Here is a 72,089-nt window from a genome sequence, read left to right as displayed (position 1 = left end):
AAACCTGCTAAAAATAGGAATTGCCGTAAAAGGTAGCTTCTAAAAGTGGCAAATCATAAAGGATAGAAACCTGTCAGAATTAGGTGTTGCATTCCAACATAAATCCTAAATGAGATAGAAAACCGCGAGAATCCTATTCCTAATAGGATTCGGAAATAAGAGTTACGTATTAATTAAAATCCTAACGAGCCTAGAGTTCGTAACGGGCCCAGACGCATTCCATCATAAAATTGATACGCGCTAAAAGACTCGAATTAATCTCAAACTCTACGGATTTTAGAAATCCGAATCTGACTAAACAAAACTGCCCAGACCCTATTTTCAACGCTTGGCTCTGGGCGCCGAAATCTTCGGCGCCCAGGCCTGGGCGCTGAAAATACCTGGGTACGTCTCTTTTCCTAATTCTTTGTGGATTAGAACTCTGCAATTCTATCTTTCCACGAACTCTTCCCTATAAATAGGCCCCTAGTTTCGACGTGAAAGAACAGACAACAACACACAATTATGTTCTGAGTATTGACTCCAACCCTTAGCCTAAGCCTCTCGCTGCGAAACTGTTCACGCGTTCTGTCGCAATCGATCCATAAATCGAACAGAACGTATCCTGTCCCATAATTGAGATTCGTTAAATAAAAAGGAGAAATAGCAAAGTCAAAGTGGTTAGTTTTCTGAGAACCGTGACGCACCTCTCAAGGGTGCGTCGTAATGTGTCCCTTTTCGATGATTTAACTGCTTTCCTCGCCCTTTTTATGAACTGTTGAACTAACCTAATCTGATTGTTCTATCACGCCTAACAAATATAATATTTTTGGGAAATCGGATTATCATGCTAGGTCCCTTAATGCTACTTAAATCAGATAATCACGATCAAATTAATTATATGTTGCATATTGCTAAAATCAACTCAGATTAGTTTAATAGTTAACGCATGTCCCTTCAATTATTTATGCTGAGCTAGTAAGGATATCCTGCCTCTGGAGTTATCGACGAGCGAATTACTCCTCTCGGTAGTTACAGTCCCCCGAACCCTCAATCTCTACCTTGCGGGTGTATATTGAGAGATCCCCACACCAGGGATCACAAGGGAACCTACGGCCGTCGTGGTCAAACATAATTGCACTCCCTTTATGTCACGATAACCGGGTTTTGTCAGTTTTTCTCATTGTCGTTAAAAACTGAATGGCGACTCCTATATTACTAGTCAATTGGGTGTATACTCATAGGAAATCCAATTACACTTGATTGAATAAAAAGAATCGTCACACCCACGAGGGACGAGGTCACGCATTAGCCTCGCGCTTTTTCGACCCCCTCACATAGAGAAGAATAAATAAAAGGAGAGAGATTGAGAAAGAGGAAAGAGAAAGTAGAAAAGAGAAGTCAAGTAAAGGAAGGATTTAGGGGTAAATTCAAGTTGAAAAATGGAGGGAACCTCTTGAGGTGGGGCCCACAAACGGAGAATTTTGACGTCTGTTGTTAACTGGTATTGTTAATCAAACAAATGAAACTTATAAGGTAGGAAAATATAAAAAGTTTTTACAAGGTAGTAATTCACAAAACGTCCAAACATTAAGGTAGTGTTTCACAAAATTTTCATTAAATAAACCACATTAAACTCAAATGTTTTTTGAACTAAAAAAATACTAATCGCCACGTCCACGTCCCTTCCTTCCACCAGCACGCCCTCTCCTTCCACGTCCGCCTCCCCTCCTTCCACGTCCGCTTCCTCTCTTTGGTTTTCCTTGTCAGAATTTTCTTCTTCTTCAGTTGCTTTTGTTTTCCTTGCAGAAGTTATTCTTTGCACGACTTCAATTCTGGATGCATCATCTTTGTATTTCTGAATCAATAATATGTAAACTAAGTTAATAATTTAACATTTAAATATGAAAAAATAACGTAGTAACTATGTAAAACATATAGTTTCTATTATGTATCATATAGTAACTCTTAGAATTATTGATGGTAAGATACTCGCAGAATTGCGGATATAGTTATTGTTATAGTCATATAGTTATTGTGATAATTATATAATCACTCTTATTACTAATAACATAGAGTACAAAAAAAGAACATAATGATAACATAGTTGTAACACCCCGACAATTCCCATTTTCTAAAATACCCCTTTTTAAATATAACTGTAGGGAATTATCAAAGTATTATCGCCCGTGTGAAAACGTAACGGCTTATTCAGAATTTTGCAGCGGAAGACATAAAACTAACTTTTAGGTTCATAAATAATCTTATTACATATTAGGTCCAAAACCAATTAACGGAATTAAGGAAATACGAATAGTACGACAAATTTCAAATTTAAGTTAACAAACCAAATCACTTAATAAAGCAAATATAACTACAAGCTCTCTAATCCCGATCCCAATGATGCATCATCTTCAAACCTGTAGATGGGCAACGCTTATTGATCCTTAGAGACTGCTCACCAAAGATGGGTCATCACAGGATCAATAAGGCATAGCCATGATCAACACACACAAACAAAGCACGTAATCAGCAAAGCTGAGTACTACATACTAAAACAATAATATTCCTAACATGATACTATTAAACGAACCCTAACATGATACTAATGAACGTAAAGTAAGGGTAGACAAAACATGAAAATTTGACGACCATACTTGACTAGACTAGGCTAGACTTATGACAATAATATTATTTTGGTTGAAATAGACAATGGACCGAGTTGTCCATCCAGAAGTCTTCACTAAGGAAGACGAGGTACGGGCGCGACTCCGTAACCTCAGTGACCTGCGATATCGAGGAATGTTTAAATAAAAATAGGACACGGTGATCAATCTGGTCCCAGAAAAGGCCATGGGCTACCACCATGAACCCCAACTCCTGATTGTCCGTCACTTTAGACGTGCACAGTCTAAAGCTATTGCTACTCAGTTTCACTTTACATGATTTACAAATTGAGATTCCGTTATGACTCAACAATCACATAAGACATACAATTCACATTTGTTCACAACTGTTTTTATCTTGGAATTAAGTATGTGATCATAAAAGCATCAATCAAGACTCATTCCACTTTATCCAACCTTTCCTTTAACCATGAGCAACCCTGTATATGGGCATAAAGTTTCAACTTACTAAACAAGGTCCACCGCCCTCATAAAGTAGTGAAAAGATAGAAAGGGAACAACAACCAATCGATCCAAACCAATCATATAGAATAATCTAGTGTTCCCAACCAACATGTTTGTATCAATCATCCATACTAACATGTTACAGTTCTCATAGTGCAAAATAAGTTCAATAAGTTTGTCCAACAGTATTAAACATGCACATTCCGTATAACCAAGTTCGTCCATAATATCAACATCACCAAGTTCAACAATAATATCAACATAACCAACTTCAACAACAAATTCAACATGGTTTCAACAATTAGCACACATTCCAAGCACGCAGGTATGTACGTACCTTGTGTAAACAAATTGATAGGCCACTTTAACACTTTCAAAAGTCGCCTAAAGAGAATTCTCCGCCTAAAACAACCAACAAATATTCCCAATCAATTCCTAATCATTGATAACCATAAGAGAGCATTCTAAATGCATCCTAAACATATTTAGAACTTTCCCCAATATCAAAACTTAAACATTTGATTTCCTAGAATCATAATTATTGAATTAGTGATTGAAATTCGTTGAAAACTTTTGCAAACATCGTACTTTAAATTTTCAGCAATATAAATTCATTTAAAAGCTTCACCATGGTCAATCTACGTTCCTAGTATCTCAAAACAACCAATTCAATAATCCACACTCAACTCATCATGATTAATAATCATAAAAACCTTGAATTTCATACTTTAAACAATCAAAACCAATATTTCAATGTAATTAGATAATCTGAAAATTAATAACTTTATTATAAAATTCATATAATCTTAAATTCATAATTTAAATCACAAAACCCATAGCTTTAATTCAAGAAAACATAATTCAAATTAATAAATCATGATTAAGCCCTAATCTTAATTTTAATTAATCAAAACTGAAAATTAATTCGTTTTTAATCTCAACATCAAATCTGAAAATCATATTTACCATAAAAATTATAAATTTAATTTAAGAACATAATCTAAATTAACAAACTTTAATTTAAAATAATTAGTTACTTAGAGTTTAAGAAAGTAACCAATTCAAGAAGGAGGAGAGAGAGTTGGCCGGCGAACGGAGGTGGCTTGCGGCAGGGGCTGTGCGATGGCGGCACACGGTGGTGCTACTTGCGGTGGCTGCGCGAATTGGTGAAGGTCAGCCATGAAAAGGGAGGAGGAACGAGTACGAAAATAACAGAAAGAAAAAAGAAAGAAAAGGAGGGAGGATGGAAGATCATTACCGGCAGCAATAGGGTGGCGGCTCAGCGACGCGGTTGGGCGGAGGAGTGAGAAGACGGTGTCAAGTGGTCGTGGTTGCTGGTGGCTGCGGCTAGCTTGCACAAGGAGTAAAGGTTTGCAAGAAACAAAATTAGCATTCAAAGGAGGAACGAAAGAGGGGGGATCGAAGGAGAAGGAGAAGGAGACTCACCGGCGTCGAGGAGTCCGACGGCAGGAGACCGACGAGAGGGAGGAGAGCAGCGGCGAGGAGAGGGAGGATGAGTTCTTGAGGGTTTGAAAACTTACGTGAATAGTGAAGGAGGGTTTTGTTTTTCTCTTTCTAGCTTTCACGTGAATTAGAAGAAAGAAGGGGAGGGTTTGAGTTTGGGTTTTAATGTTGGGCTTTTCAAGTGGGCTAGACTTAGGATTTAGCTTTTATGATTCGAGTCCAAAACTGAATAGGATCGTTTTCTAAATTCAATCAATTTTCGTAATTCAAATTCTTTTCAACTTAAAATTCTAAAATCATTTTCGATTTCGTAAATCGTTGAAAATATTAAAATGTAATAAATAAATATACGTTAACTATATATTTATTTCCAAAATTCATGAATTCTTATTTAAATATATTAAATATACGTTAAAATATATAAATGAAATGTATAAATTTACGGGGGATTACAATCTACCCCTCTTAAAAGAAGTTTCGTCCCGAAACTTGACACGAAAATTCACATATTTTTCCAAACTTTTCAACTTACTCTTATTGTAGAAGTACTTTGTGCCACTCTTGTGCAATATTTTGCCAACTAAGAGTTACTTGTAATACTCAAGAACACATTTTCTTATGCGGAGAATCTATTTACTTGCATCAACATGTAAAAAAATAAGCATGAAATGCATAAAAATACCATAAAAATAGGTAAAAAGCGCGAATTTCTATCGCATTCTACCCCTCTTAAAGAAAACGAGTTACGCCCTCGTAACTCACCTCAGAAAATAACTCTGGATACTTGATCTTCATTTCAGCTTCGGCTTCCCACCTTGCCTCTTCGTACTCGTGGTTCGACCAAAGTACTTTCACTATGCTGACGTCCTTATTGCGTGTACTACGCACTTTCCTATCAAGGATTTTCACCGGCCTTTCTTCGTATGTGAGGCTACTATCAATCTGGATTCTCTCAGGCTCTAAGATATGACGCTCATCAGGGATATAGCGCTTTAGTTGGGAAATGTGAAACACGTCGTGCATCTTTTCGAACTCCATTGGCAAGGCTAACTTGTATGCTACTTTCCTTATTCGTTGCAGAATCTCATATGGGCCTACATACTTGGCACTTAGCTTGCCCTTTTTCCCAAATCTCATCACACCCTTGGTTGGTGATACTTTCAAGAACACTTTATCACCTACTGCAAATTCATCATCTCTTCTTTTCAAATCAGCATAACTCTTTTGCCTATCCTGGGCAGCTTGAATTATAGCTTGAATCATTTTTACATTCCTGACAGTTTCCTCAATGAATTCCGTTCCCAAGACTATATTTTCACTGAAATCATTCCAGCAGGTGGGACTTCTACACTTTCTCCCATATAGTGCCTCAAAAGGTGCCATCTTAATGCTTGCATGGTAACTATTGTTGTATGAAAATTCGATCAAGTCTAGATGGTCTTCCCAACTACCCTTAAAGTCAATCGCACAAGCCCTCAACATATCTTCCATAGTCTGGTTAGTTCTCTCAGTCTGACCATCGGTTGTAGGGTGGAAGGCAGTGCTCATTTTCAAAGTTGTCCCAAGGTTCAACTGGACCTTTTGCCAAAATTTCGAGAGGAATATTGAATCACGGTCTGAGATAATATCGGTTGGGACCCCATGCAACCTCACTACATGCTTAATGTAAGTCTTTGCAAGCTGTTTCTTTTTCCATGTCTCCTTAATCGGAATAAACACGACTGATTTTGTTAGACGGTCCACGATCACCCAAATGGTATCATTTCCGTTCTTTGATCTAGGCAAGGCAGTAACAAAATCCATAGAAATGGAATCCCACTTCCATCCAGGCACTTCTAAAGGTTGAACCTTCCCCATGGGTCTTTTGTGGTCTATTTTGACTTTCTGACAGGTTAGGCATCTAGACACAAACTCAGCAACTTCCCGTTTCATATTAGGCCACCAATAGATTTGCTTCAGGTCTTTGTACAACTTGTCACCCCCAGGGTGCACAGAATATGGAGTATTATGCCCCTCATCCATAAGACGTCTCTTGAGTTCTTCACACTTCTGTAGTACACACCATCTCCCTTTGAACCTCAAACTACCATCTTCATGAATCTTGAAATCTACTTCTTTCCCTTGTCCCATCTTTTCTTTGATTTCCTCTAAGTACTCATCCCCAACCTGACTTTCTCTAATCTCCTCGAATATGGACAACCCCAATGATAATGCACTCAGTTTTGCTTTGGTTTCCCCAGGATTTACTATTTTCAGGCTAAGTCTCTGCATGTCTCGACACAACTCTTCAGGCACTACCAAGACATTCATACTATGGCTAGATTTCCTACTTAATGCATCGGCAACTACATTTGCTTTCCCTTCATGGTACTGAATGTTCAAATCATAGTCCTTGATCAACTCTAACCATCTTCTTTGTCTCATGTTGAGATCTTTCTGGGTGAAAATGTATTTTAGACTTTTGGGGTCTGTGAAGATCTTACATGTTGCTCCATAGAGGTAATGTCTCCAAATTTTCAAAGCGAAAACAATCGCAGCTAGCTCTAGATCGTGGGTAGGGTAATTAGCCTCATATGGTTTCAATTGACGCGACGCATACGCAATCACCTTCCCATTTTGCTGTAACACACACCCCAACCCATTCTTCGATGCATCACTATATACCTCAAACCCTTCATTCCCATCAGGCAAGGTCAAAACAGGTGCTGAGGTTAAACGCTCTTTGAGAATTTGGAAGGCTTCCTCACATTTTTCGCTCCACTCAAATTTTGATTCTTTCTTCATCAAGTTGGTCATGGGTCTTGCTATCTTTGAGAAATCTCTCACAAATCTCCTATAATACCCAGCTAGACCTAAGAAACTCCGAATATCAGACACATTCTTCGGAGTAGGCCACTCACTCACAGCTTGAATCTTGGCATGATCCACAGAGACTCCTTCCTTTGACACATAATGTCCCAAAAATGCTACCTTTTCCAGACGAAACTCACACTTAGAGAACTTTGCATACAACTGGTTCTTCCTAAGCATCTCCAAGATAACCCTCAAATGCTCATCATGTTCCTTTTTATTCCTCGAATAGATCAGAATATCATCAATGAATACCACCACAAACTTATCTAGGAATTCATGGAAAATCCTATTCATCAAATCCATAAATATGGCGGGTGCATTGGTTAACCCAAAAGGCATTACTGTAAACTCATAATGGCCATAACGAGTCCTAAATGCAGTCTTAGGAATGTCTTTCTCAGCTACCCTCAATTGGTGATATCCCGAACGCAAATCAATCTTTGAGAATACACTTGCCCCATTCAACTGGTCAAACAGGTCATCTATCCTAGGCAAAGGATATTTGTTTTTGATTGTTACGTTGTTCAAGTCCCTATAACCAATACATAGCCGCATACTCCCATCTTTCTTTTTGACAAACAATACTGGAGCTCCCCACGGTGATGCACTAGGCCTAATGTACCCCTTGTCGAACAAGTCCTGCAATTGTGTCTTTAACTCACTCATTTCTGGGGGTTCCATCCTATAAGGCGCTTTGGATATAGGTGCGGTTCCGGGATTTAACTCTATGGTAAACTCAAGGGCTCTAGCCGGTGGCATACCCGGAATCTCATCCGGAAATACATCTACGAATTCTCTTACGATTGGGACATCCTCTATCTTTACCCCAACTTCCTTACTCACATCTTGGACACTACAGAAAAATAGTTCACACCCTTTATTGACCAATTTCCTCACTTGCAATGCGGAGATCACCCCAAAGTTCCTAGACTTCCCAAAACGTCTATATGATATTGATTTCCCAGTAGGGTTCTTTAGGCTTACTTTCTGAATCTCGCAATCTATCCTGGCCTTGTATAAGCTTAGCCAATCCATCCCCAGAATCACATCTAGGTCCCCCAAACTAAATTCTATCAAATTAGATGGAAAAGTGCAATATTTTATCTTAAAGGGCAAGTTCTTAAACACCTTATGGTTGCACCAGTAGGCATACTAACAGGTAAATCAATTGCCTCAAAATCTACTAACTTCAAACTTTTAACAATAGAGGACGAAATAAAAGAATAAGTTACCCCTGAATCAAACAACGTTTTAACAGGTAAGGAGTGAACAGAGAAAGTACCCGAAACTACATCTGCAGAACGTTCAGCTTCATTTCTACTCATTACGAACAGCTTTCCAGGAGCCTTGTTGTTATTGTTGTTTCCATTGGCAGGTTTGTTTTGGATTCCCTGGTTATTTGGTGCCCCAGCAGGCTTCGAACCTTGGTTCCCCGAATGGTTAAACCCTGGTTTCCCTTGGTTACTACTCCCACTACCATTCTGCTCTCTCTTCTGCTTTGTGAAGCACTCAAACTCCCTATGTCCCTTCTTATGACAATAGTTGCAAATTACCAATTCCTCCTTACAATCCTTCCCAGGGTGGTTGTTGTTGCACCTCCTGCAGTGGTACACTCTGTCAGTTTGGTTTCTGTTGTTATAGTTATTCCCCTGGTTGTTTCTTCCTTGGAAATTACCATTACCATTCCCATTTCCATTTCTATTCCTTTTGAAGTTCCCCTGATTTCCCCCAGCATTAAACTCTTTCCTTTTATCCCCAACAATAACATTCTTCTTGTCTCTCCTGGTCTGCAGGCCATAAATATGAGCAGCTCTCCCATACACAATGTCCAAGGACGTAAAGGTTTCCCCTCCTAATCCCAGTTGGATCTCATCGGTTAACCCTTGCTCAAACCTCTGAGCCTTTAATTCCTCAGTAGCTACCACCTCAGGTGCAAACCTCGACAAAGCTATAAACTTACTGTAGTATTCAGCAATGGTCATATTCCCCATCCTAAGGTTGATAAACTCCTGTGCTTTCTGCTTCCTCATAAAAGGAGGATAAAACTTCCCCCTCAAGGCAACAATAAAAGAATCCCAATTGAATCCCTCAGCAGCACTTAGTCTAGTCCCATTTTCCCTCCACCAAAGGTCGGCCTCATCTTTTAGGTAGAGGACAGCTTGGCCTACTTTCATATGCTCAGGACAGTTTACCGCCCCAAATAGTTTCTCAAACTCCCTGATCCAGTTTTCAAGGAAGGTGGGGTCTGCCTGCCCCTTAAAGTATGGTGGCTTAACTTTCGCAAGCCTTTCAAACATGTCCCCTGCAGAATCGGGGCGCTCAGTTCTTTCCTGGGTTAGTTTTTCCGCCAAGAGGCGAATAGCAGCAGCCAGGTCACTATTATTGGCCATCCTAGAGCGCGACCTGAAATTAATATACTCTAATTCAGGTTCAAAACTTTACTTATATTATCCTCTAGTAATGCAATATCACATCAACATTCAAAATTCACACACAATGAACAATCATGCAGAACATTCAACCGAGAGACAAGGAATAACTTCAAACATCACGAATAATAAGGTAGAATAAAAGAATAAAACATTCCCCCTTGCGTGCCCGTAATAAACCTTGATCCTTTAGATAGTCAATAATCTAACTTTTATTCCTCAGAAGAATGTCGATAACCATCCTAAATATTAACACACTTGTTCTCAAAATGAAGTTAAAAGGTTCTACGATATGAACATAAACTATGGTTGGGCGAATTGTCCAACATTTTTCTCACACACAACTAAATATGTAAGCAAAGCTAAAGGGAAACATCATCAGACTTGTCCTTTGATTCGCTATAACCTTCTAGGGTGAATAACTCATATTTAAGTTCATCATCATCATCCATATCAAAATAATAAGCTTCCTTTCTTGGCCTTGAGGATCTTCGTAGACCTTGAAGTTGATGATTATCTTCTTCTGGCTCAGGCTCAGGCTCAGGTTCATGCTCAGGCTCGGGTTCAGGCTCAAACTCAAACTCAGGCTCAACCTCCAATTCATGCTCGAACTCAAACTCAAATTCATGCTCGAACTGAAACCCAAATTCATGCTCAAACTCAGGCTCCGAATCGCTTTCAGGTCTCAAAACAGCTTGATAAATATCGACCCTAGTTTGCCCTCTAGCACGATCAAATTCACGAAGGGCTTCATCATCACTATCAGGTTCTCCTGCTCTTAAAACTCGACGCAGAACAAGTTCATGGCTGGTGTAACTGTTAATGTCAGACTCGTAATCCATTTCATTTTCATCATTGCTTAGAACAATAGGGTTAGAATTGCTCCCTATTCTATTTCCTTCTATGCCAGACATGATTAGTGATCTATAACAATTGAACATAGTTTCTATGTTAGTAATTAGTACTCTCACTTACCGTATGATCCCACAATACACAATAAGTCAGAATATATATCAATCTCAAAGCATAGGAAAGACACAACAGTTAGCAGGTAGAGAAAGTACAATCATGTTGACATAATGCAGACACAATGCTTCTATTCTATATGCCCTTTCCTATGCTACCCATCTCTCAAAATAATCATAATTTATCAAACATTGAAGCATAAATGAATAAACAAGAATGATTTATAAGAATTAATTTGATTAAACGAATAATTATTTAAACGACAAATAATTAATAAATCAATACAATATTTTTTTTTTAAAATAATTACTAAAATATTAATTTAAATTTCAAAAAAAAAACGAAATACATTAAGTCACATAAACAAGAACGTATTTCAAAGCACGTAATTCAAGAGTTAATTTTAAAATAAATTCAAACATTTCTAACTAATAACTTTCAATTTATTCAAAAGTTGTAGTTTACTTCAACTAAATTCTTTTTACGTAACTAATTAGTTAGTTAGGCGCCTAAAATTTAAAAAGGTAGACACGAAATGTCAGTAAAACCTTTAGCTCAAAAATACCACTTTGTAACACCCCGACAATTCCCATTTTCTAAAATACCCCTTTTTAAATATAACTGTAGGGAATTATCAAAGTATTATCGCCCGTGTGAAAACGTAACGGCTTATTCAGAATTTTGCAGCGGAAGACATAAAACTAACTTTTAGGTTCATAAATAATCTTATTACATATTAGGTCCAAAACCAATTAACTGAATTAAGGAAATACGAATAGTACGACAAATTTCAAATTTAAGTTAACAAACCAAATCACTTAATAAAGCAAATATAACTACAAGCTCTCTAATCCCGATCCCAATGATGCATCATCTTCAAACCTGTAGATGGGCAACGCTTATTGATCCTTAGAGACTGCTCACCAAAGATGGGTCATCACAGGATCAATAAGGCATAGCCATGATCAACACACACAAACAAAGCACGTAATCAGCAAAGCTGAGTACTACATACTAAAACAATAATATTTCGGTCCTAGAAAAGGCCATGGGCTACCACCATGAACCCCAACTCCTGTTTGTCCGTCACTTTAGACGTGCACAGTCTAAAGCTATTGCTACTCAGTTTCACTTTACATGATTTACAAATTGAGATTCCGTTATGACTCAACAATCACATGAGACATACAATTCACATTTGTTCACAACTATTTTTATCTTGGAATTAAGTATGTGATCATAAAAGCATCAATCAAGAGTCATTCCAATTTATCCAACCTTTCCTTTAACCATGAGCAACCCTGTATATGGGCATAAAGTTTCAACTTACTAAACAAGGTCCACCGCCCTCATAAAGTAGTGAAAAGATAGAAAGGGAACAACAACCAATCGATCCAAACCAATCATATAGAATAATCTAGTGTTCCCAACCAACATGTTTGTATCAATCATCCATACTAACATGTTACAGTTCTCATAGTGCAAAATAAGTTCAATAAGTTTGTCCAACAGTATTAAACATGCACATTCCGTATAACCAAGTTCGTCCATAATATCAACATCACCAAGTTCAACAATAATATCAACATAACCAACTTCAACAACAAATTCAACATGGTTTCAACAATTAGCACACATTCCAAGCACGCAGGTATGTACGTACCTTGTGTAAACAAATTGATAGGCCACTTTAACACTTTCAAAAGTCGCCTAAAGAGAATTCTCCGCCTAAAACAACCAACAAATATTCCCAATCAATTCCTAATCATTGATAACCATAAGAGAGCATTCTAAATGCATCCTAAACATATTTAGAACTTTCCCCAATATCAAAACTTAAACATTTGATTTCCTAGAATCATAATTATTGAATTAGTGATTGAAATTCGTTGAAAACTTTTGCAAACATCGTACTTTAAATTTTCAGCAATATAAATTCATTTAAAAGCTTCACCATGGTCAATCTACGTTCCTAGTATCTCAAAACAACCAATTCAATAATCCACACTCAACTCATCATGATTAATAATCATAAAAACCTTGAATTTCATACTTTAAACAATCAAAACCAATATTTCAATGTAATTAGATAATCTGAAAATTAATAACTTTATTATAAAATTCATATAATCTTAAATTCATAATTTAAATCACAAAACCCATAGCTTTAATTCAAGAAAACATAATTCAAATTAATAAATCATGATTAAGCCCTAATCTTAATTTTAATTAATCAAAACTGAAAATTAATTCGTTTTTAATCTCAACATCAAATCTGAAAATCATATTTTCCATAAAAATTATAAATTTAATTTAAGAACATAATCTAAATTAACAAACTTTAATTTAAAATAATGAGTTACTTAGGGTTTAAGAAAGTAACCAATTCAAGAAGGAGGAGAGAGAGTTGGCCGGCGAACAGAGGTGGCTTGCGGCAGGGGCTGTGCGACGGCGGCACATGGTGGTGCTACTTGCGGTGGCTGCGCGAATTGGTGAAGGTCAGCCATGAAAAGGGAGGAGGAACGAGTACGAAAATAACAGAAAGAAAAAAGAAAGAAAAGGAGGGAGGATGGAAGATCATTACCGGCGGCAATAGGGTGGCGGCTCAGCGACGCGGTTGGCGGAGGAGTGAGAAGACGGTGTCAAGTGGTCGTGGTTGCTGGTGGCTGCGGCTAGCTTGCACAAGGAGTAAAGGTTTGCAAGAAACAAAATTAGCATTCAAAGGAGGAACGAAGGAAGAGGGATCGAAGGAGAAGGAGAAGGAGACTCACCGGCGTCGAGGAGTCCGACGGTAGGAGACCGACGAGAGGGAGGAGAGCAGCGGCGAGGAGAGGGAGGATGAGTTCTTGAGGGTTTGAAAACTTACGTGAATAGTGAAGGAGGGTTTTTTTTTTCTCTTTCTAGCTTTCACGTGAATTAGAAGAAAGAAGGGGAGGGTTTGAGTTTGGGTTTTAATGTTGGGCTTTTCAAGTGGGCTAGATTTAGGATTTAGATTTTATGATTCGAGTCCAAAACTGAATAGGATCGTTTTCTAAATTCAATCAATTTTCGTAATTCAAATTCTTTTCAACTTAAAATTCTAAAATCATTTTCGATTTCGTAAATCGTTGAAAATATTAAAATGTAATAAATAAATATACGTTAACTGTATATTTATTTCCAAAATTCATAAATTCTTATTTAAATATATTAAATATACGTTAAAATATATAAATGAAATGTATAAAATTACGGGGGATTACAATAGTAACTATTAAAAACATATAGTTACTATTATACATGATATAATATCTCTTAATATATATTAATGATAGACATATACTAGCAGAGTTGCAGATATAGTTATTGTTATGATCATATACGGTGATCATAACATAGTAACTCTTATTACTAATAACATAGAGGACAACAAAGAATATAAAAAGAACATAATAATATACATAATAACTATATCAAACATATAGTTACTATTATACAAGATATAGTACCTATAAATATTATTGACGGTCATTTAGTCACAAAGTTGCAGACATAGTTGGTGTAATAATAATATAGTAACTCTATCACTAAAAATATAGAATAACATCAAAAACATGCACAAAATATAATAAACTAACATAGTAACTATTTCAAATATATAGTAATTTAGCAATTGGGGAATTTGTAGGCTCAATCCTTTTTCCAAATTCTTGCATCGGTTTGTAGAAGAGCACAAACCTTTTGGATTGTAGACACATAATCATGAAATTTATAGTCAAATAGAGACAAATCTTTATAACATACAATAAGTAAATGTTATAGTTAAAATCGCATAAAAACTCTAAAAATCACATAGTACCTCTTTAAACTATAAAGTGACTGTATAACTCATATAGTTACTATTTAAAATCGTGAAGTCACTAATCGAATTCGCGAAGTGAAAATGATATTTCGGCAAAGCACAAACGTTAATTTCTCAAAAACAACAAATATTGTCAATTTTTAATAAAAATAGACTTAAAATACTTGATTAAACAACGAACCGTGATGTGATCTCTCAAATTTCTTGCGATGATTTGTAGACGAGCGCAAATTCTTCGATTCAGTTTCGATAACGACGACCCTCCTTCTTGATCTACTACTTCTTTAATGTTTCCTCATGTAATAGATCAAATTATGAGAATTGTAAGATAATTACGACGAAAATCAAATAAAATTGAACAAACCGTAGAAATTTAGGCAAAAATCTGAAAAGCATAGAGAGAAAATAATTAGAGAAGTGAACAAATGCAGATCTGAAATTTTGAAAAATAAAAATAAAATAAAAACGTATTTAAAGTGGGATCGAAACAAATCGCATAGAAACTCAAAAAAACTTATAGTAACTCTTTAAAACATATAGTTACTGTAATGCGCATATAATTACTATTTAAAATCACGAAATAACTATCACGTGACAGTTACACATGTTGCCCAACCAAATTACTCCATTATCCTGGTCCGCGCTAAGTTAGTGTGGACCAGGTTTATATTTGTGTAAATACAGAAAATAAGACATTCACTATTTAATGTACAATATTTGTATTGTTCCACACAAGAAATTTATTGCTTATTTCCAAAAAGGAAAATAGTTGCACAATTTTTTATATACTATTGGTAGGTTGTGTGCGTTGTGGTTAGAATTAGAATTCTTAAACTTGGGAAGTTTCTAATCGACGTCCACGTTCGATAAAAAGGGCCGCGTATTTATGGTGAAAGGACGTTTATGCCCCTCTCCACTACATCTCTCCCAATCTTCATATTTTCCTATGTCATTTTCCGGCCAAGCTCCGACCACCCCCCACGAGCCACCTGCAAAAAATAAACCTGTCGCATCCATTTATTAATGGCGACGTTGAAGAACCTTGAAAGAGTTGTTCTTATTGGAATAATCAATAATACTTTTGATGTTGTAATTAAAATAACCAAATTTCTGGTTTTTAATTCTTATCCATTCAGCTCATATGTCATTAAAATTTACTCCGTATGACTCCTACAAAGATGACTACCCTTGACTAAATTAATTAATTAAGGACCAACTTAAGATGCCATGGATTTAGATGATGATGAATTCAAGCAGAGCGGTGAAGGAATTATGTCTTCAGACATTTCCGACAATTGCTATATACTTCGTACAAAAATAGGAAATATTATGGAGTTAAATACTACAATCGGTCTTGCGTGCAACAGGTGCACGTTAATATTACTATCACACGTGCGGAATTCTAGTCGCCTTCCACGCCTGCGAAAATAAGACCAGGAGAGAGAAAATTTAAAAAAGCCCAAAACCAGCGGAGAGAGAGAACCTGATAAAATCTGCAAATTCAATCTCGATTTTCCGATCGAATTTGAAGAAGATTGAAGAAGATTTAAAGGCTGCCAAAAATCCATAAGACTGAAGAAGATTTGCGATCGGATTCAAAAGCGATAAAATTCTGCAAATTCGAGCTTGAATTTCCCTTATGCGATTGATCTTCACTCCAATTCACATAGGATCATCGTGTAGGTATCAGGCCTGGATTGGGATTCTTGTCACAATGAGGCAGGTGAACAATAAATATGCAACCTTTTTTGTAATCGATCAAATATCAAATTTGAGATTTTTCGTTTGAGTACTATAACTCTCACTTGACTAATAGGCACGGAATTATTGCCCAAAATACAAGTTTGACACTTAGTCAATTTGTAATTTTGGGCAATAATTCCGTGCCTATTAGCTAAGTGAGAGTTATAGTGCTCTCATGGTCTATATTTTTAAGATCTAGGTGATTTTGAACGAAATGTAGTAATCGCTTATAAATTAAGAGTATTAATTTATTAATTTCGAGGTATGAACTGACTTAATAATCCTTATAGATGGTGAATGCCATCTATAACAAACGTACTGATTATTTGGAATATGTTAGCACGCTATTTCGGACGACTCAGACTCAAATGTTGGACATGGGTTTGACTCAAAACACAACAGATTTTAACAAAACTGCTAGATTGTAGCAGCCATAACTTTCAATCCTCTAATTGTTTTGGGCTGAAACTGATTCTGGATGATGGACTAAGGTTAGACCTACGGATTGATATGTTATCAGCCTCACAGTTCTTAGTAAAACTCATTTTATGACCGTTTTAGTGTTTTTACTTTTGGCTATACGGGTTGGACTTTTAGTTACGGATGAGGATTAAAGGAACTATACTAGGTGTAAGTGGACTCTATAGAAGGTAATTCTAGGTGAATAATGACTCTAACGGTAGATTTTAATTTGGTTTAGATTCTTATGGAACATTTTTGTAATCCCCCGTAAAATTATAAATGGTATTAATATATTTTAACGTATAGTTAATTATATTTATATAGAATTTACGGATTTTAGAAATAAATATATAATTAACGTATATTTATTTTATTACATTCTAAATATTTTAACGGTTTATGAAATCAAAAACAATTTTAGAATTTTATGTTGAAAAGAATTTGAATTACGAAAACAAGGTTGAAATTGGAAAACAATCCTAATCGGTTTTGGATTCAAATACTAAAACTAAATCCTAATCCTAGCCCTATTTGTTGAAGCCCAAATAGATAAACCCATAAATCTCCTCTCCTCTCCTTCCACTTCAACTTCAACTTCAACTTCACGTAAAAAGAAAATTAAACCAAAACCCTCTCCCCTGCTGAAAGTCACGTGAACAACCCTCAACCTCCCCTTGCTTTTTTCTTGCTTTAGATGCCACCTCCGTCGAGCAACCACCACACGACCGCTGGCGTTTCTGCCGCCCTCCGTCGTCCGGTAACTCCTCCTCCTCGTTTTCCTTATTATCTCTTTCGTTTATTTTTCTCTCCTCCTTAACTCTTTGCTTGCTTGTCTCTGCCACCACCACCAGCGCACACCACCACCACTACACAACCAGCTACACCGCACCATCACTGCCACCATGCACTGCTGCTATACCGTCCAGCTCGCCGACCATCGTTTTCCATTATACTCTTTTCTTGTTTCTCCATTCTCACAACAGCCACCAAGCACGACCGAGAGCGACCACCGCAGTCACCTACTCCAGTCGCGTCGCCCGTTCCCGCGACCACCGCTTTGTGTCGCGCCGCCTGTGCTCCGCCGGCCAGCCTCCTCTCTTCTCCTTTTTGGTTAATCTCTTAAAAACCCTAAGCTAATTAAATGTTTTAATTATGTTTTACTTAATTAAATGTATAGTTTTTATTATTCAATTATGAATTTCAGATTTATATGTTTTACATAATTGAATTATTAAATTTCAGATTACATAATTTGATTGAAATAAGAGTTTTAATTATTTAAAGCATGAATTTTAAGGCTTTAATGGTTTTAAGTCTTGGTAGAATGATTATGAATTATTAAAACTATTATTCTTATGTTCTAATCATGATAATTTGGTTTTGGTAAATCTTTAAACGATTTCATATTGCTGGAAATTTAAAGAACGATGTTTTATAGATTTTTAATGAACTTCTAATCATTAATATAATAATTATTATGCTAGGAGATTAAATATCCAAGTTTTTATATTGGAGAAGGTTCTAAATATGTTTAGGATATATTTAGAATACTTTATTATTGCTGTGAATTATTGGAAGTTGATTGGGAATATTTATTGGTTGTTTTAGGCGGAGAATTCTCTGTAGGCAACTTTTGAAAGTGTTAAAGTGGCCTATCAATTTTTTTACACAAGGTACGTACATACTTGTGTGTGAGCATGTCGGTTGGGAACTTTATATCATATATATATATATATATATATATATATATATATATATATATATATATATATATATATATATATATATATATATATATATATATATAGGACCAGGTTCCGGTGAGAACCTCCCTTAAGATGAGAACCTCCTTACAATGAGAACCTCTTGTCACCGTCCGATTAAACTTTAATTAACGGATGAGATCGAATCTTAACAAACTCACTCCCGATCACCTTTGGTTCCAAAATTCAAACATACGTGTTTCTCTCTCCTCCTTCCAAAAATATCACGACTTTCTCTCTCTACTCCCTTGAGAAATCGACTGTGATTCGCGATTTTTTGTGTGATTTTTTGGAGCTGGATTTTATGCCTCTTTCTAAAGATGATTTCGATCAGTTATTTGAGAGTTTTCAAGTTATTTGGTGAATTTAATTTGTAATCCCCCGTAATTTTATACATTTTGTTTATATATTTTAACATATATTAATATATTTAAATATAATTTGCGGATTTTAGAAATGAATATGTAATTAAAATATAATTATTTTATTTCATTTTGAATACTTTTAATGATTATGAAATCAAAACGTATTTTTGAGTTTTACGTTAAAACGAATTCGAATTACGAAATCACGTTCTATTGAAATTAGAAAGCAAATCCTAACCATTTTGGATTTAACAACCTAAATTCTACTCCTTGCCCAATTGGGCAAAGCCCAAACCAATAAAACCCAAAACAATACTCCCTTCTCTTTTCTAATTCACGTACAAAACCAACTACACCCAAAACCCTTCCATCCTCCTTCAACCTCACGTACAACACCAAACACTCATTCTCTCTCCTTGCCGTTCCTCTCCTCCTTCACGTCGGTCTCCTCGCCGTCGGTAAGTCTCCTCCGACCTTCTCCTTCGTCGTCCTTTTCCCTCCCTGTTTTATTTCTTCCTTGCAATTTCTCTCTTCCTTAATGTGTTGTCTTCTTGCAGCCACCAAGGCCGTCGGACCACCGTCGTTAGTCACGTTGGTAAGCCGCCGCATCCCTTTCTCCGTCGCTCCCTTTTCTTTTCGTGCCATTGTCGTTCGTCCTCCCTCACTCCCCTCCTTTTTGTTCGGTTTTTGTCAGCACCACCCTGCCACCTCGTGCACCGCCGCCCACGACAGCAGCCAGCCACCGCCGCTGCCGCCTCGTGCACCGCCGCCCAGCCTCCTCGTGCACCGCCTCCCAGCCTCCTCTCTCCCTCTTTCTTGGTTATTTCTTAAACCCTAAGTAACTAATTATTTTAATTATAGTTTGTTAATTTAAATGATATTCTTGAATTAAATTTATAATTTTTATTGTGGAATATGATTTTCAGATTTGGGTGTTGTTATTATAAACCAATTATTTTCAGTTTTAGTTAATTAAAATATAAGTTAGGGCTTAATTATGTTTTATTAATTCGAATTATGTTTTCTTGAATTAAAGTTATGGTTTTTGTGATTTAAATTATAAATTTCAGATTATGCGAATTATATAATAAAGTTATTAATTTTCAGATTATCTAATTTCATTGAAATAAGATTTTTGATTGTTTAAAGTATGAAATTCAAGGTTTTTATGATTTTAAATCATGGTAGGTTGAGTATGGATTATTAAATTTATTGTTTTGATGTACATGAGCGTAGATTGACCTTGGTGAAGTTTTTAAATGAATTTATATTGCTGAAAATTTAAAGTACGATGTTTGCAAAAAGTTTTCAACGAATTTCAGTCACTAGTTCAATAATTATGATGCTAGGAAATCAAATGTGTAAGTTTTGATATTGGGGAAGGTTCTAAATATGCTTAGGATGCATTTAGAATGCTTTATTATGGTTGCCAATGATTAGAAATTGATTGGGATTATTTGTTGGTTATTTTAGGCGGAGAATTCTCTTTAGGCGACTTTTCAAAGTGTTAAAGTGACGTATCAGTTTGTTTACACAAGGTACGTACATAGCTGTGTGCTTGGAATGTGTGTTATTTGTTGAAACCATGTTAAAATTGTTGATGAACTTGGTTATGTTGAATTTACATGTTTAATATTGTTGGATGGACATGTTGAACATATATTTCGTTATGAGAATTATAGCATGTTAGTATGGATGATTGATACAGACATGTTGGTTGGGAACACTAGATTATTATATATATTGATTCAGATCGATTGATCGTTGTTCCCTTTTAGCTTTTCACTACTTTATGAGGGCCGTGGACCTTGTTTCGTAAGTTGAAACCTTATACCCATATAGAGGGGTTGATCAGTATTAAAGGAAAGGTTGAATGTAATTGGAATTAGTCTTGATTGATACCTTTGTGATCACTTTACTTAATTCCAAGATAAAAATAATTGTGAACAATTGTTGATTGTATGACTTATGTGATTGTTGAGTCATAACAGAGTTTTAATATGTAAATCACGTAAAGTGAAACTGAATAGCAATAGCTTTAAACTGTGCACGTCGAAGTGACGGACAAACAGGAGTTGGGGTTCATGGTGGTAGCCCATGGCCTTTTCTCGGACCGGATTGATCAACGTGTTCTATTTTATTTAAAAGTCCCTCGATATCGCAGGTCATTGGGGTTTACGGAGTCGTGTCCGTACCTAGTCTTCTTTAGTGAAGAAGTTTCTGGCTGGAAAACTCGGTCCATTGACTATCTCAATTAAAATAATATTGTGATTATAAAAGTCTAGTCCAGTCTAGCCTAGTCTAGTCAAGTATGGTCGTCAAATTAACATGTTTGGTCTGCCCTTATTTATGTTCATTAGTATCATGTTAGGATTGTTCGTTTAATAGTATCGTTTTAGGATTGTTATTGTTTTAGTATGTATTACTGAGCTTTGCTGATTACGTGCTTTGTTTGTGTGTGTTGATCATGGCTATGCCTTATTGATCCTGTGATGACCCATTTTTGGTGAGCAGTCTCTAGGGATCAATAAGCGCTGCCATCTACAGGTTTGAAGATGATGCATCATTGGGATCGGGATTAGAGAGCTTGTATTTATTTTTGTTTTGCTAAGTGACTTGGTTTGTTAATTTGGACTTGAAACTTGTCGTGCTATTTATATTTCCTTATTTTTTTTAATTGGTTTTTGGATTTAATATGTAATTAATTATTTATAAACCTAAAAGTTAGTTTTATGTTTTTCGCTGCAATATTATGAATAAGCCGTTACGTTTTCACACGGGCGATAATACTTTGATAATTCTCTATAGTTATATTTATAAAAAGGGTTATTTTAGAAAAGGAAATTGTTGGGGTGTTACAAAGTGGTATCTAGAAGCTAAGGTTTTACTTTAATAAATTTTTAGGCGCCTAACTATCTAGTATTTAAAATAAATTTCTTAAATCGAGCTCCTACGTATTATAGTGTTAAAAAATTGGTACTGTTTTTTTTTTGGGGCCGAATTCCTTTTATCTTGTTTGAAAGTATATAACATTAACTTATTTATTCGAATTAAAGTGATAGTTTCAAAAATTTTAGTTTTCTTATTATTTATTATTCAAAAAATTGGTACAATTCTTTTAAAGAAGTTCGAAATTTTTAGTTGCTTTAAGAGGTTATAAGTCTTTGTTTTAGGAAATATAAATTCTTTTTTCGAATTAATAACTTCATTTACGACTTTATTCGCTACGAATTTTCTTAATTTATTTTATTTTATTAATTTTATATTTTTGTTTATTTATTATTTATTATTTGATTTTCTTATTTTCCTATCATTATTCTCGTTTTATTTTATTATTTAAATTACTTCAATGTTTTAGTTTACGAGAGATGGGTAGTATAAGAAGGGCATATAAGATAGAATTACATGTGCATTAGTAGCTAGTTAATGCTAGCATAAGAAATTAATTGTTATGTACATGCATGTGTTTATTGTTTAAATGTTGCAATTATATGTGCATAATAGAAATTGTTTGCTTCCACCAAACTTATCGTGTTATCGAATTTTGATTATGATTTGGTTGGGAAGTCATTAGTGAGACCTGGAATTGTGTATTTCAGGAATAAAATATTTCTTTCCAAGTACACCAACATAGGATCTCTCGAGAAAGATCGATATAGAGACCACTGATATTTTTGTGAAGAAAGTGGTGTTTAGATGTGAATATCTTGCTAGGATTCAAGAGCAACCCAATAGTACTAAGTGATAAGGAGAATGAAATAGATTATGAGTCTAACGTTAATAGGTACACCAGTTTTGAATACACTATGCGTCATATATTAAGAACAGGAGACCCTGATAGGGATGGAGAACCCCTTTGTGAGTTTGACCGTGCTAGAGGGCATACTAGAGTTGATATTTATAATGTAGTGAGACTGAGCCAGAGGAAGATGACCTCAGTCTCAAAGACTACGAAGATCCACAAGGCCGAGAAAACTAGCTTAATATTTTAATACCGAGGATGAGGAAAAGTTTAAATACGAGCCCTTTACTTCAGAAAGCTATAAGAAATCAAAGAACAAGATTGATAATGTTTCCCTCTAAGATTGTTTCATTATTTATTTATGTTGGGAATAAGGTGGGACAAGTCGCCCAACGGTAGTTTAAATTTATTGCATACTGCTTTTATTTTATTTTGGGACAAGTACGTTATTATGGTTTAGAAATTGTTATTAACATTATTTTTAGGAATAAAAGTTTCTTTTGAGGAATTAAAGTTAAATATCCAAGTGGTCAATGATTTAGTTTGGGCACGCGAAGAGGAATAATTTCTTTTATTATTATTATTTGTGATGATTGAATTTGATTTGTTTTCCCTCGATCGGATGTCCTTTATGTGAATGTCGTTCACGAATGATCGAGGAGGATTATTTTGCAATAATTATTGCACCTTCGTAAATAATTGTTGCACATTCGTAAATGTTTATTTATTTTACGTGAATTTTGGTTGTTAAGGTGATATTACGTTGCTAGGACGCTATTAAGTGACATTTCGAACCTAAAGTAGAATATATTAATTTCAGATCGCGTTCTAGGATGACCAGCAATAATGACCTAGCTGCTGCTATTCGCCTCTTGGCGGAAAGGCTAACCCAGGAAAGAACTGAGCGTCCCGATTCTGCAGGGGACATGTTTGAAAGGCTTGCGAAAGTTAAGCCACCATACTTCAAGGGGCAAGCAGACCCGACCTTCCTAGAAAACTGGATCAGGGAGTTTGAAAAACTATTTGGGGCGGTAAACTGTCTTGAAAACATGAAAGTAGGTCAAGCTGTCCTTTACCTAAAAGACGAGGCCGGTCTGTGGTGGAAAGAGAATGGAACTAGGCTAAGTGTTGTTGAAGGATTTAATTGGGACTCATTTTTTGTTGCATTGAGAGAAAAGTTTTATCCTCCTTTTATAACAAAACGAAAAGCGCAGGAACTCATAAACTTTGGGATGGGGAGTATGACCATCGCTGAATACTATATCAAATTTATAGCGCTGTCGAGGTTTGCACCTGAGGTTGTAGCCACAGAGGAGATAAAGGGTCAAAGGTTTGGGCAAGGGTTGACCGATGAGATCCCGTTGGGATTAGGTGGAGAAACCTTTACATACTTAGATAATGTGTATGAGAGAACCACCCATATTTATGATTTGCAGTCTAGAAGAGACAAGAAAAATGTGGTTGGGGAGAAAAGAAAAGAGTTTAATGCTGGGAAAAACCAATGGAATTTCAAGAATAATACGAAAGTGAATAGGACTGAGAGTGGAAATGGAAATTTTCAACGGAGGAACAATCAGGGGCACAACAATAGCAACCAATCTGAGAGAGTGCATCACTGTAAGATGTGCAGCAACAACCATCCTGGTAAAAACTGCAAGGGAGAATTAGTGACATGCAACTATTGTCAGAAAAGGGGGCATAGGGAGTATGAGTGCTTCACCAAGCAGAAAAAAGGAACAAAATGGTAATGGAAGTGGAAATAGAGTGAGGTTTAACCAGTCTGGAAGCCAAGATTCAAAGCTTGGAGGGTTGCAAAACAATAAAGGAAACTATAATAAGCCTGCAAACGATAACAACAACCAGAATAAGGCTCCAGGAAAACTGTACATGATGAGTCAGAATGAGGATGAACGATCTGCCGATATAGATTCTGGTACTTTCCTATTAACCCCGTACTAGTTAAAGTATTAATTAATTCGTTGGCAACTCATTCTTTTGTTTCGTCATCTGTTATTAAGAGTCTGAATTTAGTAGATTTTGAGGTGATTGATTTACCTGTTAGTGTACCTACTCGTGTAACCATAAGGTGTACCAAGTTGTTAAAGAACTTTCCTTGGAAGATAAAAGAATGTGTTTTCCTTCTGATTTGATAGAGTTTAATCTGGGAAACCTAGATGTAATTCTGGGGATGGACTGGCTAAGTTTGTACAAGGCTAAGGTAGATTGTGAAATTCAGAAACTAAGTTTAAGGAACCCTATTGGAAGGTTGACCTCATATAGATGTTTTGAGAAGACCAAGAACCTTTAGTTATTTCGGTAATGGAAGTGAGGAAATTGATGAATAGGGAGTGTGAACTATTTTTTTTCTGTAGTATGTTAGAGGTGAGTAACGAAGTTGGAGTGAAAACCGAGGATGTTGCCATTATGAGTGGATTCATTGACGTGTTTCCGAGTGAAATTGCAAGTATGTTGCCTGTTAGAGCCTTTGAGTTCACTATAGACTTAGTTCCTGGAACGACGCCTATATCTAAAGCACCATATAGAATCACACCTCCCGAAATGAGAGAATGAAGACACAATTGCAAGAGTTGTTTGTTAAGGAGAAAGATAAGAGTATGGAATTATGCATCGATTTTAGGGAACTAAACACCATCAAGAACATGTATCCTTTGCCTAGGATAGATGACATATTGGATCAATTGAATTGGGCGAGTGTGTTCTCGAAGACTGATTTGTGTTTGAAGTACCACCAATTGAGAATAATTAATAAGGGCCTAAGACCTCATTAGGACTCGTTATTGTCATTATGGGTTTAGAATAATATCTTTTGGGTTAACCAATGCACCTGCCATAATTATGCTATTGATGATATCCTGATTTATTCAAGGAATGAGAAAGAACATGACAAACACTTGAGAATTATATTGGAGACGCTTAGAAAGAATTTATTTATTTTATGTGAATGAAGTATACAAATCTTGAAGTCATGTGTGTATAAGTGACATCGACGGAAAAGTGAGGGAATAAATTTAAGAGAAGATTCGAGCGGTCCAGGATCGTTAGAAATCATTTGGCGTCTTGAAAAGATGAAAGGAAATATATGAATTGGTGAAAGAGCTAGGAGTTGTGTGTAATCCCCAGTAAATTTATAAATTTTATTAATATATTTTAACGTATATTATTTATATTTAAATAGAATTTATGAATTTTAGTAATAAATATATAATTAACGTATATTTATTTTATTTTAATTACATTCTAAATAAATTTATTTAACTACATTCTAAATATTTTGACGATTTATGCAATCAAAAATAATTTTAGAATTTTATTTTGAAAAGAATCTGAATTACGAAAACACTTTGAATTTGGAAAACAATCCTAATCGTTTGGATTTCAAACATTAAAACTCAATCATAATCCTAGCCCAAGTTGTAAAGCCCAAGATAAATAAACCACAAAATAAACCCATAACCCTCTCTTAATTTGTTTTTCACGTGAAACACAAAACTGTGAAACCCTCCTTCAAGGTTTTTACGTGGAACTGCTGCTCTCAAACCTTCCTCCTCCTCCTTTGTCAGCTGCAGCACCACCCTACCACCACCGCCGCATTGCTGCACCGCCGATCCCCTCCGTCCGAACCGCCGCTGCCACCAGTGCTCGCCACCATGCAAGCCCATCCGCGTCACCAGTTCGCCGTCCTTGCTCACCGTCGCGCCTGCCCGTTGCTTCTTCTCCCTTTCTTCTTTCGCGGGTTACCACCATAGGCGCACACAACCACCACCCAGCAAGCCACCTGCGCCACCAGCCTTGTCGACCGACCGACGACCACCCACACCTGCTGCCGCGCCGCCATTGTCGCCGACCAACAGTCCTTTTCTTCTTCTTTTGATTATTTTTTCCCCCTTCAATTTATTTGAATTATTATTTATGTTTTAATAGATTAATTAATTTTTTTCATGATTTAAATTATTAGTTTTGATAATTCATATTTAGAATTAAGATTATATGTTGATATTATAAATTAATTTATTTTCAGATTTGTTAAACATGTTTAAGTCAGGGTTTTAATTATGTTTATTAATTTAATTCATGTTTTCTTGGATTAAATTTATAGTTTTATGGTTTAATCATAATTTTCAGATTGTATGTTTTATATAATTAAGTTGTTAATTTTCAGATTATATAATTTGATTAAATTAGGAGTTTTAATTATTAAAGCATGAATTTTAAGACTTTAATGGTTTTAAACCACGGTAGGATGATATTAAAGAGGAACTTGAATTCTGGGAATCAGCTGTTGTTTGTTATGTGTTGGGTGCAAACCCTCCACAAAATGTGATGGAAGGATATGTGAGACGAATTTGGGGGAAATTTGGGGTAGACAAAGTTTCTCTGGTTGGGAAAGGCATATACCTGGTTCGTTTTGCAACTATGGAGAATTGTGAGAAAGTTCTCCAGAGTGGTTTCCAGTTCTTTGATTCCTAACCATTAATTGTGAAACCATGGTCACCTGACATCAATTTCAGTAAGGACCCTATCAAGAAAATCCCAATTTGGATCGAATTGCGAGGCTTGGATGTCAAATACTGGGGGGATAAAAGTCTCACCAAGATTGTTAGTCAACTTGGTACTATGCTCAAAGTTGACCAGGCTACAAAAAATAGGGATAAAGTGTTGTATGCAAGAGTCCTTGTGGAGGTTAGTGTGGACCAACCATTTCCAGAGATGATTCACTTCATCAATGAAAAAGGAATCCAGGTTGACCAACAGGTCAAATATGACTGGTTGCCTATATCTTGTACAATTTGTGGGGGTATGGGGCATGACAAAGTCAAATGCACTAGGAAACCTGCTGGACATACTAGAAAGGTATGGATTCCAAAACCTATTCAGCAGGAAACAACTACCACTCAACCTATACAACCTGTGGAACCAGCCAATGTGTTTGTTCAAGCAACCAAGTTCAGTAGAATAGTGGGACAGCAGTTGAAACCAGTGGTCACCTCAAACACATACCAAGCCTTGTCTGAATCTGATAATGAAGTGGAAAGTGATGTTGAGGTGTCTATGAAGAATCATGCTGGTAGTGGGCACTCATTAGGCAGGGGGGTGGCATCCCCTAGTCCTAATGGATAAAGTGCCATGGTGGAATGTAAGGGGGATCAACAGAAAAGATAAACAAGCAGATGTGAGATCAATGATTCATTCTCACACAATAAAACTCTGTTGCCTCCTGGAAACAAGAGTAAAGTCAACCAAAATGGGTGATCTGTATCTTAACATTTTCCCAAATTGGTGCTTTACTTCTAACCTAAGTCATCACAGAAATGGTAGAATTGTCCTAGCTTGGGACCTTGACGTGTTTCAGATGAACATTATCCATATGGAAAGTCAAATGATTCATGGTTTTGTGATCCCTAGATACTCGGGAGTGGCATTTTTTGTCTCTTTCATTTATGGTTTTAACCTTGCAACTGAGAGAGAACCATTATGGGCCACTTTATGCACTCTGGCTGGTATGATCCACTCTGCCTGGGTGATCATGGGTGATTTCAATGCTGTAAAAGAAATAGAAGACATGATTGGATCTCCTGTGAGACTGTCAGATATCCAGCCAATGAGAAACTGCATGGCTAAGTGTCAACTTACAGAAGTAAAAACCATAGGCAGACTTTACACTTGGAACAACAAACAAGATGGTGGTAATAGGGTGTTCTCTAGAATTGACAGAGTTCTCTCCAACTCTGCATGGGATGTTATGTTCCCCAATGCAGAAGCTTTATACCTCCCTGTAGGCACCTATGACCATTGCCCCATGGTTCTGAGTTCCTACCCCACCATACACCAGAAGAAGCCATTCAGATTTTATAACATGTGGACATCATCAGATGAGTTCATACCCATTGTGGAAAGGAACTGGTCAAAATATGTTTATGGTTGTGTGATGTTCAGAATCATTCAGAAGCTGAAATGGATCAAACATGATCTGAAGCTCCTAAACAAAACTGGTTACAGCAATGTTGAGGCAACCAAAGTTCAGATGCAAGACCATCTGGCTGAGATCCAGGATAAACTTCACTCTGATCCCACCAACATTGATTTATCTACAACAGAGAAGAATACTGCAGCTGACTACAGGAAAGCACAAGACAACCTGTTGTCTTTCCTACACCAAACAACCAAAGTGCATTGGCTTGAAAAGGGAGATGAAAACACCAAAGCCTTTTATCAGAGCATCAAACAAAGAAGGAAATACAATACCATCCATTCCATTCAAAATGTTGCAGGGGTGTGGGTGAATTCACCTAAGGAGGTCCAAGTTGCATTCTTGGACTTTTACAGGAACCTTTTTTTCTACAAAAAAGACAACAGGATTCCCATACAGAAAAGCATCATAGATAGAGGGCCAAGGCTCACTGAGACCCACAGGAATTTTCTCACTTGTAAATTCTCTTTGAATGATGTCAAGAGAGTTCTGGATAGCATACCAAGCAATAAAGCTCCTGGTTTAGATGGTTTCAATAGCCACTTCTACAAAAGTTCTTGGGACATCATCAAGAATGATCTCCTTGCTGCAGTGAATGACTTCTTTGAAAGTGGGAAAATGCTAAGAGAGATTAATGTCACTTCAATCACCTTGATCCCAAAAATAAATGTTCCTTCTTCAGTAAGTGATTTCAGACCAATAGCCTGTTGCTCAGTTCTGTACAAATGCATATCCAAGCTTTTGTGTGATAAGTTGGGTTCACTGCTGCCAAATATCATTTCTCCTAACCAGGGAGCCTTTTTGAAAGGGAGATCCACTCTCCACAATGTCCTGGTGTGCTAGGATATAATCAAGATGTACAGGAAAGGTCAACTTCAAGCTAACTGTATGATGAAACTGGATCTCAAAAAAGCTTATGATACAGTTGAGTGGGACTTTATTGAGGAAGTTCTACTGGACCTGGGTTTTCCTACTCATTTTATTCAATTGATCATGACTTGCCTGACAACCACTCAATACTCAATTCTGATCAATGGGACACCTACAGAACTGATTCACCCAAGAAGAGGGTTGAGACAAGGGACCCTTTGTCACCATTGCTCTTTACTCTTTGCATGGAGTATCTCACAAGAGCAATGACATCCATTGGTGATCAAACTGATTTCAGATTCCACTCTAGATGCAGAAGATTAAAGCTTAACCACCTTTGCTTTGCAGATGACCTTCTTCTATTCTGTAAAGGTGATGCTCAGTCTGTGAAATTAGCTCTGCAAGGTTTCAAATGGTTTTCTGACAGCACTGGGCTAGAGGTTAATGCCAATAAATCATCTCTTTATTGTTGTGGCATGTCTATTTCTCAGTCACGGGAAATGGCCACTCTTACTGGTTTTAAGTTGGGATCTCTTCCTTTTTCTTATCTTGGTGTACCAGTCAGTCCATGGAAAATGAAAGCTAAGGATTGTGATTGCCTCATTGATAAAATGACCTCCAAAATCAAAATTTGGAGCTCTAGGAATCTCTCCTTTGCTGGTAGAGCTCAACTGGTGAATTCTGTCCTGATGAGCATCTGTGTATACTGGTCTCAAATGTTCTTGCTTCCTAGTGCTATCTTAAAAAAATCAATGCTGTATGCAGATCTTTCCTATGGTTTGGCACCTATGATGATAGCAGACCAGGAGCAGTTGCCTGGGATAATTTATGTCAACCAAAAGCACAGGGGGGGGTCTTGGGTTTAGGAACATCTTAATTTGGAACCAAGCAACTGTTGGGAAACAGGTATGGGCTATTGCTCAAAAGCAAGACAATCTATGGGTCAAGTGGATCCATACTGTGTGTGTGAAAGACAAAGATTGGAGCCAGTTCACTGCCCCCACTGCTGCTAGCTGGGTAGTGAAAGTTCTATGCAAAATCAAAAGCCACTGCAATCACCAATTCAATTCTACTCAATGGCTGGCTAAGCCCAAGTACTCCATCAGGGACACCTACAGTGAGCTTTGCACTCAAGGAGCCAAAGTTCAATGGCAATCTTATGTCTGGAACAGGTTGAGTGTTCCTAAACATAGATTCATTCTATGGCTTGCTCTTTTGGACAGATTAAAGACTAAAGACAGATTGTATAAGTTAAATATCAGCACTGATGATTTGTGCCCTGTGTGTGGGACTGGCACTGAATCCACAATGCATCTCTTTTTTGAGTGCTCTTTTGGCACTGCTTGCAGGCAGCAGGTCTTGGACGGGTTGGGATTCCAACAAGGCAGAAACTCCATGTTACCTCTCTTGAAGTGGATCTAGAGATATGGTAGAAGCAAGGTTCATAAAACCATCTTATACACTGCAATTGCATGTCTGGTGTACCACATATGGAAGGCAAGGAACTCTGCAGTGTGGAACTTGAAGGTTCCTAGTATCAAGAGTATTGTTCAGTCTGTACAAACTGAAGTGAAGGGTAGAGTCACTAATCTAATAAGTAGTAAAGCAAGTACAAGGGATAGGGACTGGGTTTTCAACCTGTAAAGGGTGGGTCTGTTTAGCTAAGGTTTCTTAGCTTCTTTGTTTGCTCATGTTTCCTTGTGATAACAGGTTAGCCTGTGTGTAAACTGTTTTGGGTGATCAATAAATTTTATTACTTGCTTGCCAAAAAAAAAAAAAACCACGGTAGGATGATTATAAGTTATTAAAGTTATTATTTTTATAATTTCAAACATGTTAATTATGTTTTGGAGTAGTTTGAAATTAGTTATATTGTTGGAAATTTAAAGTATGATGCTTTGAAAAGTTTTCAACGAATTTCAATAATAAAATTCAATAATTATGATGTTAGGAAATCAAATATCCGAGTTTTAATATTGGGGAAGGTTCTAAATATGTTTAGGATGTATTTAGAATGCTTTGTTATTGATCCTGTGATGACCCATCTTTGGTGAGCAGTCTCTAAGGATCAATAAGTGTTGCCATCTACAGGTTTGAAGATGATGCATCATTGGGATCGGGATTAGAGAGCTTGTATTTAGATTTGTTTTGCTAAGTGATTTGGTTTGTTAATTTGGACTTGAAATTTGTCGTGCTATTCGTATTTCCTTATTTCCGTTAAGTAGTTTTTGGATTTAATATGTAATCGATTATTTATAAACCCAAAGGTTAGTTCTATGTTTTCCGCTGCAAAATTCTGAATAAGCCGTTACGTTTTCACACGGGCTATAATGCCTTGATAATTCTCTACGTTTTATGTTAAAAAGTTATTTTAGAAAAGAGAGAATTGTCGGGGTGTTACAAAGTGGTATCAGAGCTAAGGTGTTACAAAGTGGTATCTAGAAGCTAAGGTTTTACTTTAATAAATTTTAAGGCGCCTAACTATCTAGTATTTAAAATAAATTTCTTAAACTCGAGCTCCTACGTATTATAGTGTTAAAAAAAAAATTGGTACTTTTTTTTGGGGGGCCGAATTCCTTTATCTTGATTGAAAGTATATAACATTAACTTATTTATTCGAATTAAAGTGATAGTTTCGAAATTTTTACTTTTCTTATTATTTATTATTCAAAAATTGGTACAATTTTTTTTAAAGAAGTTCGAAATTTTTAGTTGCTTTAGGAGGTTATAAGTCTTTGTTTTAGGAAATATAAATTCTTTTTTTCGAATTAATAACTTCATTTACGATTTTATTCGCTACGAATTTTCTTAATTTATTTTATTTTACTAATTTTATATTTTTGTTTATTTATTATTTGATTTTCTTATTTTCTTATCATTATTCTCGTTTTATTTTATTATTTAAATTACTTCAATGTTTTAGTTTACGAGAGATGGGTAGTATAAGAAGGGCATATAAGATAGAATTACATGTACATTAGTAGCTAGTTAATGCTAGCATAAGCAATTAATTATTATGTGTGTGCATGTGTTTATTGTTTAAATGTTGCAATTATATGTGCATAATAGAAATTGTTTGCTTCCACCAAAATTATTGTGTTATCGAATTTTGATTATGATTTGGCTGGGAAGTCATTAGTGAGACTTGAAATTGTTTATTTCAGGAATAAAATATTTCTTTCCAAGTACACCAACATAGGTGTAGACACCTACTTTTGTCCCCATTCCCGCAAGGGAAAGGTTCGATGATGAAAGCAAAAAACTCCACTTGACAACGCATCTCCTATAAAATAAACGAATCTCAATTCCCCATTTCATTTCACCTGAAACTTGCTATTTATGGAAACCTGCTAAAAGTAGTAACTGCCGTAAAAGGTAGCGTCTAAAAGTGGCAAATCATAAAAGATAGAAACCTGTCAGAATTAGGTGTTGCACTCCAACATAAATCCTAAATGAGATAGAAAACTGCGAGAATCCTATTCCTAAAAGGATTCGGAAATAAGAGTTACGTATTAATTTAAATCCTAACGAGCCTAGAGTTCGTAACGGGCCCAGACGCATTCCGTCACAAATTGATACACGCTAAAAGACTCAAATTAATCTCAAACTCTATGGATTTTAGAATCCGAATCTGACTAAACAAAAAACTGCCCAGACCCTATTTTCAACGCCTGGCTCTGGGCGCCGAAATCTTCGGCGCCCAGGCCTGGGCGCTGAAAATACCTGGGTACGTTTCTTTTCCTAATTCTTTGTGGATTAGAACTCTGCAATTCTATCTTTCCACGAACTCTTCCCTATAAATAGACCCCTAGTTTCGACGTGAAACAACACACAACAACACATAATATATACTGAGTATTGACTCTAAACCCCTTAGCCTAAGCCTCTCGCTGCGAAACTGTTCACGCGTTCTGTCGCAATCGATCCATAAATCGAACAGAACGTATCCTGTCCCATAATCGAGATTCGTTAAATAAAAAGGAGAAATAGCAAAGTCAAAGTGGTTAGTTTTCTGAGAACCGTGACGCACCTCTCAAGGGTGCGTCGTAATGTGTCCCTTTTCGATGATTTAACTGCTTTCCTCGCCCCCTTTTTATGAACTGTTAAACTAACCTAATATGATTGTTCTATCACGCCTAACAAATATAATATTTTTGGGAAATCGGATTATCATGCTAGGTCCCTTAATGTTATTTAAATCAGATAATCACGATCGAATTAGTATTATATGTTGCATATTGCTAAAATCAACTCAGATTAGTTTAATAGTTAACGCATGTCCCTTCAATTATTTATGCTGAGCTAGTAAGGATATCCTGCCTCTGGAGTTATCGACGAGCGAATTACTCCTCTCGGTAGTTACAGTCCCCCGAACCCTCAATCTCTACCTTGCGGGTGTATATTGAGAGATCCCCACACCAGGGATCACAAGGGAACCTACGGCCGTCGTGGTCAAACATAATTGCACTCCCTTTATGTCACGATAACCGGGTTTTGTCAGTTTTTCTCATTGTCGTTAAAAAATGAATGGCGACTCCTATATTACTAGTCAATTGGGTGTATACTCATAGGAAATCCAATTACACTTGATTGAATAAAAAGAATCGTCACACCCACGAGGGACAAGGTCACGCATTAGCCTCGCGCTTTTTCGACCCCCCTCACAGTGGCGACTCCACTGGGGATAGTGAAGGAAGTACTCGTGCTTGTAGGTAATTAAAATAGCCGAAGGGTGAAACGATCCTACCCCGCGTTTATTTCCCCATCAAGTTGGGACGACCTGAAAATCAGCATATTAATGTGAACGGGCAGAACATCATAACGAATCTCGGCTCCCTCGGGAGTTAGGACTAAGGATACCTTTTTCGCCAATAGGGGGGTGCATACGCCGCGCATGTTTCCCACTCGGTACTTGTGCAGGTAGTACACCTATCCCGAACCCAATCACTCGCCCATTAGGTCCCTCTCGCCTGCATGTCCCCTTGGCTTGCACTTGCGGGTTGGCCTCTTGAGCGAAATTCGTCTGTTGAAGACACTACCTCGACCGGGGCATGTGTTGGATCTACGATAGAAGCGGTACCAAGCCAGGCGCAAATACTACCCGTAGAAGCCTATCATAAACTACGTGACATATTTAATTTTCAAATCCATGTTTGTAATGTAGTTATGTGTAGCGAAATATGTGATTGTGTGTGACAAACTATCCTAGAAAACCAACGACCTTAAAAATTGCCCAAACATTCATGAACCAATTGGCCAAAGAGTTATACCAACATACGTGTTCCGCAAGCCCGAACGATCGCCACAAAAATAAGCGACCCTCGGGATGGCCTGTAACGAATCCCACAAACGCTGCACAACGCGTAAAGGACGTTATAAGGCAAGCACGCAAAACTAAAGTCGCAAAAACAAAAGTATACGCAAACAGAAAACGAGAACCAGCCAGGGACGCATTTTCAACGCCCCTGGCTGGGCGCCAAAGTTTCTCACGCCCACTGCTGGGCGCTGAAGTTGCTGCCTGGCCTTTTTGTCAGGCACAGCAGCCTCGGTGCCCGCGCATGAAAAAACACGTAGCAAAAAAAAAAACTTTTCGTGAAAATTGCTGCAAGGGCGTATGAAAAGGCACTCGATTCTAAAAGCGACAAAAAAATAAAAATAAATAACTCTTTGTGTCGTTGTTAGGCCTCCTACGACGACAATGCTCGGCGTCAAAACCGAGCATGCTAATTAAACCTTGAATGTCACATGGGCAAAGTATTCAAAAAATAATGTTCAAATGAAGTTTTCAAAGAAAAATGATAATCGAATAAAAAAATAAATCCGAGTCTAGACTAGGCTATGCCAAAGTACAATCTGAATCCTAAGTCTTAGTTGTCTTATCCATAGAATCGGTCCCAATGCTTGCTGTCGTTCTGCAAGTTAAAAGGTTAAACCATATTGAGTCTCCCTTCCTAACATTTAAATCAATGAGCACCCATATGTAATTTTCATCCCTTGCTAGGAATCCACGGCCTCAATACTCTCTCTCACTAGTAAAAAGAATATATTATAGTATTTGCAAAATGGAAACAGTCACATTCTGGAAATCATCCCCCCATAGTCGCACAACCCCCAAAGTGAACCTAAGGTGTTAATACCATTGGCAAAGAAAAAATTAATGGCCCCAAGGCTTATAATCACATTGGGTCACGACTATCATAGTCCTCTCGAGTCACTCGCTCCTTGAAATACTACTAAGTACGGACTAAAAGATTTTCCATGAATGCAACATGACCAACCATGAAAATAACCAAATCGGCATACCATAAGGCTACCATTAGGGTAAATCAATACACACTAAGAGAGAAGCCGCACTAATGATTCTAGTCTTGCAAAAATAAAAATTCGATCTCCCCAACTAACTAACTTGCCGACATTAAGCAAAATGGCGCATGACAAATTAACACCCAAGGGTTAAAATCTAAAGTGTCAACCAACAAAAGTTATGGTCCAATTAGCCTAAGTCTGAGAGTTGCTTGGTCAAGTATTATAGGCTTACGCCACGTCATTATTTTGAGTCTAGGCCACCTCCTTGTATTCATACACGGGTTATAATCAGAAAGATTAATGAAAGTTTGAGTCTAAATCACAACTTCCAATTAAATCCCAGAAACTGGAATCTCAAAGAAACAAAAAATTACTTTCGATGTAATTCTTTCGTTAAAATTCAATAAGGTAAAAACAACATTTTGAATCTACGCTATTTGCATATTTTAAGAAACGACTAAATACGCTTGCAAAGTAAGACAATTTAAAGGTCCACCCTAGGCCTACTAAAATTAAATGTCCACTATAGGCTTACCAAACGAGGCTCACTCAGTCTCGCCTCGTGACTCAAAGACCACAACCATCTTCCTTTTAGCCCAAATGAAAAATTCGAAGGATTTATGTTTGGGAGAAATCCCAAGCAAAAGGAAAAAATAGAAAGAGAAAAGGGAGAGCGAAAAGAGCCATGAAATACTTAGCCCGTACCTCCCAAAGTGCGAAATCTACCCAAGTAAACGAAGGAAAAGAATTGAGTCAACCAATCCAAATCATAAAATTCTACGATGTCTACCCTTTCCAATCCTTATGCTCTTAGACGCCTTCGCTCTAGGGTCCCTGTTCAGCTCATTTAACCCATCCATGTTCTCATTGCCATAACCCAAGAAACCATTACCTCAACTCTTGTTTTTGAACTTGTTATCAACCGCAAACCACGCACGGCCATTGACACGTGCGTCATGCCCATCATTTCCAAAGCCCAAAACCTGTTCTTACACCACCATTAGCATAATGACCATATAACTTGTGTGGATACATCCTGTTGATATACCCTTAAGCCGTCCCCATACTACTCATTGACCTTGGTTGATTTAAACTCATGACACTAGCTTGAGGCTGCAAATTGTGAGTCCTAGGAGATGTAATCCTTATGCTTGACCAATACCTATACAAATTCTCCTATCTCATTCAACCCGTCTTTCAAGACGTCTTGAGTCACGAATAAAAAAAAGAAGACAAATGAAAAGTACATTCTACACTTAACGCTTCACAAAAATAATAATAATAATAAAAAAAATATACTTTGCAAAGCGCCTTTAAAGTTCGTCTAAAAAAAGGAAAAGAAGCATCTAGCGCACAAAAAAGATCCGCCTAGAAATAATTTTCAGCGCCCACAGCTGGGCGACGAAATCTTTAGCGCCCCAGCCTTGGCGCTGAATCTTTCTGCTCGCCAAATTTTGTCCAGAAGTGCTCGTCATTTTATCCGCACATGCACGGAAAAATAACGAACACTTGGAGGGGTACAATACGTATTCAGACATACGTACCACCAAAAAATACATGTACTCAAAAAAATATATAAAACAAATTTTTGGCTTACGGCAAAGCAGTAGATTAAAATAATAATAAACTTCACTTATTCTACCGTTTCAAATAATATGTTTCCACCTCAGAACATACTTATCAAATTCGGCATTCTAAGAAACCATTTTCTAGGCTAAGAACTACGCAAGACCTGATTCCAAATTAAATCTATTTAAGGCGGATACGTAGGCAATCCATGATTCGGTCCAACCAATTTGCAAAAATATTAAAGCCTATAGAATAACAAGAATAAAAATAGAAGTCCCTTGTTGAAATTTAATTACTTGCAACCCAAGTCGAAAGAAAAATTTAAGTCAAAGGAAGAATCCAAGTCACCAAGATGCCAAAATTAATGAGCACACATCAAAAAATAATAAAGGCACGTACCTTGCCAGAAGGAGCACTCACACTCCTAGGCGCATAGCCAAGACTCAAAAGATCGCTCTGCCTCAATTGAATGGGGGCTAGCGCAAGCGCCCATGACCTCTAAAGTACTCGACTTGACCCTCCCTAAAGCGAACTAACTCACTTAAAGACTTTCTTTCACCACTAGACATAGTCGTTCGCTTAAAGACCTTCTTTCACCACTAGACACAGTCATAATCGCCAACAAGTAATAAAGGCAGTAAGCTTGCAATAAAGAGGATTTTTCTATGGCGTCGCCCCATCGTTCCTTCGAGCTCAGGGCACCCGTTCATGGTAACTCAAATGCTCGCGAATCCCCTTTGAAAAAAAATCAGACATTGTCAATAGGACTTGGCACTTAACCAAGGCTCACCCTACTCAGACATATGACACGGGCATCTAAAATCGAAATCTGAAAACATTATTAATGGGAAGACATAACAATAACTGGGGGGCTAAAAATTGAAATGAAAGAGATAGGGAAGGAACTAAGTATACCTCGACCTTTTATACAGAACTACACCAAGTAAATCTAAGTCAATTTGAAAACGGTTTATATTCCCGCAATTTTGGAAAAGATGGCCCTAAAAGCCTAAAGCATATGCCAAACGGGCACAAGTATATCTTGACGCCTGCACCCTGGCTTCCAGCAAATCCTTAGACAGCATTCCAAAAATCGTAACAGTATTTTGATTCACTCATGTAATCCTGTACGAACCCGTCTATAAGTCAACCTACTTAGGACACCTCGGATTGTACACAGTAGGACTCGGATTTTAAATAATTTTCAAATGATTTTTAAAGACTTCTTCGGACAAATAAAGTGTCGTTGGTTTAAGCTTAGTGTGCGTCCATCTCAACGTTGCAAGTGAGTCAAAAAGATTTTTAAATATGATTATGGGTAAAGAAAGGCACCTAGCTTTTGGTCAAGGCACACTTTAACATGTGACTACCTTGACCATGGCAATGTCGCACAATACGACATTTACAAGAGAAGTAGCAAAATCACTACTCGAACATACCTCGCACTAAACGAGTCTGGTTCAAACTATTCATGATCCGTGTCACCATGAATGCATAAAAACGTATGCAAAGCATTATAGCACCAAGCCAATCCCGTAGCTACAATTGGGGGCTTGATAAAAACACTCTAAAAATGCTCGAAATGACGATTTTATCGCAAATTCTCGACGCTAATGCTATACATACATCATAGGGGCACAATCCTAAGCTTTAATCGTGTAAAATGAACCTTAGAATGGCTGCAACCCCTCCTAAATTCTAAGCACTACTTAGAATATATAAAGTCACCCCACTAACAAGGGTAACTGAAAATCGCGAGTCACCAAAACTCCGATCAAACCACTGCACATTACGCTCGCCCTATAAAGCGCCCGTTACACAGTCTACATCGTTCCAAAGCAAAAGAGAAAGAAAAAAAAATACTGTCAAAATTCTGCACAGAAATCATTTTCAACGCCCAGAGCTGGGCGCCTATATCCTTAACGCCCCAGTCTGGGCGCTGAATCTTTCTGCTAGCCAAGTTTTGCCCGGATATAAAAATAAGAAAGAAACACCTATGAATCCTCGCATTGAACGAAGTAATAAGCCGTGCAAACCCACGCAGAAGATGCTACACTTGTTCAAACACCTGAACGAGGTATAATAAAATACTCCAATGCAAAAAATAATAATATCCCAACACCTGGAGGAATGTTCAGAGACACGCCGTTAGGCCACACGAGCCTGCGTTGCACCATAATCCCACAGTACAAGTCTAAAAAAAAGGGTAAGGCACATTGCACTAATGCAAGCACGACCAAGAGTAAGAGGCAAAGACTACTTATCGCCCAAATGCAAGCCACACGACTTCTACATTAAGGATTAAAGGTAGCAAAACATTACCTACCACGGAAGGGATAGCTCGCACCTACACGACCGAAATCCCAAGGCATCTTTCTCGAAAGAACCTACAAAATCGTACGCCAAAAGGAAGCATCCCAACATGCATACTTGGGGGCTCCAAGCTACGAAACAACCATAACAAAATAAAAAAAATCTCGAAGCAAATGTTTGAACAAACGAAAGGGCACGATGTTTGAGCCCACTTCATGAATGGACCTGGCCTCTATCAAGCTTCTAAGCAAACTATTCAAAATCAGTCATTGCTCAAAAAAAATAATTCAAGGAAACTGATTAATGGACCGCACAACGACCATTCTATGAACGCTCGTTCGCACATACATATCATCATTCACGAACACGTTCAAAAAATATAAGAGCGATCAAAGTCTTACACCTCAAGGTATGTTCCTCGGGCCACATAAACTCGCCCGACTATTGCAATAACTGAACACCTTAAGAGCAAAAGTTCCTTAAAATAATCGCCCCAAAGCGACAAGCACCGTAGTCCACCAATCGGCTACGGCTTCTCAAAGAAAATCATCACGTTCTAAAAACAAAGAAAAAAACAAAAGAAAAGAGAATACATAGAACTTCCAAGTGAAATAAACGAATGAACAAGAGGCCGACTGTGTCATCAAAAGACCAGCCCAAACAACACTTTCAACGCCCCACCTGGGCGTGAATTATTTCAACGCCCAGGCCTGGGCACCGAAAATGAATCTAGGCTCAAAAGGCCCTAACTTCTATTGGGCCCTGCCATATTTCGGCTTGAAAATTGCCGATTTCTTCACTGAAAGTCGCACCCCACGGCTTCACTAAAATAGCACAGTACTATAGGAGATCGCTCGCACATACGAGTGTGACCCCAAACATGATTACAAGACGCGAAAAACGACCAACGAGCCCCAACGCTTGGGGGCTCGCGAAAAGTGGACTCCAACAAAGCGTGCAATCGAAATCACATTCCCAGACTGCGCCACGCACCATAACATGTTTGGATATCTCAAAAGATATTGTTAAACAAAAATATAAACAATGTGGACCCACTTATAGGACACATCTAATCAGGAAAAATTACGACCCACCAACAGGTTGTAATCTCAAAAGCCCTTCTATATAGGCAAAATAAGAAAATCAAAATGGGCTCGCCCACCCTCAGCGGGCGGGGTCTGCGTCACTAGCCGCGCAGGTCCTCAGTTTTCGAAAGAAATAAAAACTTCAAATTTAAAATAGGCTCGCCACCTTCAGTGGGCGGGGTCTACGTCACAAACCGCGTAGGTCCTTACTTTCAAAATTTTTTTAAACAGATTCGTCCACTTCAGCGGACGGGGTGTCCACCCTCAGCGGACAAGGTTCGCCACCTTAACCGGGCGGGGTCTACGACACAAACCGCGTAGGTCCTTATTTTCAAAAACATCAAACAGATTCTTCCACTTCTATCGGACGGGGTGTCCACCCTCAGCGGACAAGGTTCGCCACCTTCAGCGGGAAGGGTCTACGTCACAAACCGCGTAGGTCCTTATTTTCAAAAATATCAAACAGATTCGTCCACTTCTATCGGACGGGGGGTCCACCCTCAGCGGACAGGCTCGCCCACCTTCAGCGGGCGGGGTCTGCGTCACTAACAACGCAGGTCCTTAGTCGCTGCAGCGATAACTTTTATTGGTTTTCCCTTTTTCAAAAAATTAAAGGATTGGTTTGTTGGATTTTCCTTCGTTTTACGTCCTATAAAAACAAGGGGGTTTTCTCGTTTAGCTAGCCCTGAAATTGAGAATCTTTAAAAACGTTTTACCTCGTGATTGGGCTTGGCCAGGACCAATTACACTTTACAGCTTTAATTTCGAAAACATCTGTAGTTACTCCCAATGACAAAGTGAGGGAGTTTCTACGCATCTTTAGATCCTTCCAATGACAAAGTGAGGAAGTTTCTATACTATCAGTTGACAAATCCCAATGACACGTGAGGGATATGTCGACACTTCAAGTGATGACCCTTAAGTCAAATGTTATCACTCGGGGGCTCGTGAGACCCTCGCAAAACATGTCACATACACCATGGCTTGTGTGACGCACTCCGTCTAATACTTTGACCATCGTCTTACTCCAAGACTCAGTCAAAGTGGGGGCTAACTGTAGACACCTACTTTTGTCCCCATTCCCGCAAGGGAAAGGTTCGATGATGAAAGCATAAAAACTCCACTTGACAACGCATCTCCTATAAAATAAACGAATCTCAATTCCCCATTTCATTTCACCCGAAACTTGCTATTTATGGAAACCTGCTAAAAATAGTAACTGCCGTAAAAGGTAGCGTCTAAAAGTGGCAAATCATAAAAGATAGAAACCTGTCAGAATTAGGTGTTGCACTCCAACATAAATCCTAAATGAGATAGAAAACTGCGAGAATCCTATTCCTAAAAGGATTCGGAAATAAGAGTTACGTATTAATTTAAATCCTAACGAGCCTAGAGTTCGTAACGGGCCCAGACGCATTCCGTCACAAATTGATACGCGCTAAAAGACTCAAATTAATCTCAAACTCTACGGATTTTAGAATCCGAATCTGACTAAACAAAAAACTGCCTAGACCCTATTTTCAACGCCTGGCTCTGGGCGCCGAAATCTTCAGCGCCCATGCCTGGGCGCTGAAAATACCTGGGTACGTTTCTTTTCCTAATTCTTTGTGGATTAGAACTCTGCAATTCTATCTTTCCACGAACTCTTCCCTATAAATAGACCCCTAGTTTCGACGTGAAACAACACACAACAACACATAATATATACTGAGTATTGACTCTAAACCCCTTAGCCTAAGCCTCTCGCTGCGAAACTGTTCACGCGTTCTGTCGCAATCGATCCATAAATCGAACAGAACGTATCCTGTCCCATAATCGTGATTCGTTAAATAAAAAGGAGAAATAGCAAAGTCAAAGTGGTTAGTTTTCTGAGAACCGTGACGCACCTCTCAAGGGTGCGTCGTAATGTGTCCCTTTTCGATGATTTAACTGCTTTCCTCGCTCCCTTTTTATGAACTGTTAAACTAACCTAATATGATTGTTCTATCACGCCTAACAAATATAATATTTTTGGGAAATCGGATTATCATGCTAGGTCCCTTAATGTTATTTAAATCAGATAATCACGATCGAATTAGTATTATATGTTGCATATTGCTAAAATCAACTCAGATTAGTTTAATAGTTAACGCATGTCCCTTCAATTATTTATGCTGAGCTAGTAAGGATATCCTGCCTCTGGAGTTATCGACGAGCGAATTACTCCTCTCGGTAGTTACAGTCCCCCGAACCCTCAATCTCTACCTTGCGGGTGTATATTGAGAGATCCCCACACCAGGGATCACAAGGGAACCTACGGCCGTCGTGGTCAAACATAATTGCACTCCCTTTATGTCACGATAACCGGGTTTTGTCAGTTTTTCTCATTGTCGTTAAAAAATGAATGGCGACTCCTATATTACTAGTCAATTGGGTGTATACTCACAGGAAATCCAATTACACTTGATTGAATAAAAAGAATCGTCACACCCACGAGGGACGAGGTCACGCATTAGCCTCGCGCTTTTTTGACCCCCTCACAATGGCGACTCCACTGGGCATAGTGAAGGAAATACTCGTGCTTGTAGGTAATCAAAATAGCCGAAGGGTGAAACGATCCTACCCCGCGTTTATTTCCCCATCAAGTTGGGACGACCTGAAAATCAGCATATTAATGTGAACGGGCAGAACATCATAACGAATCTCGGCTCCCTCGGGAGTTAGGACTAAGGATACCTTTTTCGCCAATAGGGGGGTGCATACGCCGCGCATGTTTCCCACTCGGTACTTGTGCAGGTAGTACACCTATCCCGAACCCAATCACTCGCCCATTAGGTCCCTCTCGCCTGCATGCCCCTTGGCTTGCACTTGCGGGTTGGCCTCTTGAGCGAAATTCGTCTGTTGAAGACACTACCTCGACCGGGGCATGTGTTGGATCTACGATAGAAGCGGTACCAAGCCAGGCGCAAATACTACCCGTAGAAGCCTATCATAAACTACGTGACATATTTAATTTTCAAATCCATGTTTGTAATGTAGTTATGTGTAGCGAAATATGTGATTGTGTGTGACAAACTATCCTAGAAAACCAACGACCTTAAAAATTGCCCAAACATTCATGAACCAATTGGCCAAAGAGTTATACCAACATACGTGTTCCGCAAGCCCGAACGATCGCCACAAAAATAAGCGACCCTCGGGATGGCCTGTAACGAATCCCACAAACGCTGCACAACGCGTAAAGGACGTTATAAGGCAAGCACGCAAAACTAAAGTCGCAAAAACAAAAGTATACGCAAACAGAAAACGAGAACCAGCCAGGGACGCATTTTCAACGCCCCTGGCTGGGCGCCAAAGTTTCTCACGCCCACTGCTGGGCGCTGAAGTTGCTGCCTGGCCTTTTTGGCAGGCACAGCAGCCTCGGTGCCCGCGCATGAAAAAACACGTAGCAAAAAAAAAAACTTTTCGTGAAAATTGCTGCAAGGGCGTATGAAAAGGCACTCGATTCTAAAAGCGACAAAAAAATAAAAATAAATAACTCTTTGTGTCGTTGTTAGGCCTCCTACGACGACAATGCTCGGCATCAAAACCGAGCATGCTAATTAAACCTTGAATGTCACATGGGCAAAGTATTCAAAAAATAATGTTCAAATGAAGTTTTCAAAGAAAAATAATGTTCGAATAAAAAAAATAAATCCGAGCCTAGACTAGGGTATGCTAAAGTACAATCTAAATCCTAAGTCTTAGTTGTCTTATCCATAGAATTGGTCCCAATGCTTGGTGTCGTTCTGCAAGTTAAAAGGTTAAACCATATTGAGTCTTCCTTCCTAACATTTAAATCAATGAGCACCCATATGTAATTGTCATCCCTTGCTAGGAATCCACGGCCTCAATACTCTCTCTCACCAGTAAAAAGAATATATTATAGTATTTGCAAAATGGAAATAGTCACATTCTGGAAATCATCCCCCCATAGTCGCACAACCCCCAAAGTGAAACTAAGGTGTTAATACCATTGGCAAAGAAAAAATTAATGGCCCCAAGGCTTATAATCACATTGGGTCACGACTATCATAGTCCTCTCGAGTCACTCGCTCCTTGAAATACTACTAAGTACGGACTAAAAGATTTTCCATGAATGCAACATGACCAACCATGAAAATACCCAAATCGGCATACCATAAGGCTACCATTAGGGTAAAGCAATACACACTAAGAGAGAAGCCGCACTAATGATTCTAGTCTTGCAAAAATAAAAATTCGATCTCCCCAACTAACTAACTTGCCGACATTAAGCAAAATGGCGCATGACAAATGAACACCCAAGGGTTAAAATCTAAAGTGTCAACCAACAAAAGTTATGGTCCAATTAGCCTAAGTCTGAGAGTTGCTTGGTCAAGTATTATAGGCTTACGCCACGTCATTATTTTGAGTCTAGGCCACCTCCTTGTATTCATACACGGGTTATAATCAGAAAGATTAATGAAAGTTTGAGTCTAAATCACAACTTCCAATTAAATCCCAGAAACTGGAATCTCAAAGAAACAAAAAATTACTTTCGATGTAATTCTTTCGTTAAAATTCAATAAGGTAAAAACAACATTTTGAATCTACGCTATTTGCATATTTTAAGAAACGACTAAATACGCTTGCAAAGTAAGAAAATTTAAAGGTCCACCCTAGGCCTACTAAAATTAAATGTCCACTATAGGCTTACCAAACGAGGCTCACTCAGTCTCGCCTCGTGACTCAAAGACCACAACCATCTTCCTTTTAGCCCAAATGAAAAATTCGAAGGATTTATGTTGGGGAGAAATCGCAAGCAAAAGGAAAAAATAGAAAGAGAAAAGGGAGAGCGAAAAGAGCCATGAAATACTTAGCCCGTACCTCCCAAAGTGCGAAATCTACCCAAGTAAACGAAGGAAAATAATTGAGTCAACCAATCCAAATCATAAAATTTTGGGACAAGTACGTTATTATGGTTTAGAAATTGTTATTAATATTCTTTTGAGGAATAAAAGTTTCTTTTGAGGAATTAAAGTTAAATATTTAATTATCCAAGCGGTCAATGATTTAGTTTGGGCACGCGAAGAGGAATAATTTCTTTTATTATTATTACTTGTGATGATTGAATTTGATTTGTTTTCCCTCGACCGGATGTCCTTTATGTGAATGTCGTTCATGAATGATCGAGGAGGATTATTTTGCAATGATTATTGCACCTTCGTAAATGATTGTTGCACTTTCGTAAATGATTTTATGTGAATATTATTTATTTGAGGCGATCTCTATGGTCAAATCAAATATTGCTTGGTATAGAATGATGTGTAAGTGGTGTTTAGAACCTAAGATAGAGTATATTAATTCCAGGTCACGTTCTAGAATGACCAACAACAACGACCTAGCTGCCGCTATTCGCCTCTTGACAGAAAAACTGACACAGGAAAGAACTGAGCGCCCCGATTCTGCAGGGAAAATGTTTGAAAGACTTTCTAAGGTTAAGCCACCGTATTTCAAGGGTCAAGCAGATCCTACCTTCATGGAAAACCGGATTAGGGAGTTTAAGAAACTGTTTGAGGCTGAAAGTTGCCCTGGAAGTATGAGAGTAGGTCAAGCTGTCCTATATCTAAAGGATGAGGCCGGTCTGTGGTGATGGAAAATGGGGTTAGACTTAGGGATGCTGAAGAATTTAATTTGGATTCCTTTGTTACTGCTTTGAGGGACAGTTTTATCCTCCTTTTATGAGAAAACAGAAAGCCCAAGAATTTATAAACCTTAGAATTGGGAGTATGACTAAATTTATAACACTATCGAGGTTTGCACCTGAGGTTGTAGCCACGGAGGAACTAAAAGCTCAAAGGTTTGAGCAAGGGTTGACTGATGAGATTAACTGGGATTAGGTGGGGAAACTTTTACATCCTAAGACATAGTGTATGGGAGAGCTGCTCATATTTATGGTCTGCAGTCCAGAAGGGACAAGAAAACTGTAGTAATTGGGGAAAAGAGAAAAGATTTTAATGCTGGGGGTAACCAAGAGAACTTTAAAAGGAATAGAAACGGAAATGGAAACGAAAATTTCCAAGGAGAAACAATCAGGGGCACCACAACAATACGAACCAATTTGAGAGAGTGCATCATTGCAATATGTGCAGTAACAATCACCCTGGTCGGAATTGCAAAGATACCACCTGTAACAGCCCGCTCTCTACGAGCTGCTAATTAGAATAGCTTATTAAACAGTTATCAAAATTAACTCTTAATCCACCAAGGATTAAACCAATCTCATCAACAACTCTCATAATAAACCTCAGAATATAGACAAATAAAACTATTACAACCTTATTAAATTCACACAATCCAGCTAGCACATCTCTTTCCCCCGTTCACGATCCTTGATTTAACTTCGGCATTTACTAAACCTGCAAAATCACTACATAAGAAACTGCCCCCACCAGGACAGGTTCAAAGAACAAAGTCAAGGAAACTGAGTACACATTGCCCTACCTGAAAATCATTTTAGTGGCTTAAAACATAATTTCGTGAGTTATTTATTTCAAAGATAAAACCGATTCAATACGAATCAAATCATATTCAAATTAAGCTCAGTAATCAAATTGCAATAATTTAAAGCACTTGAAACATTGAACAAAACTGTAATCCCCCGTATATTTATAAAGTTTATTAATATAGTTTTACGTATAATTAACGATATTTAAATTGTATTGGTGAATTTTAGTAAAAATATACATACTTAATGTATATTTATTTATTCAAATGCATTTTAAATATTTTAAGAATTTATGAAATCGAAAATAATTTTAGAATTTTACGTTGAAAAGAATTCGAATTACGAAAACACGTTCGATTGAATTTTGAAAAACAATCCTAACCATTTTTTTTTGAATTCAAACAACTCAATCTTAATGTTAGCCCAATCTGGTGAAGCCCATCATAATAAGCCCAAAACTCCTTCCTTCCTATCTTCTCTTCCTATTTCACGTAAAAACAAAAGCAAGCCATAACCCCTTTGATTTTCACGTGAAAACCCAAAAGAGAATAAACAGCAAAACCCATCCTCCACATTCGTAGCTGATGCCCAGCCGCCGCACCGACTTCCGGCCACCAGCCACCGACGAGTCGCACCGCTGGTAACTCCTCCTCTCTTCGTTCGTCTTCTTCTTCTTCTCTCGTTCTTTTTTTTAATCTCTTCACTTGGCTGTTTCTATTTATTGCCCCAGCAACCACCTCGTCGCCACCACCACCAGCCACTGCGTCGACCTCCTGCCTGCTGCCCGACCTCCTGTTGTCGTGCCACCAGCCGTCGGCCACCCTTCTCTCTCCCTTCTCCTTCGTGCAAGCACCCTCCACACTCGTGGTTCCCTTTGCTCGCACAACCACCACAGGGTGACTACCTTCACCGTTGCACAGCCGCGACCACCTTCACGCCGCCGCACCACCTTGTCCGCCGGCAGCTTCTTGTTCTCTCTCCATTTGGTTATTTCTTAAACCCTAAGTTATTTAAATGACTTAATTAAGTTTATTAATTTGAATTTATGTTTCTTGAATTAAATTATTAATCTTTATAGATAAATTATAATTTTCAGATTTGGTGTTGATGTTATAAATTAATTATTTTCAGTTTTGGTTGAATAATATATAAGTTAGGGTTTTAATTAGTTTAGTGATTTAATTCATGTTTATTGAATGTGAATTATAAGTTATTATGATTAAATTATATTTTCAGATTATACATTATGTTTAAATAATAAAGTTAATTTTCAGATTATGTAATTGCATTGAAATAATGAATTTTAATTATTAAAGCATGAATTTTAAGGTTTTAATAGTTATAAAATCATAGTAGGATGATTATAAATTATGAAAGTTATTATTTTCATGTTGGATATATTTTGGAGTAGTTTGAAACGAATTTATATTACTGAAATTTAAGTATGATATTTGCAAAAAGTTTTAACGAATTTCAAACATCGAATTCGATAATTATGATGCTAGGAAATCAAATGTTCAAGTTTTGATATTGGGGAAGGTTCTAAGTATGTTTAGGATGTATTTAGAATGTTTTATTATAGTTGCGAATGATTAGAGATTCATTGGGATTATTTGTTGGTTGTTTTAGGCGGGGAATTCTCTTTAGGCGACTTTTGAAAATGTTAAAGTGGCCTATCAGTTTGTTTACACAAGGTACGTACATACCTGTATGCTTGGAATGCGTGCTATTTGTTGAAACCATGTTGAAATTGTTGATGAACTTGGTTATGTTGAGATTGTTGATGAACTTGGTTATGTTGATATTATTGATGAACTTGGTCAGGTTGAAATTGCATGTTTAATACTGTTGGATGGACATATTGAACCTAGATTGCATTATGAGAATTATAACATGTTAGTCTGGTTGATTGATACAAACATGTTGGTTGGGAACACTAGATTATTCTATATATGTTGGTTTGGATTGATCGATCGTTGTTCCTTTTTAGCTTTTCACTACTTTATGAGGGCGGTGGACCTTGTTTAGTAAGTTGAAACTTTACACCTATATACAGGGGTTGATCATGGTTAAAGGAAAGGTTGGATAAATTGGAATGAGTCTTGATTGATGCCTTTATGATCACTTACTTAATTCCAAGATAAAAACAGTTGTGAATAAATGTGGATTGTATGCCTTATGTGATTGTTGAGTCATAACAGAGTCTCAATTTGTAAATCATGTAAAGTGAAACTGAGTAGCAATAGCTTTAGACTGTGCACGTCTAAAGTGACGGACAAACAGGAGTTGGGGTTCATGGTGGTAGCCCATGGCCTTTTCTGGGACCGGATTGATCACCGTGTTCTATTTTTATTAAAACGTTCCACGATATCGTAGGTCACTGAGGTTACGGAGTCGCGCCCGTACCTCGTCTTCCTTAGTGAAGACTTCTAGATGGACAACTCGGTCCATTGTCTATTTCAACTAAAATAATATTATTGCTAAAAGTCTAGCCTAGTCTAGTCTGGTCAAGTATGGTCATCAAACTATCATGTTTTGCATGCCCTTGTTTGTGTTCATTAGTATCATGTTAGGGTTGTTCGTTTAATAGAATAACGTTAGTATTATTATTGATTTAGTATGTAGTACTCAGCTTTGCTGATTACGTGCTTTTGCTTGTGCATGTTGATCATGGCTATGCCTTATTGATCCTGTGATGACCCAATCTTTGGTGAGCAGTCTCTAAGAATCAATAAGCATTGTCCATCTGCAGGTTTGAAGATGTTGCATCATTGGGATCGGGAATAGAGAGCTTGTATTTAGTTTTGATTTGCTAAGTTGACTTGGGTTTGTTTAATTGGACTTTAAACTTGTCGTACTATTTATATTTCCTTATTTTCGTTGGTTGATTTTTGGGACTAAACCTGTAATCGATTATTTATAAACCTAAAGTTAGTTTTATGTTTACCGCTGCAAAATTTTGAATAAGCCGTTACGTTTTCACACGGGCGATAACGCCTTGATAATTCTCTACGTTTTATATTAAAAGGTTATTTTAGAAAAGAGAGAATTGCCGGGGTGTTACAAAGTGGTATCTAGAAGCTAAGGTTTTACTTTAATAAATTTTTAGACGCCTAACTATCTAGTTATTTGAAATAAATTTCTTAAAAATCGAGCTTCAACGTATTATAGTGTTCAAAAATTGGTACTTTTTTTTGGTGGGCCGATTTCCTTTTATCTTGTTTGAAAGTATATAATATTTCTTATTTAAGTTTGAAATCAAATTATTTATTCGAATTAAAGTGACTTTCGAAATTTTTATTCTTTTTCTTATTATTTATTATTCAAAAAAAAAAATGAGTACAATTTTTTTAGAAGTTCAAATTTTTTCTTTAAGTTGTTTCAAGAGTTAGAATTCGTTATTTAGGAAATATAAATCTTTTTCGAATTAATAACTTTATTTTCGAATTTATTCGCTACGCATTTCCTTAATTTATTTTACTTTATCTATTTTATATTTATATTTATGTTATTATTTTATGTTATAATTTTCTTATATTATCGTTCTTTTACTTTGTCATTTAAATTATTTCAATTCTTTAGTTTATGAGAGATGGGTAGTATAAGAAGGGCATATAAGATAGAATTATATGTGCATTAGTAGCTAGTCAATGCTAGCATAAGAAATTGATTGTTATGTACGTGCGTGTGCTAATTGTTTAATGTTACATTTAAATGTGCATAAAGAATTGTTTGCTTCCACCAAACTTATTGCATTATTGAACTTTGTTTATGATTTGGTTGGAAAATCGTTAGTGAGACATGTAATTGTTTATTTCAGGAATAAAATGTTTCTTTCCAAGTATACCAACATAGGATCCTTCGAGAAACTTGATATAGAAACCCCTGACATTTACGTGAAGAAAATTGTGTTTGGATGTGAATATCATGCTAAAGTTCAAGGGCAACCTATCTTAATGAGAAAGGATACCATAGCATCCACTATTGTTCATTGCTTACCTAACCAAATGCCATACCTAGAACTCAAAGATAGGTTTAAAGACTTGCATTCTAATGATGGGACACCAAATTTGGCTAAGTATGGGACTAGGAGGGTAGTTGGAGATACGATTCAGAGATTATGACCACCATTATTGAGGTAGCAGAAAGTGGGTTCAAGGAGGGTAAAGACGACATAGGGAGTCATGCTTAGGACGCATTTATTGAGGAACCTATGGGAGTGGGTGTAAATAATGATCTAGAGGGAAATGATGTAGCCGTTGAGGATGAGAATGTAGGGGTTGAGGCATAAAACCCTAACCCAGGGGCCCATGAGCCTACCATTGAGATCTCTAGTGATTCAGATAGGGAGATAGAGGAAGAGTTCGACGAATCTTGAAGATCTAGATTTCACTCCGCAAGTTTCCTAGGAAAGAGCAGATAGGCAAGATGCCACAAGTATTTGAAGTTGTAAAGTTAGTTAGTTCTTTTATGTTTTAAAGAATAAGTAGCAAAGCTACAACAGTTTAAAGTTAAAGCAATAGGAGTTTGAGTTATTCTTTATTCTTTTCAAGGATGTAATAGAACCTTTATGGTATTTTGAGGACAAATGCGTTATTACGGTTTAGAAATTGATCTTCACACTCTTTTGAGGAATAAAAGTTAGATTATTGATTATTCAAAGGATCAAGAGTTCATTTTGGGACGCGATGAAGAATGTTTTCTTCCTTTATTCTACCTTATTATTCGTGATGATTGAATTTCGTTCCTTGTTCCTCAATTGAATGTCTCCTATGTGAATATCGTTCAGGAATGTTCAAGGAGATTACCTTGAAATAATTGTTGCACCTTCGTAGATGATTGTTGCATATTCGTAAATGATTGTTTGATTTACGTGAATTATGTCTGTTGAGGCGATATTACGTGGTATAGGATACTATTAAGTGATGTTTATACCTAAAGTAGAGTATATTAATCTCAGGTCGCGCTCTAGGATGACCAACAATAATGACCTAGTTGTTGCTATTCGCCTATTGGCGGAAAAGCTGACCCAGGAGAGAATTGAGCGTCCCGATCCTGCTGGGGACATGTTTGAGAGACTAGCCAAAGTTAAGCCACCATGATTTAAGGGGCAAGTTGATCCTACTTTTTAGAGAACTAGGTTAGAGAGTTTGAGAAACTGTTTGGGGATGTGAAATGTCTTGAGAACATGAGAGTGGGTCAAGTTGTCATGTACTTGAAAGATGAAGCTGATTTATGGTGGAGAGAAAATAGAGCTAGGCTTAGCGCTGCTGAGAGATTCAATTAGGATTCAATTGTTACTGCCTTAAGGGGAAAGTTTTACCCTACCTTTTATGAGAAAGCAAAAAGCTTAGGAATTCATAAACCTTAGCATAGGGAGCATGACCATAGCTGAATACTATGCAGACTTATAGCATGACCACCTTAGGATTAGGTGGGGAAACCTTTACGTCTTTATATATTGTGTATGGGGGAGCTGCTCATATTTATGGCCTGTAGTCCAGAATGGACAAGAAAAATGTTGTTGGGGAGAAAAGAAAAGAGTTTAATGCTGGAAAAACCAAGGGAATTTCAAGAGGAATATGAATGAGAATAGGAATGGGAATGGAAATGGAAATGGAAATGGAAATTTTCAAGGAAGGAACAATCAGGGGAACAACAATAGGAACCAATCTGAAAGAGTGTATCACTATAAGATGTGCAATAACAACCATCCTGGTAGAAACTGTAAGGGAGGATTAGCGACCTGCAACTGAGTAGAAAAAGGGGCAAAATTGTAATGAGAGTGGTAACAATGGGTAGTCAGGGTATAACCAATCAGGAAATCAGGGTCCGAAGCCTATAAGGGCGCAGGACAACCAAGGAAACCTCCATAGGTATGCGGATTAGAATAACAACCATCACAAGGCCCCGGATAAACTGTCTGTGATAAGTCGAAATAAAGCTGAACGACATGCTGACTTAGTTTATGTTACTTTTCTATTACCTACGTGCTAGATAGAAAGTTATTTGATTCGGGGAAAGCTTATTCTTTCGTTTCGTCATCTCTTATTAAGAGTCTGAAGTTAGTAGATTTTGAGGTGATTGATTTACCCGTTAGTATTCCTATTGGTGTAACCACAAGGTGTACCAAATTGTTGAAGAACTTGCCTTTGGGGATAAAAGACTTCATTTTTCCTTCTGATTTGATAGAGTTTAACCGGGGAAACCTAGATGTAATTCTGGGGATGGACTGGCTAAGTTTGTACAAGGCTGAGGTAGATTGTGAAACTCAGAAAGTAAGTTTAAGGAACCCTATTGGAAGGTTGACCTCATATAGATGTTGTGAGAAGACCAAGAACCTTTAGTTATTTCGGTAATGCAAGTGAGGAAATTGATGAATAGGGAGTGTGAACTATTTTTCTGTAGTGTGTTAGAGGTGAGTAACGAAGTTGGAGTGAAAACCGAGGATGTTGCCATTATGAGTGGATTCATTGATGTGTTTCCGAGTAAAATTGCAAGTATGTTACCTGTTAGAGCCTTTGAGTTCACTATAGACTTAGTTCCTGGAACGACGCCTATATCTAAAGCACCATATAGAATGACACCTCCCGAAATGAGCGAATTAAGACACAATTGCAAGAGTTGTTTCGTTAAGGGGTATATTAGGCCTAGTGCATCACCATGGGAAGCTCCTGCGTTGTTTGTTAAAGAGAAAGATAAGAGTATGGAATTATGCATCGATTTTAGGGAACTAAACACCATCAAGAACATGTATCCTTTGCCTAGGATAGATGGCATATTGGATCAATTGAATTGGGCGAGTGTGTTCTCGAAGACTGATTTGTTTTTGAAGTACCACCAATTACGAATAACTAATAAGGGCCTAAGACCTCATTAGGACTCGTTATTGTCATTATGGGTTTAGAATAATGTCTTTTGGGTTAACCAATGCACTGCCATAACTATGTTATTGATGATATCCCGATTTATTCAAGGAATGAGAAAGAACATGACAAACACTTGAGAATTATATTGGAGACGCTTAGAAAGAATTTATTTTTATGTGAATGAAGTATACAAATCTTGAAGTAATGTGTGTATAAGTGACATCGATGGAAAAGTGAGGGACTAAATTGATTGAAACTACGTTACTTAAGGGAATAAAATTAAGAGAAGATTCGAGTGGTCCAGGATCGTTAGAAATCATTTGTTGTCTGGAAAAGATGAAAAGAAATACATGAATTAGTGCAAGAGCTAAGAGTTAAGCCCAAAAGTTATACATCCATGAAAGGCATAATGAGGTTTGGTAAAAAGGGAAAGTTGACCAGAAAGAGTCTTTGTAATTCTTGCTAAGATTCAAGCTGTGAGTGAGTGACCTATTCCAAGAACGTGTCGGATATCTAAAGTTTTCTAGGCCTAGATGACCATTAAAGGAGGTTGTGAAAGACTTTTGGAAGAAAGCAAAACCAATGACCAACTTGTTGAAAAAGTAATTGAAATTCAAGTGGAGTGAGAAATGTGAGGAAGCTTTCCAGATTTTAAAGGAGCATTTGACCTCCACACTCGTTGTCGCGTCAGTTGAAACCTTACGAGGATATTGTGTTATCTGCGAATATTTGGAGACATTACCTTTATAGGGCAACATGTAAGATCCTTACCAAGAACAAAAGTCTGAAATTTTGGCAATAAGGTCAAGTTGAATCTCGGGGACAACATTGAAAAAGATTACTGCTTTCCACCCTGCAATTGACGGTCAGCCTGAGAGGACTAAGCAAACTATGGAATATATGTTGAGAGCCTGTGCTATTGACTCTAAGGGTAGTTGAGAACCACATAGATTTGATTGAATTTTCATACAACAATAGTTACCATGCGAGCATTAAGATGGCACCTGTTGAGGCATTGTGTGGAAAGAAGGGTATAAATCCTACTTGCTACGACTTTAGTGGAAATATAGAATTGGGGACATGATTCGTTGAAATAGAAATATCCAAAATGATTCCCTGAGATGAGTTACGAGGGCGTAACTCGTTTTCTTTAAGAGGGGTAGAATGCGATAGAATTTCGCGCTTTTAACCTAATTTTATAGCAATTTTATGCATTTTATGCCCATTTTTAGCAACTTATGAATGTTGATGCAAGTAAATAGATTCTCCGCATAAGAAAAAGGTGTTCATGAGTAACACAAACAACTTTAAGTTGACAAAAGAGTGCACATGACTGACACAAGTATTTCTCTAGTAAGAATGAATTAAAGACTTTCGGAAAATGTGTGAGTTCTTGTGTCAAGTTTCGCGACGAAACTTCTTTTAAGAGGGGTAAATTGTAATCCCCCGTATATTTATAAAGTTTATTCATATAGTTTTACTAATAATTAACGATATTTAAATTGTATTGGTGAATTTTAGTAAAAATATACATACTTAATGTATACTTATTTATTCAAATGCATTTTAAATATTTTAAGAATTTATGAAATCGAAAATAATTTTAGAATTTTACGTTGAAAAGAATTCGAATTACGAAAACACGTTCGATTGAATTTTGAAAAACAATCCTAACAATTTTTTTTTGAATTCAAACAACTCAATCTTAATGTTAGCCCAATCTAGTGAAGCCCATCATAATAAGCCCAAAACTCCTTCCTTCCTATCTTCTCTTCCTATTTCACGTAAAAACAAAAGCAAGCCAAAACCCCTTTGAATTTCACGTGAAAAACCAAAAGAGAATAAACAGCAAAACCCATCCTCCACGTTCGTAGCTGATGCCCAGCCGCCGCACCGACTTCCGGCCACCAGCCACCGGCGAGTCGCACCGCTGGTAACTCCTCCTCTCTTCGTTCTTCTTCTTCTTCTTCTTCTTCTTCTTCTTCTTCTTCTTCTTCTCTCGTTCTTTTTTTAATCTCTTCACTTGGCTGTTTCTATTTATTGCCCCAGCAACCACCTCGTCGCCACCACCACCAGCCACTGCGTCGACCTCCTGCCTACTGCCCGACCTCCTGTTGTCGTGCCACCAGCCGTCGGCCACCCTTCTCTCTCCCTTCTCCTTTGTGCAAGCACCCTCCACACTCGTGGTTCCCTTTGCTCGCACAACCACCACAGGGTGACTACCTTCACCGTTGCACAGCCGCGACCACCTTCACGCCGCCGCACCACCTTGTCCGCCGGCAGCTTCTTGTTCTCTCTCCATTTGGTTATTTCTTAAACCCTAAGTTATTTAAATGTTTTAATTAAGTTTATTAATCTGAATTTATGTTTCTTGAATTAAATTATTAATCTTTATAGATAAATTATAATTTTCAGATTTGGTGTTGATGTTATAAATTAATTATTTTCAGTTTTGGTTGATTAATATATAAGTTAGGGTTTTAATTAGTTTAGTGATTTAATTCATGTTTATTGAATGTGAATTATAAGTTATTATGATTAAATTATATTTTCAGATTATACATTATGTTTAAATAATAAAGTTAATTTTCAGATTATGTAATTGCATTGAAATAATGATTTTTAATTATTAAAGCATGAATTTTAAGGTTTTAATAGTTTTAAAATCATAGTAGGATGATTATAAATTATGAAAGTTATTATTTTTATGATTTTAAGCATGTTGGATATAATTTGGAGTAGTTTGAAACGAATTTATATTGCTGAAATTTAAGTATGATATTTGCAAAAAGTTTTAACGAATTTCAAACATCGAATTCGATAATTATGATGCTAGGAAATCAAATGTTCAAGTTTTGATATTGGGGAAGGTTCTAAGTATGTTTAGGATGTATTTAAAATGTTTTATTATAGTTGCGAATGATTAGAGATTCATTGGGATTATTTGTTGGTTGTTTTAGACGGGGAATTCTCTTTAGGCGACTTTTGAAAATGTTAAAGTGGCCTATCAGTTTGTTTACACAAGGTACGTACATACCTGTGTGCTTGGAATGCGTGCTATTTGTTGAAACCATGTTGAAATTGTTGATGAACTTGGTTATGTTGAGATTGTTGATGAACTTGGTTATGTTGATATTATTGATGAACTTGGTCAGGTTGAAATTGCATGTTTAATACTGTTGGATGGACATATTGAACCTAGATTGCATTATTAGAATTATAACATGTTAGTATGGATGATTGATACAAACATGTTGGTTGGGAACACTAGATTATTCTATATATGTTGGTTTGGATTGATCGAACGTTGTTCCTTTTTAGCTTTTCACTACTTTATGAGGGCGGTGGACCTTGTTTAGTAAGTTGAAACTTTACACCCATATATAGGGGTTGATCATGGTTAAAGGAAAGGTTGGATAAATTGGAATGAGTCTTGATTGATGCCTTTATGATCACTTACTTAATTCCAAGATAAAAACAGTTGTGAATAAATGTGGATTGTATGCCTTATGTGATTGTTGAGTCATAACAGAGTCTCAATTTGTAAATCATGTAAAGTGAAACTGAGTAGCAATAGCTTTAGACTGTGCACGTCTAAAGTGACGGACAAACAGGAGTTGGGGTTCATGGTGGTAGCCCATGGCCTTTTCTGGGACCGGATTGTTCACCGTGTTCTATTTTTATTAAAACGTTCCTCGATATCGTAGGTCACTGAGGTTACGGAGTCGGGCCCGTACCTCGTCTTCCTTAGTGAAGACTTCTGGATGGACCACTCGGTCCATTGTCTATTTCAACTAAAATAATATTATTGCTAAAAGTCTAGCCTAGTCTAGTCTGGTCAAGTATGGTCATCAAACTATCATGTTTTGCCTGCCCTTGTTTGTGTTCATTTGTATCATGTTAGGGTTGTTCGTTTAATAGAATCATGTTAGGATTATTATTGATTTAGTATGTAGTACTCAGCTTTGCTGATTACGTGCTTTTGCTTGTGCATGTTGATCATGGCTATGCCTTATTGATCCTGTGATGTTCCAATCTTTGGTGAGCAGTCTCTAAGAATCAATAAGCATTGTCCATCTGCAGGTTTGAAGATGTTGCATCATTGGGATCGGGAATAGAGAGCTTGTATTTAGTTTTGATTTGCTAAGTTGACTTGGGTTTGTTTAATTGGACTTTAAACTTGACGTACTATTTATATTTCTTTATTTTCGTTGGTTGATTTTTGGGACTAAACCTGTAATCGATTATTTATAAAGCTAAAGTTAGTTTTATGTTTTCCGCTGCAAAATTCTGAATAAGCCGTTACGTTTTCACACGGGCGATAACGCCTTGATAATTCTCTACGTTTTATATTAAAAGGTTATTTTAGAAAAGAGAGAATTGTCGGGGTGTTACAAAAACTTTGATGTTCATAATTGATAAATAAATCAAGCAAGGGCTTGGACTCAATCACCAGGTGATTCCCAAAGATCGTAAGATTTATATTTTCAGAAGTCCTCAAATCCATTTTTCAACGTAACTAATCTCATATGCTTTGAAAATGAATCCATCCCAAATTCTCAACTCGTATCTCAGAGTCTACCTGAGCTTAAACAACTAACTCAACTTAACTAAGACTAATTCTCTGCTTCCCGATATAATGGAGAAAATCTTCATGTTGAGGCTCACCTCCAAATCATACATATACTTTCCTTAATTTGGAAACAATAAACTCGGTACGATTTTCTCTCGATAATTTATTTTGGAAATAATATCAAATAGTAATATCAAAAATGTATTTCTTAGAAATCCTTGATAATTCAAAACTTGCACAAGATCAAAGATTTAGGAGATATTTGCTTTTTCTGGAAAATCATTTACATTTCAAATCACACACATTAACAAACTTCACAATATTCGTTTTTTCTAGCATAATCAACACATTCTATCTTTAAAACATATATATATATATATATATATATATATATATATATATAAATCGGGGAAGAGAACACGAATAGAGACGGATTGAATAAATCACTGTCTCTAAACTTTCAGGGGTCATCACCCCACACATATACACAGGCTTGCAAGACTTTTAGGACATGTCCCCACACAGATGTACAGATGTACATTTACACAGATGCACATATGTGCATTTACACAGATCACACACAACTACACAAGTGTTGTTCATGGTCGTTGTTAACGGCTTCTTCCCCACTAAAACACATGTGAAAACTCATTTTATAAATTTAAGAAATATATAAACATACTTCTTCGAAGGCTTGTATCACAAACAAAATCACATCTGAATTAAACACAATTAAACATAGTTGAAAATATTGTCGCAACGATAATTATTCAAATTGACAATCCATACAAAATATTTGCTTAAGAATCATAATAGCTTATCCAAATCTTTTCACAAACTTTGTATACATAAATCTTGAAAACAAGATAACCTCAGCACCTATATGTAATTCAGTTCGCTTGAAAGCACTCGCATATAGTTAAAATCCAATGTATAGCCGAAATCCTTAAACTTGTCAGGAATTATACTCACGAATTCAAAGTAGTAAACTCAATATTAGTCCATTGTTATATTCTCGGTCCCAAAACGCACATATTTAGTTTGTAGCACAAAGATCACCCTTTCAAATTACTCCAACATGTAGTCACAATAGTATAATAAACTCAAACTCGTATTATACTATGAAACCTTCATAACCCCAAGTATAATAACCCAAAATCTTCCATATAAATAACTCCAGGTGCATATAGGTTATACCCCATTTAGCTTAATAGCTCAATTGACTAGTCCACTTAATTTTCTCTTGATCGTACGTGGTTAATACCCAACACTGTATTTTAGATCTTAAAAATAATTCTCATTATGAATAAACTATAAAATGATGTATAAACACACATTCTAATCGTATCAAAATATATATCATTTAAATTATTTCATCTTAGTCAAAGAATAATCTTGGTCTCTTAAATTCAAACATACTCTTTACAAAAATCATATAAAGATCTCAAATGAAATAATTTAATAAACATTGAGCTTCACAACTCGTTAAAGAATAACTTGGTAAATATAGGCCATAAATCATAATTCGGAAAATCAAAATACGTTATATATTGAGTAGCTCAAAACTTGATTTTTAGAGGATCAATTAGTTTATTTTTATGGTTACCCAATTCATAAAACTTATTTCAAAAAGCCCTTTACGTTGTAACCAATCCTTATCGTCATATCCGAGTTAAATTACACAATAACTACTATGTTGGTAAAACTACGTTTAGTGATAACGTTAATTATAGCATAAAGAAAATAATTTTCTCATAAAGATAATTTATATATCTTATTATAAAATTATATGGCTCAAATAATAGTTCAAGAAAACAAATGAATACAAAAGAAATATATCTGTCTCTTATGATTCAATCGATAGTTCTTGCTAAACCTTATTAATCCCAACACGGGTCAATATATATATGAGTCACACTCATAGTTTTCTAATCATGCACTTCGTAGCTTATTTTAAAAAAATTCACACCATAACTTGAATACCGAGAAAGATTCCCAACACAATTTAACAGACGTACCAACAATATAATTACACTAGCATAAGCTTGCCCATAGCTTGCTCGTAATGCAAGAGACTAATATCTTTACAACCCATATTGTTCTTATATAGGCATCACTATTTTCAACGAAATCTTACACTGATCATACACCAAGACATACAATCCCTTCTCACAAATCTCACAGTTATGCTTTCACAAGTCTCACATTCAAACCAATCATAGTATTTTAGATTAAAAAACAAAATAGAGAGTTTAATAAAATGTTAAAATAAATGTACATTTCTTACTTTATTTCCTAAATCTCAAATTCCAATTCACAACAACATAGAACTTGAACTTTAAATCAAACTTTTATTCTAAAACACAAGTCATAAGTTTTAACAAAGTGGGTGGACAATGTGTACCTTAAGCATACGACAGTAATACTCCAAGAGTATGATCTCAGGTTCATAATCCCATCATCACCACCAATTTCATGATACCCATGACTCCTTTGCTTGAACTCCCAATTATATATCCATAATTCAATCTTCATAATATATGCATGAACTCAACTCTTTAATAAGCTCCATATATTTACCTCACAAATAATAACAATACCGGATTAATAACTCACTTAATTAAGGAACAAATCTTACTTAAATACTCTACTAGAAATCCTTTTTCCAAAGCCTAATCATGAAGTAACAAATTTAAAACTTATCTTATAATAAAATTTTATTATAGCTCTTAAATCACAAGAAGAAAAAAGATCATGATTTTTTTTATACCGTAACAAGGGTTATGCTTCCTTAATAAAATCAGAGTTGAGATATCAGAGGAAAGATCAACAACAACAAGGCCGCAACAACAATGAAGAGAGGCATCAACAACAACTCGTAGCCAGCAGCGACTACCAATTTCAGATGAGCATATCTCCTAGAATACGGATCCAAATTGAGTGATTTTTGTGCCTAAATTCATCTACCAGAAGATATCTACAACTTCCATTCAGAAACAAGAAGCGGAAAATAAGCACAAGATATTCAAAACATGGAAAATAGAAGCTGGTGCTGAAAGCAACAACTGCAGTAGCAGCGACAAGAAGAGGGCTTATCTCCTACCATACAGCTCCAAATTGAGTGATTCTTGAGGCAAAATTGATTAAATTTTCAAGGGCTACAATTTTCATGAAGGAACTATGATTAAAATTTGAACGCAGGTTGTACGAATTGGACGAAACAGAAGCAGCAACAGACCAGCAGTAACTGATTTAAAGAGAGATGATTATATGAAAGTAAGAGGGATATTTGGCCAACGGTTTCCTATGACTTTGGGTTCCCATTTTCATCTGAAATGAAGTGAATAATTGACAACAAAACAATTTTGTGGCACTTCCTAAGGGATACACGTGTCATTAATCTAAATTTTGTTTTTCTTAAAATATATTAAAATCATAAGTACAAATTAATTAACTTCTACTGCATTAAACAAAGCTTTAAACGTATTTGGATTACTAAAGAATGATTATTCTTTTATTAAAAAGGGATTTAAAATATAGGACTATTACATACTACCACCCTCAAAATAAGTTTCGTCCTCGAAACTTCAAAACACAAAATTTAGATCAATTGAAGAAAACATATTAATTTGAAGTCATATTTTGAAATCACGGTGTAGGAAATAAACCAAGATAACTCGATTTTGTTGACAAATATGAGTCGAATTGAGCACAATGGATATATTGGAGATTAATGCATGAGACTATACTCAATTTAACTTAGGAGGAAGGGATTGTATAGATTGATAATGACAATATGCTGAAACAATCGATCATGAGATAGCGAAATGAAACAATAGATTTTGGAATGAGCCTAATCTTTTCGTTAAGACTTTAATTCCCAAGATCAAACAATCTATTCCATAATATAATTTTAACAACTCAAAACAACCAACGAAATCTATAATCCTCAATCCATCATCTCCAAATGCATAACCATACTAATATCCTCAATCCTTGACACTTCTTTCCACATGGTTGAATGAAGGTTCACCAATTCCCAAAACATATATCTTTAGCTTTCCAATCCTTATATCCCTAAGGCATTTCACAAGTAAACTATCATCAATTCAAATCTTCCTTTCAATTCCTGACTCATTTAAGACATTGAGCTTAACATCCCAAATAAAACTCACATACCTATTAACTCTTTATCAAATCAATAAACTCATTTTCAACTCATATATTATGATATGAAGATCATAGCAAACCCAAAATCAACCTTGACAGCCTCCTCTTTTTAGCTGTTAATTAGATGTGCTTACCACTGACTAATCAAACTTATGATGCAAGTCACCAGACTAAACCTGGATTAAATCCCACGATTAACTTTAGAAATTGACAAAGATATTTTATACTATTACAAATCCTTAGTTCTCCCACAATATTCCAGCCCACAAACTTCTTCCACATTCACATGCTTGATTCACATCTGAACTTTCCCATACCTGCAAAATCACTAGAAAGAAGTCTGCCCCCACCAGGACAGATTCAAAGAACAAAGTCAGGGAAACTGAGTACACACTGTCCAACCTAAAATTCATTTTTGGTGGCATAAAACATGACATCGTGATTTTCTTATTTCAAAGATAAAACTTATTTGCTATGAATAAAATCATATTTTAAATTTAGCTCGATAAACATATTGCAATAACTTTAATCATTTCACATTAAACTTTGAATCAAAACATAATTGTTAATCAAATAAACTAGTCAAGGCTATTAGCATATGTTTACATACTTCAAAGATCATATTTCTCACAACTTCCACGAACTTAAAATATATATATTCTCAAAGATCGATATCTAACATACACTTAGAAAATATCTCGTTAGGGTTCTAAACTCACTTCCTATAACGATTTGTAGAACTGACATAATCTTTAGCATAGCTCAAACAATAATATCCATCACAAAGTATAATAATAACTATTATCTACATTGTATTTCTTACATCAACAAAAAATTTCCTTGAATATATACCTTTTGAAAATACTAATATTCTAACTCTGATTTATCACAATAATCAACTCTCCAAATTACTCACAATAACTATAACTCTTTTGTTCTTGTAAATAATTGATAAACGTATCAAAAGATACTTTAAAATTCGCAAACAATATACGTTTGATATTTCAAAACACACACATAAATTCCTTCACAATATTTGCTTATTCTAGCAAATCAAACACATTTTATTTTTAAACTTATATACTAATTGGGGGAAGAGAACACGAATAGAGACGGGTTGAATAACCACTGTCTCCAAACTTTTTAGGGGTCGTCACCCACCTTTTCACACAAGCTTGCAAGACTTTAGGACATGTCGCCACACAGATGTACAGATGTACATTTACACAGATGCACATTTGTGTATTTACACAGATCACACACAAATACACAAGTGTTGTTCATGACCGTTGTTAACGGCTTCTTCCCCACTAAAACATATTTGATAACTTATCCAATAAATTGAGGAAATATATATTCTCACACTTACTCAAAGTCTTGTATCACAGCAAAACCTCATCTGAAATCTTAAACACAATTGAAAATATTGGCACAAACCATACTTATACAAAGTGATAAATTTTTCCAAAATATTCGCCTAAAGATCATAATGAATTACTCATAACTTTTCACAAATTTCGTGTACGTGATTCTTGAAAAACGATTTTGAACACAGTATATATATAAAGTCCAATATTCTTAACAACACTCGAATATAAAATATACTTCAAGGCGATTCATATTTCTTAAACTTATCACAAATCATACTCTCCATCTCAAATTTTCAACTCACTATTAATCCATCGAAATCCTTAATCTCAATTACACATTTGCACGTTAAATTTGGTTTGGAACACAAAGATCACACCTCCAAACCATTAGCTTATAATCACCATAACATAATAAGCTCATATCCTTCTAATGCGTAATCTTCATAAAGTCTGTTCACTTATAAGTAATCCTAAATGAATCTGACTTCTCAATAAAATACTATACCCAAACAAGCTTAATAGCTCAATTCGTACTAGCCAAACATAATTTCATGCTCAATCGCACATGGTTACGTACAAAACTCTATCACATAGATCTTATAACTAATTATCATTAGGGATAAAGTATAAAACGATGTATAAATCCACAATTTAATCGTATTGAAATATAAATTATTTATATTATTTCATCTTATTCAAAGAATAATCTTGGTCTTTCAAATTCAAACATACTCTTCACAGAAAACCATATAAAGATCTCAAACGAAATAATTTAATAAAATGTTGAGCTTCCCAACTTGATAAAGGATAACTTCCTAAATGTACGCCATACTTCATAATTCGGAAAATCAATTAGTTTAGGACTTTATTTTCTATTTTTCTCATATATTTTTATTTGCATTTGCCCCCTTGCTAGCCATTTGAGCCTTTCCCCTTCATTTCTTATAAGCACATTACAAGCCTATTAGCCTTTGTTTTATTTTCACCCTTAGAAGTGATGGTGAAGCTTTGAGTTATGATTATTGGTGGTTTTGAATGATTATGCAATGATGAGGAATGATTGATGTTGGTATGAATGGCAAAGTTTGGGAATTATGTTGTATATAGTGAATAAATAAGCAAAAGCAAAAAGAGAAAGGAAATTTTTGAAAAAGCCAAAAATAGAGGAAAACCAAGGCAATGAGAAAAGTTTCAATTGAAACACAAAAAAAGAGAAAATCAAATCGAGAAAAGTTCAAAAAGAGTTTTAGTTTTGTTTTGTTGTTGAATAAGCTTGGGGGTACCCCAAATAAGTGGTATGAGTTTGGTTTGGTTCGATTTGCTTGAGTTGAGTTCATTCATTGCACTTCACTTTAGGTTTGAGCACCAATTTCCAAATTTGTTCCACACCTTACCCCTAGCCTAACGATACACCCTAAAAAGTCCTCTTGGCCCTTTTGAGTTGAGTCTTTGTCGGTGGAGGGAGGATTTGGTCAAATTTATGGAATGAGATTGTCATGCTAAGATGTCGGGTAACCTTCTCTTCTCCCTTGCAATTCTTGTTTTCCGGCGCCTTAGCGGCGTCATGAGAAACTATTCTTAAGGGTGGATGGGATCTAGAGATTTGATGCGGTATGCTCGATTGAACGGGAATTGATAAGTGCGAACCCTTAGTTCTCTTTGTTTGGCATTTGAATCCTTCACTCGACTTAGGACATTGGTTAGCGTGCATTCGTTTATTTGGTTAGTAATATTAGCATTCTTTTGTGCTCGTTCCATAATAAAGGCCATTTTCTTGAATTTTGTAGTTTCATTTTTTCTTTCTTTTCTATTTTCTTTTCATTTCTTTCTTTTCCTTTTCTTTCTTTTTCTTTTCTTCTCTTTTCTTTGTTTGTTTTTAGTTTATTTTCCTTTTTAGGTCTTGCCTTGATTCAATTTTTGGAAGAGTTATGGGTGGTTCTCTTTGGAAACCCTTGCGAGATCCCACTCGCCCTCATGAGCGATTGTGGGGTTTAAAGAGCTTGTTGCATGTTCTTAAATGCAACCGTGATTCCTACGAAAGTGAGTTAGTGTGCATTCTTGTATTTCTTATTTTCGTAATTTTGATTTTGAATAATTAAGCTCATTCTCCTCCCCGTTTCTCATTCTAGCTTTGCTTGAGGACAAGCAAAGGGTTAGCTTGGGGGAGTTTGATAAGCGACATTTATGTCGCTCTTAGCTTAGGATTTTAGTTCATTTTATTAGCATTTTATTATTATTTTCGCTTAGTTTTATCGTTTTTAGTTCGTTTATTGCATTTTTGCATTTATCGTAACATTTTCTCGTGTTGCGTATATTTTAGTCGTTTTTGCTCTAAATGTGCCTTTTGTGCGCATTCTCATTGCGTAAGAGTCATTTTGAGTATTAACGTGTTAATATTGTGTCATTATGCTTGTAGACGAGTTATATGTTTTGCGATTTGTAGAAGTGTTAAACGAATTAATAATTTGATTTTCGATTTTTAATAAAATGCTCTACGATTTAATAATGCTTTACGGCACTTTGCTCTTGTGTGTGTGTGCAGAACAGCAGCAACAAAGGGAGCTTGAGACTCTATTGTTTTCCAAGCATGAGAAGAACAACAGAATAGCAGCCATAGTAGCGGCCTCACGAGCAACACAAATAGCCACGCTGCACTTGAACAAGCTACAACACAGCAGCCTTGTGCACTTGTTTTTGCAGCACCCAAACTCGTGCTTTACAGCAGTTCTTGTGCTCACCAACGAGCTCCTTGAAGTGCCTTGATAGCAGCCACAACCTAGCCACAACACACGAGCATCATAGCAGCTTTGCCACAGCAACATGCAACACAAGAAGTACACGAGTAGAACAACAACAAGATGGCAGCTTGGTGCTGTGCGATCGAACAGCTGGGCTGTGTGGTCGCACAGACCTGCTGTGCGGGCGAGCTACATAACACGGGCGCACAACTGGGCAGGTTGTTCACAGAAGCTCCTCATTTTTGGCACTCGAGCGCACAAGAAGTTGTGCGACCGAACTGAACCTTGTGCGACAGAACATACCCTTTGTTCGATTGCACAATGGTGCGGGATTGCTGTTATAAAGCTTAAATTCGCAGCATTGAAGAATTATGTAATTAGTTTTAGTTTTCATTTTTCAGATTTCATAATTAGGATTCTAGAGAGAGAATTAGATTAGGATTAGGATTCTTAGCTTCAAATTCTTAATTCTTAGTTGATTCAATCATTAAATTTCAGATTTCTTTTCTCTTTCATTTGAGTTTTGTTCTTCAATTTTGTTCTTCAAGTTTGATGCAATTTCAACAATTCAAGGTATAATTCTAATTCTTCTTTTGATTTGTTCTTTCAATTCTTTAATGCTTCATTAATTTGGTTCTTGCTTTGATTTCATTGTTGAATTCTAGAATTAGTTTCATGTTTTGAATTTCATTGATTTTTCCCCAATTTTTGGATGTTTGAATTTTCTGAATTTTGTAGATTTAATTAGTTTCTTTATTTCAATTAGATTCATGATTAGGATTAATTTTAGTTTAATTTTGATGTTAATCATGCTAATTGAGTAGTCTTAGTCTAGAGGTTAGGGTAGAAGCCTTGGGAATGAATTTGGGAAAATTGTAAGGAAATTCATGATGATGTTGTGATTAAATGTGAGTTGGTGATAGGATGTTGTGAGGGGGTCGAAAAAGCACGAGGCTAATGCGTGACCTCATCCCTCGTGGATGTGACGTTTCTTTTTGTCAAATCAAGTGTAATTGGATTTCCTGTGAGTTTACACCCAATTGACTAGTAATATAGGAGTCGCCATTCAGTTTTTAACGACAATGAGAAAAACTGACAAAACCCGGTTATCGTGACATAAAGGGAGTGCAATTATGTTTGACCACGACGACCATAGGTTCCCTTGTGATCCCTGGTGTGGGGATCTCTCAACATTCACCCGCAAGGTAGAGATTGAGGGTTCGGGGGACTGTAACTACCGAGAGGAGTACTCGCTCGTCGATAACTCCAGAGGCAGGATATCCTTACTAGCTCAGCATAAATTAATAATTGAAGGGACATGCGTTAACTATTAAACTAATCTGAGTTGATTTTAACAATATGCAACACATAATACTAGATCGATCGCGATTATCTAATTTAGATTGTTTTAAGGGACCTAGCATGATAGTTCAATTTCCCAGAATATTATCTTTACTAGGCGTGATAGAACAATCAGATTTAATTAGTTTAACAGTTTATAAAAGGGCGAAGAAAGCGATTAAATCATGCGAAGGGACACGTTACGACGCACCCTTGAGAGGTGCGTCACGGTTCTCAGAAAACTAACCACTTTGACTCTGCTATTTCTCCTTTTATTTAACGAATCTCAAGTTACGGGACAGGATACGTTCTGTTCGATTTTTGGATCGATTGTGACAGAACGCGGGATCAATTTCGCAGCGTGAGGCTTAGGCTTAGGGGTTGGAGTCAATACTCAGAATAATAAATTGTGTGTTGTTTCACGTCGAATTTGGGGCTATATTTATAGAAAAGAGTTTATGGAAAGATAGAATTTTAGAACTCTAATACACGAAGAATTAGGAAAGAACACTTCCCAGGTAATTTCAGCGCCCAGGGCTGGGCGCCGAAGATTTCAGCGCCCAGAGCCAAGCGTTGAAAATAGGGTCTGGGCCGTTTTCTTTGTCAGATTTGGACTCTTAGAATCCGGAGTGTTTGAGATTTATTCGAGTCTTTTAGTGCGTATTAACTTTATGACGGAATGCGTCTGGGCCAGTTACGAACTCTAGGCTCGTTAGGATTTCAATTAATACGTAACTCTAATTTTCGAATCATATTAGGAATAGGATTCCTCTTGTAATTTCTATCTTATTTAGGATTTATGTTGGAGTGCAACACCTAATTCTGACAGGTTTCTATCTTTTATGACTTGCCACTTTTAACAACCACCCATTACGGTAGTTACTATTTTTAGCAGGTTTCCATAAATAGCAGGTTTCGGGTGAAATGAAAAGGGTGATTGAGATTCGTTATTTTATAGGAGATGCGTTGCCAAGTGGAGATTTATGTTCTCATCATCGAACCTTCCCTTTCGGGAATGGGGACAAAAGTAGGTGTCTACAGTTAGCCCCCACTTTGACTGAGTCTTGGAGTAAGACGATGTTTAAAGTATTAGACGGAGTGCGTCACACAAGCCATGGTGACCTGTTTTGCGAGGGTCTCACGAGCCCCCGAGTGATAACATTTGACTTAAGGGTCATCACTTGAAGTGTCGACATATCCCTCACATGTCATTGGGATTTATCAACGGATAGTATAGAAACTCCCTCACTTTGTCATTGGAAGTATCTAAAGATGCGTAGAAACTCCCTCACTTTGTCATTGGGAGTAACTACAGATGTTTTCGAAATCAAAGCTATAAAGTGTAATTGGGACTGGCCAAGCCCAATCATGAGGTAAAAATGTTTTTAAAGATTCTCATTTTCAGGGTTAGCTAAACGAGAAAACCCCCTTGTTTTTATAGGACGTAAAACGAAGGAACATCCAGCACATCGTTCTTTTTTGGAAAAAACGGAAAACCAATCCTTTAATTTTTGGAAAAGGGAAAACTACTCACATCGTTCTTTTTTTTTTTTGGAAAAACGGAAAACCAATCCTTTAATTTTTTGGAAAAGGAAAAACCGGAAAAAGGGAAAACCAGAAAAAGTTATCGCTGCAGCGACTAAGGACCTGCGCGGTTAGTGGCGCAGACCCCGCCGGCTAAAGATGTCGAGCCTGTCCGCTAAGGGTGGACACCCCGTCCGATAGAAGTGGACGAATCTACTTTGAAATTTGTTTGGGTTTTTTTTTTTTTAAAATAAGGACCTACGCGGTTTGTGACGTAGACCCCGCCGGCTAAAGATGGCGAGCCTGTCCGCTAAGGGTGGACACGCCGTCCGATAGAAGTGGACGAATCTGTTTTGAAGTTTTTGAAAATAAGGATCTACGCGGTTAGTGACGTAGACCCCGCCGGCTGAAGATGGCGAGCCTGATTTTGTTTTGAAGATTTTATTTTCTTTTCATTTTCGAAAACTGAGGACCTGCGCGGTTAGTGACGCAGACCCCGCCCGCTGAAGGTGGGCGAGCCCTGTCCGCTAAGGGTGGACGCCCCGTTCGCTGGAGGTGAGCGAACCTGAATTCGTCTTTTTTATTTGGGACTCGCGTGCCGCGATCTTGCCTGATTGAGGTGGGCAAGTCCCTATTTCATTTTTTTCTTGTGATTTCTTTTGAGAATTTCTTTTTATTCATTTTTGTAGGAGCGAATTCTTCCGAGGGATGCTCGGATTTAGTTGCAACCTGAATGTGGGTTGACAATATGTTTAGATGGACCATAGTCTCGTGGTCATCACCTTTTCATGGTTTTGAGCTAGTCTTTTTGGCTCAATTTTGCCACTACCTGGGTCCTTGATTAGGGGACTATGTATAAGTATCAACGACCACCTTTGTCTTGAGGTCGTAATCCGGTTTTATCTTTTGAGATTATCCAAACACGGGACTTCGTAGTCTGGGAATATTGTTTTAACTTTGCATACTCTCTTTTGAAATATATTAATTTCTTTCGAGCCACCAAGCACTCGTGCTTGACGGTTGTCAAAGAGGTTCTTTGGGGATACGCATTTTGTAATGTCCTTGATCGTGTTTGGGATCGTGCTCGTAAGTGCGAGCGATCTTTGTAGTGGTGTGCTACTCTTAACAAAGCCGTGAGGTGCGACTTTCAGAAATCGGTAATTTTCGAGTCGAACAGATACGGCAGGGCCCAATAGAAGTCAGGGGCCTTTTTGGGTCTGGGATCGTTTTCGGCGCCCATGCCTGGGAGTTAAAGATTTCGGTGCCCATCACTGGGCGCCGAAAATGATTTCTGGCGAGGTTTCTTAATGACACAGTTGGCCTCTTGTTTGTTCGTTCGTCTACTTCACTTGGAAATTCTACGTATTTTCTTTTTTTTTGTTTTTTCTTTATTTTTTGGAACGCAGAATTTTATTAGAGATTATAATGAGTTGAGTGATCGTGATGATTTCTCGAAAAGCCGTAGCTGATTGGTGGACTACGGTGTTTGTCGCTTTGGGGCGATTATTTAAAGGAACTGTCGCTCTTTAAGGTGTACATTTATTGCAATAGCTGGGCGAGTCTATATGGCCGAAGGAACATACCTTGAGGTGTATATTTTGATCGCTCGTATATATTTTTCTTTTGAACGCGTTCGTGAATGTTCGATGTATGTGCGAACGGGCGTTCATAGAATGGCCGGTGTGTGCGGTCCATTAATCAGTTTGCTTGAATAATTTTTTGAGCAATGACTGATTTTGAATAATTCGCCTAGCAGCTTGATAGGGTTCAGGCCCATTCATGAAGTGGGATCAAACATCGTGCCCTTTCGATTGTTCAAACATTTGCTTCGAGATTTTTTTATTTTGCTATGGTTGTTTCGTAGCTTGGAGCCCCCAAGTATGCATGTTAGGATGCTTCCTTTTGGCGTACGATTTTTGTAGGTTCTTTCGAGAGAGATGCCTTAGGGTTCCGCTCGTGTACGTGCGAGCTATCCCTTCCGTGGTAGGTAATATTTTGCTACCTTTAATCCTTAATGTAGAAGTCGTGTGGCTTGCATTTTGAATTTGGGCGATAAGTAGTCTTTGCCTCTTTTACACATGCTCTTTGGTCGTGCCCGCATTAGTGCAATATGCCTTACTCTTTTTTTTTTAGACTTGTACCGTGGG

This window comes from Spinacia oleracea, chromosome 3, assembly GCF_020520425.1.
Source record: "Spinacia oleracea cultivar Varoflay chromosome 3, BTI_SOV_V1, whole genome shotgun sequence".
NCBI classification, from domain to species: Eukaryota; Viridiplantae; Streptophyta; class Magnoliopsida; order Caryophyllales; family Amaranthaceae; genus Spinacia; species Spinacia oleracea.
This window is presented reverse-complemented; position numbering follows the sequence as displayed.